Raw genomic sequence first — 62876 nt, forward strand, 5'->3', positions numbered from 1 at the left:
CTGAGGAAGTCTGAAAAAGGCTCTGACAGAAGCACATTCTGATCCAAACCATCATCCTGATAAAATCTTAGTTGCCCCAAATTATGAGATGTTAGAGCTCCTTAATGAAACAGCTGAGGTATTTTTAACACGGTCAAAAAACCTATTTTGTCTCCTGACCTTCAGCTCAGAAATAGCTGCACTATTTTTTTTTTTTCCAGTCTTCCAAAAAATGACTGCATAAAATGAACCCCCCCCTACAATTTCAGCCTCAGTGTTTAAAGTTTGGCATCATATAACTAGCTGAAAACATGGTCTCTCAACAAAAGATGTTAAACAACTGCTGCTACTCCCAACTTTGAAATCTATCCATGATAATAACAGGCTGAAGTGACCAAGGCCTCAGCTGTTCATCTCATTCCACCTGCCAGAAATACGCAGCAGGGAGACTTGCACTTTAATGATTTCTGCTAAAGTAGGTGGCAAACTCCCCTTTTCCTCCCAGAACAGAACACAAATTGCAGAAGGGGACTCCCATGTACCCAAACAGACCCAGATTAACTTCTGCGAGCTCAGCAAGCTTTGCCATCAGGGTGCTGAGGGGTTAAACCCAGAGCTGTGGGATGTAGCACTGCTTCCCCCGAAGCTCCTTGCTAAATGTACTGTGTAGTAACATCACAGGGAGCAGGAAAGGGAGATCTCCTGCTGGATTGTTTGTCCAGCTGGCCCTTTCAGATGAGTTATTTACCCCCTCAGCAAGTCTAATTTGCTACATTCCGCCGTTTGTGATGTGCCCTGTGCTGGGTTTTGGGACTGGAGCCGTTCAGAATCACAGGCACTGAGCCTCACCCAGCCCAGAGCTGCATTAGCAACATGGCTGGAATCACAAAGCACTGTGCAATGCGAGGCAGGGCACACTGCAGTCTCCCTCCTCCCAAATTTGGATCCACATCCTTGCAGACAAACCTGGGTGCTGACACCGTGTCACTGTGGCACCTTTGCAACACCTTACAGGGTCTCTGTGAGAGCAGGCTGGTGGAATAACCTCCAGAGCAGGGCATGGAATAAAGGAATGATACAGTAAATATGATTCAAAGTTGGATCATAGAACCATAGAATGGCTTGGGTTGGAAGGGACCTTAAAGACCATCTTGCTCCACCCCCCTGCCCTGGGCACACACAACTTCCACCAGACTAGATTGCTCAATATACATCTATCTATCTATCTATCTATCTATATGTATCTATATATACATCTATCACAAATATATGCAAGGCTTGCCTTATGTATGATTTCATTTCTAGGTTACCAGCCTGAGCAGCAAGGTACCCCAATTCTGTGCTCAGTTCTGCCAGTGTGACTCCCTTTCCCCACCTGTAAAGTGGTGGTGGTAAAGTGTCTCTGCTTGTGTAAAATAATTTGAGACCTTTGAGTGACAAAGACAACAGGAATGGTGTGTAGTCTTGCCATATAATGTAATGCCATGTATTATGGGATGCAGTTATAGCTGTTTAGCAGTCTAAGTCTGCTTCACAACTCCCTGCTGCTGCCATACACATTTGCAAAGACACTTTTTTCCCTTCTTCTGCCTCTCATCACTCCACCTGCCTCCCCAAAACTTGATGTGTCTAAAAGCAGCATCAGGCTGAGCTGAATCGCACACCAGGAGGGTCACAAGGTACTTTTTATTGTTTAGAAAACACAGGACTGGAGTTGTGGGGGCACATGTGTGGTGAGGAGGGGGTGTGCTGGGGTCACAGTCATTTCAGGACACAAAGCAGTGCAAGGTCTGTAGACAAATACACCTACCTGTGTGTGTGTATATATATATGTATATATATAAAATTAGACATATATATAGCAGTGCAAGGTCTGAGGACACATATACCTACCTGTGTGTATATATATGTATATATAAAATTAGACAACCAATGCAACTGGGGAAAAGAGATACTTTTTCTTTTAGAATGAATCACAGAATTAAGGATGGTTTGGGCTGGAAGGGACCTTAAAGTTCATCCCTGCCATGGGCAGGGACACCTTCCACTAGACCAGGTTGCTCAATTCCCCATCCAACCTGCCCTTGAAGGTTACCAAAACTCCTACCAAACCTCCCGCCTTTGGTCAAGGCTTTGGTCTGATGGTGCAGCGAGAGCATCTCCATCCAGAAAGGGAACTACAAGCTAATGCACACCCCCTCCCCCCCCATAGGGACACGCCTGACGCAGCGCCCAGGCGCGGAAAGGGTGCGATGCCCAGTGCCCAGTGCCCAGCAGGGGCTGGCCGAGGGTGTTCGTGTCCCACCCGAGCGGGGGCTGCGCCCCCAGAGCCCCCTCCTTAACGCTGAGATTTTCCCCCCTCTCGCGCGGCGCCGCGCGGCGAGACCCGACGCCAACCACAAGACTGTGCGGCGGGTGGGCGGAGCGCGCGGCGGGCGGGGCGCTGTGTGTCGGGCCCGCCGGCGCGGCGCGGGCGGGCGGGAGGTGAGCGGGGCCGGGCCGGGGGTCGGGGGGCGCCGGGGGCGGGACGGGGGTGGGACCCCCGGCACGGACGGGCTGATCCCGGCTCTCTGCGCTGCCCTGTGCCGCCGGGCAGCGGCATCGCCCCGCTCCGGCACCGCGTGGGCGGCCGGAGAGCCGCGCATGGCTGCGGGAGGGAGGGAGAGATGCGGGGATGGAGGGATGCAGGGATAGGGGGATGCAGGGATAGGCGGATGCAGGGATGCTCCCGGTCCCCGCCGACCCCCGTCCCGTCCCCGGGGTTCCCCGGCGGGCAGAGGGGTTTGCGGGACCCCCGGTCCGTCCCCGCCCCGCGTGGGCACCGCACGTTCTCCTGCCCCGCACCCGCGGGACCCGCGTCCCCGCCGCGCTCAGCCCTGCCCGGCTCCCGCTGGCCCTGCCGGTCCCTGCGTGTCCCGGGGAAGCTCCGGCGGGCGGTGCGGGGGGATGTGACACGCACCTGTCACAGGTGAGCTCGTCCCTCGGGTCCCAGCGCGTTTTGTCACCGTAACCCTGTCCTGCTTTTCCAGGGCTCCGGACGCTGAGCTGCCGTCCCGGTGCTGGGACCAGGGCACCTGGAGTGGGGCTGTGCCAGAACCAGAAGGGCCAAACACTAATTCCTGCATCGCCCGGCTTGCTTTTAATGTGAGTCTCCACGTTAAGCCTCTGACCTTTCCAGGAGCTGATGGTGAGGCCATTCCTGCTCTAACGTTGGAATATACAGAAGGCCAATATGGTTTTCCTGATTCTCAAAGTATCCCCATAACTCTTTCCTGCATGGCCTTTTAGGAGCCCAGCCACACTGCTTGTATCATAGAACCACCTTCCCTGAGTCGGAAGGGACCCAAAAGGATCATCAAAGTCCAGCTCTTTTGGCTCTGCATCTGTTAATTATTTTTCAGTGGGGATGCAACAGTAACAAAGCATCTTTTTCTTTTTTTTTCCCCGTACAAGATCTGAACTGAGCTCCTGTCAAACTGGAGGAAATGCACAGTCAAACTGCTGGGTTAAGCTCCCACATGTTTTATATGGATAAGGCCCAGGAGTCTTTTCCTGAAGCCTGACTGAGCAACTTTGTTCTGGCCGGCGGGGGGGATTTTTTGAGTATTATTTTTTAATGTGAGCAGTGGTGATTAGCTGATATGAAAGCAGTAAACAAACATTGCTGGGTTTGCTGTGCTTTTTCTGGGCAGCGTAGCTCAATATTTTGCAACTGGGAGTGTTGTGAAACTGGCTTTCAGTTGGCTTGGAAGGACATGTGACTGAATCTGCCAGGAAGTTACTTGGCTAATTCACTCCTGCACTTTGGAAAAGCCTGACCCACCCAAACCCTTCCCACTCCACCGTGGGACCTCCTGAGGTCTCGTGCAGCATCTCAGGGACTGCAGCCTGCCAGGGTGCAATGGGCACTGTGTCACATGCCCCTGCTTCCTGGAACACAGGTTGCTCAAACAAGTGTAAATACTGCCCCACTGCCCTGAGAAACGTTGCCACCTGAATTGTAACCCCACAGCAGGGGAAGGAAAACCAAATAGTTATTTATGCTGCAGGCAAAACCTTAGGAGCCACATTTCTGCCCCTCTGCAACTGCCAGTACTGTTTGCTGGATTCCTCAAGTGAGTTCATGGGGCTTAAAGAGCACGTGGAGAAGGGAGGGAAGTAGGGGAGGCAGCAGAAGGCTGGGGAGAGCTGATATGAGTTAAATTTACAGCCCCCAGTGTACCTTGTTGAAGCTCTCTGGAGGAGAGCAGTGGCTACTGGGCTGTCTCCTGAGGGACTGATGTGCCTGTGGGCATCACTGAGGCTGTTTCCTTGCACAGTGGGCTGCAGTTGTCAGCTAAAGTGATGCTCAGCTGCCCTGTTTCCGTGCAGGAAACAGGGAAGGAAAAGCCAAAGGAATTTTTATGCAAACAGAGAGAAGCCGGGGTGCCCAGAAGGCTCAGCACTGCACAAGAGCTGTCCTGCTGTCCTAGGAGGGCTCACTAAGATGCCCTTTCCTGCTGCCACGGGGTTGTGTTGGGACTGTTCCTTCTGAGAGTTGGACCGGGGGATTGTTCCCAGAAAGGCTCACTGGGATCAGCTGGAGACCTGCAGCACCCAGCTGAGCTCAGGTGCAAAGGTGAGGAGTCAGGAAGAGACTCTGGGAGCAGGAATTGCCACGTGTGCCCGTGTTTTGCCAGCTCACAAACAGCATCCAGGAGGTTTGGCCCAGCCAGCGTGGATGGGCTGAGAGCTGGGGTGTGCTGGGACATTGCTGGCTCAGGCACAATTCGTTTTTTCTCTGCTGTAATCAGGTCTTTCCTCCCATTTACCAGAAAGGGAGCAACCTGCCTTATCTCTCTTGCTCACCCACCCACTGGTCAGAGACTCTGCCACACACCAGTCCCTGCAGGAGAGAGATCTGCACTGGGGAGAAGACACATTTCCAGCTCCTCTTGCCACTGTGGTCTCTGAAGCTCCTGTGTTACAGGTGAGTCTGCTGGGGAGAGAAGCACAAGATTTATACAGACCAGTTCAAGCTGCAGACAGGGAGAGATGTTCAGATGTTCCTTGTTATTATTTAGTTATCCTTTAGCTAATCCTTTAGCTAATTTAGGTCCTTTAGCTGCTTTGGATCCTGTGTTGCTTCAGTGATGAAACAGTGGATTTTCTGGGAGCTTTCCATGGGGAAAACCAGTGAAGAGCTCAGACATCTGTGCTTCATCCCTCTGCCATTCAGGGGGAGCAAGGACCAGGCCTTTTGATCCAGGCTAGGAAAGACAATCCTGAGTGAGCCTGGGCAGATAAAAGCAAAGAGCTTTTGGTTCTGGGGCATCTGTGCAGCTGTAACTGGAGCAATGGAGCCAGGGATGTTTTTCTTGCTGACTGTGAATGTGTGAATCTGATGAGACACTTTTCAGAGTCATATCTGCCTGCAGAAGGTTCATTCTCATACCCAAGATCCATTTCTCAGTGGTGTGGTCAAGAAACTACCATTTTAAAATGGTGTAATCCTTCCCCAGTGCAAAGCCTAGTAGTGAGACTGCAACTGCACCAGCACATAAAAGCCTCTTACTTTCAAAATAGGGCTGGTTTTCCTACACAGGTAAAATTAAAAGATATATATTTATTGACCAGAACCAAAAGTTTTTAAAGAAGTTAATTATCTTGTGTGCTCTGAAGGCTTTGCTCCAACTAAACAGAAAGTGAAACTAAGGGAGTGAGAAATCCATAAGAGCTTCTGAAATAACATCTGATGGAATAAAAACTGCACAGTGGTTTAGTCACTCATTCCAGATTATCTCTCATGAGATGTAAATTCATTGCCATGTTTCTAGGTATAAGAACTAAATGTTTCTTTTCTCTTAAAAGCAGCTTTATTTTGAATAAGTAAGAGTGAGCAAAGGGGCTTTTTGGTCAGGGATTCCAGCTGTCCCTGTCTGCAGGGGTTTGAATGGGGGCTGAGTGGAGAAGGTGCTGACCTACTCTTCAGTGATGGGAGGTTGAGGGAGGCAGAACACAAACCCCACATTCTCCCCTGGCCACATACACGGCCATCATGCACCATCTAGACTGGCTCATGTCTAGACTCAGTTTAAGGACTAAACTTCTTCCCCTGTGTTGCTTTATCACACCAGTCTCCCAGCTGCTCCTCAGAACCCAGTTCAGCTCTGTTCCCAAGGGTGCTTGTGCACATGAGTCATTAAAGGGTGTCCTAAAGAGGAGCCTGTGCACTGGGACTGCCAGTGGTCGTGTTTGCCTCTGAGCTGCTCTCACAATATTGACTTGAAGCCATGCCAAGGCAGAATAACACTATTTGAGCAAAGTCAGGAGGCTGTTGAAAGCAGGGCTTAATGTGCAGGCACGTGTGTTCAGTGTGCAGGCACATGTGTTCCTTTGTAGCCAGCTCTGAAATTTGTGTTAAAATGGGCTCCAGTTTCACAGTCTAAAGACACTGACACCCCTGCATTAACTCAGCTGTGGGAACAATGCACATGCTACCCAAAGACCTTGGGCACACACTGCCTTCCACTTCTTGGTGTGCATGAGGAGGCTCTTCAAGAACCCAAATCACGGAGGGGAGGAGGGGCTGTTGGGTGGAGGGTGCAGGCAGAAGTCCCTGACTCTTCAGCCATGTGAAAGCAGGTACCTTGCTTTGTGTTTTGCAGAGTTATAACATGGATTGACACGTTTTCTTTTCTATTCTTGTCTCCTAGTGTTCCTGGGTCTGCCCCTTCTCTCCCAAGATGCTGGGAAGGGTCCTGTGTGCAGCGTTGTTCGTGGGAGCCTTGCAGTCCCTGGCTAAGGCGTCCCAGGGCCACATCTCCGTGGTCCTGCTGGGAGCCACGGGTGATTTGGCCAAGAAGTATTTGTGGCAGGGTCTGTTCCAGCTCTACATGGACCAAGTGAGCAATGGCCACAGCTTCACGTTCCACGGGGCCGCGCTGACGGCTCAGGAGCCGGGGGAGAGGCTGATGTTTGAGGTGCTGAAGAAGCTGTCCTGCCCCCCGGACGAGGCCCCCAACAGGTGTGCTGTGCTCAAGGACCAGTTCCTGAAGCTGAGCCAGTACCACCAGCTGAGCAGTGCCGAGAACTACACTGCCCTGAGCAGGGAGATCGAGGCCCTGCTGCGCCAGGAGGGGCTGAAGGAGGCTGGCAGGATCTTCTACTTCTCGGTGCCACCGTTCGCCTACACGGAGATCGCCCGCCACATCAACAGCAGCTGCAGACCTCCCCCGGGGGCCTGGCTGAGGGTGGTGCTGGAGAAGCCCTTTGGCCATGACCTGGAGTCGGCCCAGCAGTTGGCTGCAGAGCTGACGGGCTTCTTCAGGGAGGAGGAGATGTACCGGGTGGACCACTACCTTGGCAAACAGGTGAGCAGCTGGCAGGGCACAGCCCCCTGCCAGGCTGGGGGGGCTGGTGGCTGGGAGAGTGCTGGGTGTCAGTTCTGCATCTAATGGGAGTGTTGTTCCCCTCTCAAATTCAGGCAGAGCCTCCCAGTGTGATCCCAAGCCTCATGGAATCCTGTGCTGTTCCTCTTCTGTCCTGTGCTGCTGTCCATCCTCTTAGAGAGCAGAGGAGATGTGCAGACCAAAGCAGGGCTTTCTCCTGTTGGAGTGATGAGGGTCCCTTCTCCAGAGGGAGGCCAGGGTGTAGGGTTGAACTCTGTATGGGTCTGAAGTAGAGATGCAGAGTTTATCTGGTCTTCTCACCAAGGTCGGGGGTTTGATTTCGCTGAGTAACCAGCACCCTTTCCCTCTCACAGTTCTCCCATCTCATTACTCACAGGCCTCTCTGCTTAGCTGTGCCTTCTGGAAGCAGTTTTTGATTTGATATGATAAGGAGCTGATGGGATGTCAGTTTTATGGGATGCTTAGGAGAAGGTTTCTTCCTGCCCTGTGTTCCACTCCGGCCTGCTGCAGGGACAGCTCAGGGTGTGGAGCTGCGTTGTCCCCGAGGGAATGTGTCCAAGGACATGCCATCCTTGTTTCACAGGAATGTGATGTCACATTTTGAAAGGAACCTGTTCCAGCCATGGCACTGTGGCCAGATTTTACTGCATGTCCAGCTGCAGGGGGAGCATCTCCACTGAGAGGGGGGATTTCTTCTGTTTCATTTTTTGGTTGTTTTTTTTTTTTTTTTTGTGTCCCAAAAAGAGCAGATGGCTTTAGTGGTGTAGCATTTCAGCACTTTGGAAGTGTACATTAGTCCCAGGATGGTCTGACTCAGCCCTTTGTCCTTTGACAGATATAAACTGAGTGCCTTGCAGTTTGTAGTTCAGCCTTTTTTCACATGAAGCCTCAAAATGCCTCAGAAAGACCTTTAATGTCTCCTCAGGACAGTCACTGGCAGCCCCACTGTGCATCCCTGCAGGCTCTCTTGCTGGTTTTCTCTTCTCTGACCCACTCTGCTCTCTGCTGTGCTGCCTGTCTGCTGGCACGTCCCAGTGCTGGATGGGGCAGAGATGTTGTGCCAGAGATATTGTGGGAGTCTGGTGAGTTTTTATGGGATCCTTGACTTTTTCCCTTCACAGGCTGTAGCCCATATCCTGCCTTTTCGAGATCAGAACCGACAGTTTCTGGATCCGATTTGGAACCGACATCATGTGGAAAGAGTGGAGGTTGTCCTGAAGGAGACTGTGGATGCTAAAGGTTGGTGAGGAGAGTGTGCAGAGTGTGCAAGGTGAATGAATGAGAAGGAGAACTGGCAGGTTCATTAATTATGTGAAAGTGGCCCTTGAGGTAGTGCTGGTACAGAAATAAAACCCGTGAGGTATGCTGCTCTCTGGAGATAGAGGGGGACTGTCCTGCACTTCCTGTGCTAGAGACTGACTCACTTCCAGGTAGTGTTGCTGCTTCCAAGAAAAGATTCCAATTGCAGTTTGTCTGGGAGCAGGGGCAGAATCCCCCACTTTTTGTGCTGCAGAGCCCTGGGGACATTGCACCCAGCTTTCCATCCTGATTCTTGGTAAAAGGCACTAGATTTGGAACTGATGCAATCTAAGGCCACTTCAGTTTAGTGCAGCCATCCTCTGGTTGTTGAAACAACAACAACCCTTTTGTATTCCTGTCCTGTTAGCTACCAAGCTCACCCTGAGCATACCTTTGTGCTGTTCCTTGGAAGGTGCTCTTGCATCTCTTGCCTGAATGTTGCTCATCTCAGCTAATCGGTGTCAGTCCAAGTGCCCGGGTCACTCTGTGTTTGCCTGCCTGTTTCTTTCCCTTCCTCTCTTGTAGTAAGAAAGAGCATTGCAGAGAGAAAAAAATCCAAGCCCAGAGCTGCCAGCATGGGTCTCCTGCTGAAGGACACGGCTGCATTCCCTCCCTGCAGTGCTGCAGCAGCCGCTCTGCAGTGCTCAGCACAAAGCTCCCTGGGCTGGACTGCCACCCGCAGCACTTTGGGCACGGCAGGTGCCCTCAGTTCTGCAACATCAGGGCTGCTTCCCCACTCAGTTTACCTGCTCCCTCCTTCCCTCCCTGCCTCCCTCCCTCCTTGCTCTCTGAGCCACCACAAACCAGTAACACAGTTCTATCAAACTTGGAGCGATCTCCGGTCTGGCAGCCCAGACCTCACCCGGGCCTGTTTCTGGGAGAGGGACACACTGCAGAGTAACAAAGGGGGGAAGTGTTGTCTCTGCACAGCCCCAGCTACACCCTGTGCCCTCCCTGCTCTGAACAACTTTGTAATTTTTCATTTGGCGTCTTTTTTCCCCTGTTCAGCTTCAGCTGGCAGCCTGGCTCCCAGCGAGTCCGCAGCATTGATTCCACTAATGAATGTGCCTTTGGATTAGAGCAGAGGAGATAAATGTATCAATCAATAGGGGAAACCTATGGGTGATGCAGTCTGCAGCCTGCTGCTGCTGGATTACACAAAGGCATCTGCTTGAGTCTCTTCATAAGTGCATTGTCCTTCTCCCCCTGCTCCCACCTGCATGAGAAGCCAGGCAGGGAAAGGGGAAGCAGGGTTTTGTGCATGAAATTTTGTCTCTCAAGGGCATGGCTCAGCCAGAGCCTTCTGAGGACGAGAAAACCAGGGGAAAGGGGCAGTGGAGAGCAGTGCTCATTGCCAGGGCACAGCTGCTGCTGTTCTGGGGAGCTGGTGTGTAGCTGTAGAGCTGTTGGGGTCCCTGCTCTGACCCCACTTTCCAGCCACTCTGCAAAGCTTTTGTGTGGAGCTGCCTGTTGTGTGGAGTGCCAGACCCAGGGCTGTGGCTGCAGAGCTGCCTTCTGCTCTGTGCACTCGGGACTGTCAGGCACAGCATGACTTCTCCTGGGTTTAGGCTCTTTAAGCACCCAAAAAGAGGATTGTGTTTGGCTCTGGGGAGGACAAGCAGTCCCATGGGGACCTTTTATATTTATTTTAGTGTAGAATCGTAGAATGATTTGGGTTGGAAGGAACCTTTGAAGACCATCTAGTCCAACCCCCTTGCCATAAGCAGGGACATCTTTCACTAGAACAGGTTGCTCAAAGCTTGAACACGTCCAGTGATGGGACATCCACAACTTCTCTGAGCTTGGTGGCTTCAAGTTAATTGTTGGGCTGGGAGAAGAGGTGCAAACCAGTCAGGGCTTGTTCTCTTTGTTCTTGGCACACACATTACACATGCAGAGGACAAAGCTGCAGGAGAACCACATCAGTTTAAATGCACCTTCCCTCCTCCTTGTCCTCAGGCCGCACCAGCTTCTACGAGCAGTACGGGGTCATCCGGGACGTGCTGCAGAACCACCTCACAGAGGCCCTGATGTTCCTCATCATGGAGCTCCCGGCCAACGTGAGCAGGGCAGAAGAGGTTTTGCAGCACAAGCTGCAGAGCTTCCAGTCCTTGTGGGGCCTGGAGAAGAACAGTGCCGTGCTGGGCCAGTACCGGGCGTACGCCAGCCAGGCCCAGGAGGAGCTGCAGCAGGCACAGGACTACGTCAGCACGACACCAACCTTTGCAGGTGAGAGTTTGGGCTGGGCCCTGGAGGGGGGAGTAGTCTGGAGCTGAGGAGAGCAGGAGATGTGAGTCCTTGTGTGATGATACCAGCTCCATGACTCTGGACCTCACTGCCGGCACTGAGATGTCTCCAGGCATCCACCAGCATGACTGGGAGCTGGAACAAGACAACACTGTTGTCCTGTCAGCTAGTGATCCAGTGAATGGATTTTCATGAAGTCGAGTTGCTCTCTGCAGCTGAGGGGTAAAGCTCTGCAGTTCTCTGTGATGAACGAACCGTGAGGCCACCTCTAACCATTCTGGGTCTTCTCAACATTAAAGATACTGTCTGAATTATGGTCATGTTCAGAAAACTGGTTTCCTACAAGATTAAAGGAGGCTAAACAAGTGGGATACCTGGGAGGAAGCACAGCAGGGTAACTGGAGAGCAGTTAGGTAATGAAGTCAGGAAAGGGTTGAATGTGGAGCAAGAGACACGGCGGCTGCCAAAATTTCTGGGACCTGAGGAAGGAGAATAATGGGTAGATGATAGAGATCCCCCCCAAAACTGTTTGCTGTTCAGGTTTGATTTGGTAGCTGAGCTCCCTGTCATTTCAGGTGTGCTGATCCGCAGTGACAGCCTGCGGTGGGAAGGGGTCCCTTTCCTCCTCACCTCTGGGAAGGCTCTGGATGAACGGGTAGGTTATGCCCGTGTTCTCTTCAAGAACAGGGCCTACTGCACTCAGAGTGAGACTCTGAGGGATGCAGGGCACAGCCAGTGTAAAGCCAAGCAGATCATCTTCTACTTCGGGCACGGGGCTCTCAACACCCCTGCGGTGCTTGTGAGCAGGAACCTTTTCCGGCCTGTCATGCCCAAAGACAGTTGGAAAGAAGCCGCGGCTCGGTCGGACCTGCACATTTTTGGACAACCACTGTCTGATTACTACGTGTACAGCCCTGTGAAAGAGAGAGATGCGTATTCTGTCCTCATCTCCAACATCTACCACGGCAGGAAGGATTTCTTCATCACCACGGAGAACCTGCTGGCCTCCTGGGGCTTCTGGACGCAGCTGCTGGACAGCATCTCCCACCAGCCCCTGCGCCTCTACCCCGGGGGCGTGGAGAACCAGCACCTCCTCGACTTTGAGATGGTGAGTGGGGGACTGGCATTCACCCTGGCAGAGCCAGCGGAGCTGCTGAACCCCACCAGGCACATGCCAAGTGATTACAAGGCAATCCAGTCCAAATACCGGCAGAGTCCCCTGGTCTCGGCGTGGTCCGAGGACCTGATTTCCCAGCTGGCTTCCGACATGGAGGAGGCAGCAGTCAGGAGTGTGGCACGCTCCGGGCACTTCCACCTGGCCCTCTCAGGGGGCTCAAGCCCAGTGATCCTGTTCCAGCGGCTGGCAAGGCACCACTACGGCTTCCCCTGGAAGCACACCCACATCTGGCTGGTGGACGAGCGCTGTGTCCCCCTCACCGACAGCGAGTCCAACTTCTTCAGCCTGCACAGCCACCTCCTGCAGAGCGTCAGGGTGCCCTACTTCAACATCCACCCCATGCCCGTGCACCTGAACCGGCGGCTCTGCGTGGAGGAGGACAGAGGCACAGAGCTGTATGCCAAGGACATCGTGGCCCTGGTGGCCAATGCCAGCTTCGACCTGGTGCTGCTGGGGGTGGGCACCGATGGCCACACGGCCTCGCTCTTCCCCCGCTCGGAGAACGGGCTGGAAGGGGCTCCCACCGTGGTGCTGACTGAGAGCCCTGTCAAACCTCACCAGAGGATGAGCCTTAGCCTACCCCTCATCAACAGGGCCAGGCAGGTGTTTGTCCTGGTTTTGGGGAAGGGGAAGCACGACATCACCACCCTGCTGAGCAGGGTGGGCCACGAGCCGACAAAGTGGCCGATCTCGGGCGTCAGCCCCAGCTCTGGCCAGCTGGTCTGGTACGTGGATTATGAAGCTCTGCTTGGGTGATGCCTTCACAGTGTCCCTCCTCCCTTGTCTGCGTGGCCTTTACAGCCTGGATTTTCCTACACAATGTCCATGTTTTTCTGTTGCCAGCGGCAGCTTCATCTCTGACGGGCTCCTCAGAGCTTCTGGGATATCCGTGGCCTGCAGCGCCTCTGACATTTGAGCCTGAAGGGAGCTGGGCTCAGTGTTCAGAGCTCAGGAGGAGCCAGTGCGGCATTTTTGGCTCTGCCAGGGATTCTGACTGTGACTTTGGACAAATTACCTCACCCTGAAGTGCCTCAGTTTTCCTGTCAGGCGTTTTTGCTTATTGGCATTTAACTACCTCGCAGGCACTACGGGAGACTTGTTAAATTACCTGCCAAATTTTTAAAAAATTTCATGTAATTCTCAGGCTAAGAGACAATAATAACATGTTCATCCTGTGCCCTGCTCAGTCTGGCTGGGCCAGAGTCCTTGTCTCAGTGAAAGGAGGGTTGTGTGCACAGGGATCTGGTGTCAGCCAGGCTCTGACTGTGCCCTCCTGGGAGCACGTTTGGCTTTTGTGCCATGTGGCCCCTAAATTCTGACACTGATTTGTGAGCTCACTGCAGTCCTGAGCCTTTGCAACCTGCCCAGCAGCAGAGGCTGAGTCTAGAAGCACTAATTTGCTGCTTTCATTAAGTGGATGGCTGATACAGGGGGGATGGGGAAGGAAGACAAACTGCTTTTTAGGCTGTTAAAATAATGGGGACAGGGTGAGGAATATGGCAGCTCACAGAGCTGTTGTTTGCCAGCAGTGCAATAATTATTGAGGGGAAAGCTTGGTGTTCAGAGGAGTTGGTGGGCTTAGCTAGCAAAAAAATGTTTTCTTTAGCTGTCTTTGCCTCATTCTCTGAAATGAACTTTTGTCTGTCCTCAGAATTGAAGCTTGAAGCGTCACACGGTGGCTTGTAGAATTTCTGTGGGAGGCAGCTTTATAAACTCCCAACATATCCATGAGTACAGCACACACTGAGGTAGATCCACTGTTTGCAGATGGTGGTGGTGGTGGTGTTTGAACTCGTGGGCACTGACTTACAAGGGAGGGGATTTTCTCTGTACACATCCCTTAAGGCACACGGAACCAGCAGAGTGCACCTCTGACAGCACAGCATGAGCTGGCTGTAGGAATGTGTAGTTCTGCTGCTCACAGGGAGGGTTGGAGACATCCAGTCCTACCCAGAGACCCCACTGTCCCCTTCCTAATCTTCTAATGTTCACCTTCCCAGGATGCTGCCACGCATGAGGCGTGCCCTGTGCTTTCAAGGTATCCCCAAATGCTCCGTGATCTCCTCCAGTGGGTTATTTACCTTTGGATTAGTGCCTTAACTGCTCTGGTTTGACAGCTGGGATGGCTGGTTATCCCTCTTTTGTGGGTGCCTGTGACTAAGTTTGCTCCTGCCTGTGTCCTGGTTGCAGGCAGGATTAACCAGAGGGTGAAAATAAACCCCAGGGGAGGAGAGGAGAACAGGGAGCAGGAGGAAGGTGAGCTCTGCAGGCTTTGCTGCGGGACTTGCTTGTCCAGTGGAGTCTGGAATAAGAGCACAAGTCCAGGAGTTCATTGGAATAACCCTCTCTGTAGAGTGGTTCCAGAATATACCACAGTGGCAGGAACAGCTGTGCTGAAGAACAGGGTTTGGGTCTGGTACATCCACGAGTCTCAACATCATTTTTTTATTTTTAAACGAAAAGATCCATTAACTTCTATCCAGGTCTTTTGTGTTTGGTATAAGGGAACAAGTTCTAATGAAAAATTGACCTATATGAGAGTAACTGTTTTGTTATGAATGACAGGATTTATGACTGTGTTACAGGTGACTGTGGCATTGGTGTTTTCCTGGTTTTGCACACTGTCTTTTTAATATCTTGCTGGCACCTTTTGAAATAAATGCTAAGGGGTTTATTTGCACTTTTAAGTAAGCACATATTTTTTTTCCCAGGGAGCCTCTCTTCTTTCCAGCTGAAAATAGTGTTTATTTGTGAAGTCTCTATCTAGTGGGTCATCCCAAAATTAATCCCAGATTTTATTAAAATCCATTGAAAGCTTCCACATGTTTTCCTCAGTGAACACAGCTGTCTGGGTTGGTTGGTTGGGGAGTTGGAACTGCATTTTATTTTTACACAGATAATTCCTTTAAAACTCTTTAATAATTAGCATTTGCCAAATGAAAAACAAGTATTTTTGAATATACAAAATTTATGACTGGAAAGAGAGATACTGTGGATAGGAAGAAGGGTTAAATGAGCAACAAATCTGATGAGGAGGAATGGTAGAAATCCACTGGGCTCTAGGCCAAGGAAGCAGTGCTATTTTTATTTTGTGAAAGCTATAAATAGGAGGTGTGCACCTTCTTGAGAGCTTGTATTAACCTTTCTTTGCAAAAGCAACTCCATGGAGTAATTTCTTACAGTCTGTTTCTCCTTTAAGTGATTATTGATACCAATTTTATTAATTTTTTAAATGTCAAGTGCATTCCTAGAATTCGATGGTATGATTATTTATATGTTTTACAGAAAACTAACACTGGAAATAATTCATTTTTCACTTCAACTTTTATAAATCAAGTCGTAAAATCTTTTTTTTTCCGATGAGCAAAGTTTTGTGATTCCTTTCATGTTGTTTAAGGAATAAAAGAGAATTATATTTATAGAAAATAAATAATTTTTAACAAGAAGTGCCTTTTAATTTCTTCCAAAGATGGGTGGTCATTCTGGTTTTTTCCCTCTCGGTGAGTGAAGTTTTAGGGGTTTAGTTGTACAAGGTGAACAGTGTAGCTGGTGTTGAATGTTCACTCTGACTCCTGGGTTTTTTGGTGTCTCATCCAAACAAGGCCAGGACTTTGCAAAACAGAGGAACAGCCAAAGCCCTTTTAAGGTGAGAAGGTGGGATCACAAGATGGGATCCCCCAGTGCTGTGCAGGGTCCTGAAATGGCCAGGCCTCGGGAAAGTCTCCCCTGGTGCACATTTACTCCCTGAGCTGCATTTCCATGGATACTGTCAGCACAGGACAGAGCTACTGGAGAGCACAGAGTTCACAGAGCTGCGTTTGAGCTCTGCTCTGGTCAGAGCAGCTGAAGTTCAAGCACAAGCTGTGCTGTGGCTCTGGCTGGGAGGGCACTGTGGGCAGTCCCAGAGCAGAGTCCTGCCCTCCAGTTTAGCTGATGCCCAAATGCCCCTGTCCAGAACCAGCCACCTCCTCACCGAAAGGAAAATCTCACCTGGCACCTCCATTCTGCAGGAATGGGGCACAGCGTGCCTGGGAAAGGGGAGGAGCAGCACAGCAGTTTCATCCCAGTGCCCCAGGGGAAGGCTTCGTTTTCCAGGCAAAAGGAGGATGGGAGGATTTAAATCAGATGGTTTGTTGCTGCAGTCTTGCTGATTCACAACTGCTCCTTCCCCTGCATGCCACTGTCACTCACACTGTCACTCACACTGTCACTCACACACTTGGGGGTTTTTGGTGGATTCCAGCAGAGTGTTGCTGCAGTACCACGGGTGTGGATCTTCTCAGTGTCCCAGTCCTCTCCAGTGCTCCCTTGGGTGTCCAGGGACATTGCTGTGACATGTTTATGGTACTTTCTGGTGCCGTTGGTAATGCTGAATTATCTAAGATACCTATTCATTTGAAGATGGCTCTGCAAGTGAGGAGATTTAACAGTTAAATGCAACATTTAACATAGGGCTGGGGCAGTATTTTCCTCTATAGATTTTTCCTATTAACATCAGAAGTGTTTTAATTCTAGTTTAGAGATAGTTTTGTTCCAGTTTACATTGCACATCACTGAAGAGAGATACTCCAGCTAGAACAGGATCAATGAATCCTCCCCAAACTCAGGGAGCAGAGGCAGTGGTGAGAAAAGCAGCAAAATTTTCAGTGTCTTAATGCTTTTTTCAAGCAAATCTTTTGGTGCTGTGCTTGACTTCTCCTTTGGCTGCAGCTCAGGGCGATCCTTAGCAGGATCTGTGCTCCGGATTCATGGCCTGCCTTAGCAGGGATGTGGTTTCTTGCCTTCCTCTCCCCGAAAAAAGGATGATGAAAATGTGGCCGAGTCCCCTAAACGGGCAAGAAAGGAGACGGAGGGGAGAGAGCGAAGAAGAGGAGCACATTTCAGGAGCCTGGGCGGTCCCGAGCCGAGCTGCCTTGTGAGATGTCTGTGGGTTATGTGGATGGATCCGGCTCATTCCAGCTGCTCCCCCTGCAGAGAGCTGGCATGAGGTCCTGTAGCAATGCAGCACCGGGTTCCCCTGCAGGCACCGCTGCAGTCCGTGCCAGGCCGGTGCCCTCCAGCTGCTCCCTGCGGCGGGACGTGCTGGCTGCCCTCCCCTCCCCTCCGGCAGATCGCTCTGTGGAGAGGAATTTCCCGCAGAAACTATGTCCTGGTGGCGCTCCGACCAGACATCGCCTCATTTTTTCCTTAAACAGGGCTCCCTTTTTGTAGGCATCTCCTTCTCCCCAGAACAATCCGGGTTCTGTGTGACTGTGGCTGTCGCTGGAATGAGACCTGTGCGTGGACACAGACTGGTAGGCAGGATCCTTTCTAGGCAGGATCCCAGGCTATTTTTAACAGAATTCCAGCATTTTTTTTTCGTGCTTTGCTTTTCTTTAGGTGGGTAAGAAGAGGAGTTGGCACAGTGTTCTGTGTGCTTGGAGAGAGGAAGGCAGAGAGGCCGTGAGATGGGAGGGGGGAATGGAATGGGAGCTCAAATCTCTGCCTCATCCAAGTCTGGAGCTGCAGCCAGGACCAAGTTTAGGCTATTTCCCCACATGAAGAGGGGAAACCTGGGGTCAGATGTTGTGGAAAAGATCAGCTTGCATTCAGGGAGAGGGAGGAAATGGGAGGAAGAGACCAAATACTCTGTGTCTGTCTAAGGTGTGCATATCCCATTTGGGAATGTGCTTGTGGGGTGGACCTGATCGATGTTAAACAGCTTAATTTGGGAAAAACAAAAGGTCTGCAGCAAAAGGGAGGGGGAAAAGCCAAGGATGACTAGGATTCAGCTGACTGTCTGGATCCTGCATCATCCCACTGCTTTTCAGGGAGGCAGCTTGGTGGTGGTGCAGCACCACGCTGTGTGCCCCGTGGTAGGATTGCTTAGGGGTGGGAGGAGTCAGGACACCTTCCTCGTGTTCCCAGAGCCATGGGAATTGCTGGATCGTGCTTGGAGCAGAGCCGAAGGGGCAGGACTCCATCGCTGACTCACTGGGGGTGAGTCACCTTCTTGCCTGGGTTCCCTTCTCCTCTCACACGCAGGGACAGTAAATCAGCTACCTCGTGGGGATGTGAAAGGTTTAGAAGAGGCTGGAGGAGAGGCTGCTGGAGAGCTTCATCCTACATCATCCCTGTGGTGTGTATCAAGTCATGTTCATCAAACAATATCAGCCAAAGCACTTGCTGGGAACAGCAGCAGCCGAAATCTTTCCAGCACAAAGGCAGGGCCTGCTCTTATTGCTGTTATCTGCTGGAAGCAGAGGCTGCCTGGCACCTCCTCTCCCAGCAGCTGTGTTTTGACACCACCAAAGTGTCTGACAGAGCACCCACCCCCACGCTGCAGTGTGTGACTCGCAGGGGGACATCGCTGCGGGTGTTTTTCCTCAGCTCCTCTCTGGAAGCTCTTTAGGTGTCTGTCAGTGAAGAGGTGCTCTGGAGACAGGTCTGCCAGCAGCAGAGGGTGCTGCTTCCTCGTGCTGCAGGAGCTGCTGGGAACTGCTTTTCCCAGCCCTGTCCTGCAAAAGGAGCGTTTTCCAGAGGCACAAACCAACTCAGCTGGGCCTCTGACAGCGGCTCCTCCGCTGGCCCTTGAGCCACACACGGAGCAGGGCTGAGCACTGATCTCCCGTGGCACAGCGAGCTCTCTGGCCAGCCTGCTCTCCCAGGAGCTCCTCCACGGATGCTGTTCCTGTGTTATCCTGGTTGCTACCATTTTCAGTTCATGGCTATCCATCAAAAAGGCAAGGAACTAATTTTTCTGCTTCCCCACTTCTCATGCACAGGCTGTGACCATGTCCTTAGCTCCCCACGTACAGTGCAGTTGACACAAGGAGTGTTGGGATGTGGCCTTTTTCCTGCACCTGCAGGACTTGTGTCAGCCAGAAAGGTCACTGTGATTTTAAGGGGGTGTTAGTTCTCATTAAGAGGTAGCCACATCTGTAGGACTTGCACCCTGGAGATAACTGGTGTTGTAAGGGTTGCTCCAAAAAGAACTGGAAGTGGAGTATCTTCTACATCCAAGTGCTCCAGCCATGTATTTCCCATTCTTTAAGGCATCTTCCCATCCAGCACCCTCTGCTGAAGTGGAAAGGCAAAGGAGAAGTGACAGGAGATGTCACAGCAAGCCTCTGCTTTCCAGGTGAATGGAAACCAAAATATCCGGGTTCCACTTTTGTTTTGTTTTGTGTTTGTTTGGGGGTTTGTTTGTTTGTTTTTGGAAAGGCAGTTTAATTTCATTCCACAGCCTCATTTGCTTGTGTTGCAGTGTGCAAAGTGTTTTGTGTTGACACCTCAGTTCACAAGAAGAGACCAAAAGGAAGATGACTACTTTTTCTTTTTCCTGCAAAGTGTCTCTGGGGTTTGCCTCTTTTCCCTCCCCTGTCCCACCCTCTTTTACTCCCTTTCCCACCACATTTAGCCATCTTCCAGCGGAGGAGGGTTTGTTGATTGTCCTCTAAGCAGGCTTGGCAGGATTTCTACCTCGTGAGGCTGCTGTTTTCACAGCCTGTCTCTGTGTTCTGCAGCACACTGGGTTACTTTGGCTTTGTAGCTGCACATTACAGACGCTCATTGTTCACTATCTGTTGCATTGTCTCCCTTAATTCCCACAGGCAGAGCCTGCATGCAGCACGTACATGTTTCCGGGCAGAGTGTTTGCTCTCTCGCTCTCTCTCTCTCTCCCCTCCTCTCCCCAGGGCACAGAAAGCTGTGTGCTTTCTGCCTGCCTGTCTTTGTACACCCCCTCCAAATGCAAAGCAATAGGATCCCCTTTATTGCTTCAGTCTACCAGGCTCCTGCTGCAAGGTCAGTATCAGTCAGGCATAAAACACATCTACAAAGTCTGTACCAGCCTGAGAGTCTGTGCTGGGAGCCCGAAGGATTTAGATGCTTAAGTTCAGACAGTCAAAAGGGACCCATTTTCCAGAATGTGGATGCTCATCCACTTCCAGAGCTAATCTACAGTACTGAATGCTGACCACAAGAAAGCAGGCATGCCAAGTCATTCCTCCTCCCACCTTCCTTTTAATAATCTTAGCATAAATTCACAAGGATGGGAGCTGGAAAAGTCTCTGCTAATCCAGGCTCCATCCCCAGTTAGCTCTCCATAAAGACTTAGAAGGATTCCATTGCAGGCCATAAACACTGGCCTGTGTCAGTCACCCCCCTCTGCCACTGTTTGTGCTGTTGTTTGAGATACAGAGAGTATTCAAAGCAAGTGATTGAAGATTAGCAAATCCTGCTTCTTAAGGAAGCAAGAAAGTCAAATATTAGGGAAATAAAAGGAGACAAGATTCCGTAGGAGCTGTGATCTCATCTGGCGAGAAGCCACCACAAAGCTGAAAAGTTCCTCTTCAGCACTTGTCACGTCTGGTTTCCTCCAGGCTCCCTGCTGCTCTTACACCTCCTCCACCCCACTTCTCCCTCTTGCTGTAAGGAACAGGAATCTCTGAGCAGGAAACCCTTGCTCACCTGGAACTAGCACACAGGAAAATGCAAGACTGTGAGTGGCCCTCTAAGAAACTCCCATCTGTTGATGGCAATGTGCCCCAAGGTGCCCAGGGAGAGGGAAAAGATCCCAGTGCTGAGCAGGGCAGGGAGGCAGGTAACAGGAGTCAGCACAGCAGCTGAATTCACTGGCAGACTCCCACCTGCTGAGCCTCCTGTAGAGTTCTCAGACATCATTCACAACTTTCTTGGACTCAGTAGTGACACGTCTCTGCTGCTACAGAAGGTGCTGGTGCTGTGCTGAGCCTGTGGAGCTGTGGCTTCTCAGGCCAATGAGAAGCTGCTTTTGAGTCTCCACGAGTGAGATCTTGGGCTTCCCTCAGCATCCTGGCTCTGGCCATTGTCCTGTCACTCCACTGAGTCAGAGCAGATGGGCAGGCAAAGGTCTCAGGGCAAGAGAAAATTTCCCCATCCGTATATCTGGACATCAAGAGCTACTGTCACTCACCTAATTAACCACTGCCTCCCCTCTGCCTTTCCACCTTATGAATCCACTCCCACCAGTCAGGTCTCACATTACAGTAGTCACCCACCTTGACAGTGCACTTAGAGTAGGTGCACTTCAGTGAGTGTGGTAGGTTGATTTACTGTAAAGGAGAATCTGGTCCACAGAGCAGCAGGTCTGAGCAGTCCTGAAGTTTCCCTGGACAACACTCCAGTTTGTCTGGCTCTCCAGTAACGGATGCCTGGAACATTCCTCTAACAGCTTCAGTATTGGCAGAAAAGACTGGAGTGACTGGAGTGGGTCTTTTGAACAGTGGAGATCAACTGAGAGAACTCCCCACTCTCCACAAAGAAAGTGGGTTCACACAACAAGCTGCAAGTGTGCTGCCAGAAAACACTGGGGCTGGTCTGCAGAGTCAGGATCCTTCCTCAGCTGCCTCAGAGCAGTGTTTACAGGGTCTCTGGGTGAGCATGGGCCCCCAAGGTTTGGCTAAGAGCTGTCCAAGAACTGAACAGCATTCTGCAGGAAAAACTCAAAGGGGGAGATTTTCGGAACACTTTATTAGTGAAGAACTTCTGCTGAAATTAGTGAGGACTTAAATAGGGGCGGGTCCAGGTCAGAGCAATGAAGCTTTGAAAAAGCTACCCAGATATGTACCTGTTTAACATAAACCCACCTATTTCTATCTTGCAGGGCGTGAAAGAACATATTTGTGCTGTATCTACAATCTCCCTGGTGTTTCTGGTCAGCTAGAGCAATAAATTTAATCTGATGTGAATGTGTTTTTTTAATGAACCACAATGGCTGGCATAGAGCAACTAATCCCCAGGGACACCAAAATATGCTCCACAAATTTGTGCCTCAGTCCTGCAAAGATACAAACGCCCATGTGAACAACTTCCTATGCATGCACTGTCCCATGGAGTTCAGCAGAATTTTTTTCCCTGCATTGGCTGAAGTCCTCTCTAGGGATTTTTTTGGCCTAGAAGGGGTGAGGAGGAGGGGAGTATTCAGCAGGTCAGCCACCCCACCTTGGCCCTCACATTTCTTCTGACTTTTTCTGGCAGCTCAGTGGGTTCAGCACTGCACCCTGCCCCGCTGTGTGTCACTGAATGCCCTGCTGTGACCACCTCACTGCAGACACAACCCAGCAAGGGTTACCACGGTCCCCTGGGGACCACACAACTTCATTTCATCCCCCGTGCAGCTGCAGGGTGTTTTTTATCTTGTAAGAACTGGTGTAACTAAGTTGTAAATCAGTGCATGGCCCATGAAATGTGTCAGACAGTCAGACAGCAGAGAACACCTTCTGCCAGTGTCCCCAGAGAGCCTGCACACGTCTGCACCCAGGAACTGCCTTCCTCACTACTCACCTCCCCACTCCCTAAGAGCAGCACAGCCAGGAGAAAAGGGGCTGAGTATCCTTCCTAACTAAAATGTAGGTAAGGGGAATGCACTTGTGTATTTATGGCAGAACCTTGTTGGAATTAAGCCCCCCTGCTGGAAATGGAGTTCAGCCGAGACAAAAGCAAAGTCCTCTGGAAGTAGAGGCACAAAAATGCCGACAATTAATTAACCCTGCCCTTTTTAAACATGTGCCCAAGACCATCGGTGATGAGAAATGTCAAGGCCCAATGTTAATGTCCAACCCCAAAATACAATAACTCCAGCAGCATGCAGCGGCATTCATTCCACACTGACTCAGATGGCAAGCTGCCACCTCCTGAATCATTCATACCACTTCCTGCAGCTCTTAGGTGGTCCTTGGAGGTATCCCCATGCAATATGGATTGCTGGATTTATGACAACCCACTGGTTTACAGCTCCAAGCAGTAATGCTACAAACAACCCTTTTGTCTGGAAACACTGAAAAATTAATCACCTCAAAGACACACACTACTGGGTCTAATTAGTCCAAAGAGTAGCTTTTGGGGGGGGGAAAAGAAAAAAAAAAGACTGAAATGACCAGAACTGTACTTCCCTGGTTTATTTTGGTAAGCAAATGAGTCTCAAATAAAAAGCAATGCAAATAAATAAATGAATACTAAATAACTGGTAATAATAAAAATCACATAAATACTAAATAATAAAATTAAAAATCACAGAAATAAATACTAAAAAATAAAATAAAAATAAAACATCACACAAATAAACGCAAAATAATAAAAGTAATAATAAAACGTCACATAAATACTAAACATTAAAATAATAATAATAAAATGTCGCATGAATACTAAACATTAAAATAATAATAATAATAAAATGTCGTGTAAATACTAAACATTAAAATAATAATAATAATAATAATGAAATGTCACATAAATACTAAACATTAAAATAATAAAAAAATAATTAATAAATAATAACATTTAACATAAATAATGTTATTTTTAGCTAAGTAAATACTAATAAAATAATAATTACATAAAATAATAAATAAATAATAAAAATTTAAAGCCTATAAAAATAAATAATAAAAATTTAAAGCCTACTAAAATAAATAAATAAACAAAAAGCACGAAGATCCCCGGAGCGATCGCAACAAACGCGGCAACACCGTGCCGACGAACGCGACACCGAGGATGCGACTCGTCACCGGGTGGCCCCGCCGCGCACGGAGACCCGCAGCGCCCGACTCCCGCCGCTATTTTTAGCCGTTCCCGGAGCGAGCGCGGCAGCACCGACCCAAAGGAGCCCAGATTCACCCCAGAACCGGCGCCGGGCACCGCCGGGCACCTCGATGCTCGTCCCCCCTCCCGCGGCCGCGCCCCGGCCCCGCCCCGTGCGGCGCTGCCCGGGCGGAGCGGCCGCGCCCCGGGCCGGGCCGGGGGCGGAGCGGGGCCGCGCCGGGCGCTATTTGGGCCATGTGACGGCCCGGCCCCGCTTGCCGCGCCTGGCGCCGGGAGGAGCGGGCGCTGCGGCTCGGCCTCCCCGCCGCGCCGGGGGCAGCGAGCGGCGGGGCCGCTGCCATGGTCCGCAGGGCAGCCCGGGCACGGTAGGAGCCGGCGGGGCCGGGCGGGCGCTGCCGCGGGGGCTCCGCGGCCTCTCCGCGCGTCCCCGCGCTCCGCTGCCGGCGGGGTCTCTCTGCCCGCGGTCGGTGCCGGCCGAACGCCGCCCGGCGCCGGGCTGGGGCTGGGCCGGGCTCTGGAGGCAGCGGGGCCGCGCGGGAGCGGGGCTGCTCCATCCCGGGGAGCGCGGGGGGATAACGGGGCTCCCGCCGCTCCGCTCCGGCAGCGCCCGGGCCCGCGGGAGCCCCGGCGGTTTGGGGTGCTGGGGATGCCGCGGGGTGGGTGGCTGCCGGAGCCCGGCTGGCGTAGCCCGTGTGCGGGTTCGGAAAGCAAACGCTGATAATGTCGGCTCAGATGTCTCCGAGCCGTTAAGGAAGCGGGGTTGTTTGTTCAGTGTCTGTGGTTACGGCGGTGGTCTCTGGAGCGCACCTTACAAGGGCTGATTAATATGTGTCTTTTCTCGCTGCATAAACCTGTGCTGGTACAGCGGGGACTTATATAACCCTGTGTCTGAAGGACCGAGACTGTTGTTACGAGAAGAGGTCAGTCTTGCTGTGGCCTCCTGCTGAAGTGTGCCATGTGTTCTCCTTATCCCTTGACTGAAGTGGGCAGCCAGGGTGGCTGATGGCTGGTGGTGGCCGTGCCTGATTTAAAACCTATAAATTGTCTGAGCCACGGCACAAGATAAGGAAGTTTACAAAATGATTGTAAAATGGGAGTTGCTACCTTGGAGGAAGATCAGCTCTTTTTTCCCCTGAGAGAAGTGTAGGATAAATCTGTGAGCCTTTTTTCGTGGGAGTAATCTCTGCTTTTCCCACCTCTCTAACATCTCATTTCTGTGCCAGTGGCTTGCAGTAAAAGAGATCTGGCTGTAAGATGGTTGGGTCCAGCCTACGAGGATGGATATTTCTGTTCTGAGTTGATAAGGGAACTAACTGCTGTGAACGTGATGGAGCTGTGCTACTGTTTACAAAGTGAATGGTGATGCTGAGAAGCACTGAAGTGGAGGAGCTCTTTCCCTGACCAACCAGAGGGAACTGCCCTGTCTCCTCCCTGCTCTGTCACTGTGCCTGGCCACTGGATCTCTCGTGGCTCTCAGTAGTTGTGATGATGGATGCATAAAGCAGCAATTTACTCTGCTCCCCCCTTAAAGGCAAGGGATGAACTCCAGCAGTGTATTCCTCAGGGGGGCATCAGGTTGTTGCTGTACATCAGCAGAAGGCTTTTGCAGCCTCTCTCCTCTGCTTTAGAGGTTACTGAAGTGCACTATAATGTGGTTTGGAGCTTGTTTGTAAACTTGTGTTGGATACTTTGGAGACTTGGGCTTGTGTTCCAGGAACTGGCTAGCTGATACGTGCTGCATTTGTGTGGAGTCACTTCACTGCTGCTGGATGTGGAGACTCTGCTCTGCTTGTTGCTCTCCTATGTCTGGGTTGATTTTTTCCCCCCCCCCTCTGGCCCCTATTTCCAGTGAAAACAGTCTGCAAGGGTTGCTTGTCTTGTCAAGTCTGTCTTGTGAGGGCTAATTAAGAATTCATTAAGTTACTGGAATTAAAAATCTGTAGCTGGTGAGCCAGTCATGACACTATGCCAGGGTTTGTGACTGAGTGTAGACCGTGCTGACATTGTTCCAAGTCACAATGTATTTTTTTGAAGAATATAAGATGCAGAAGGGAGTATGTGCTGTGCCTGTCTGAGGTTTGTCTCTCAGTCACATTTTGTGGTGTCACTGAGTACACTGGAATTGGCACCTGATGGATTCAAAGAGGCCAATGCAAGTGGTGCTTATAATTTTGGGCTTCAGTATACATGTACTGACTGAGTCTGGAGTCACTGAGGGCTTGTGTTGACAAGGAGTAAGGATTAACTGGTGTTGGCAGGGAGTATCAATGAGATGATCTCAGCTGGGCTGTGCTTATCTTCATGTCCTGTGGAAGGAGACTTCTACATGTATTAACTGGTAGTGTTGCATTATAGCAGTGAGGAACAGCTGGCTAGACCTGCATGAATTAGCCTAACAAGCTGTGTTTTGGTGTGAATTCCCCAAACCTGGTGTGTGTGGCTGGCTGTGGAGGTGCTGCCCTGCTCCTCTGTATTTACAGGTGTGTGATGTATCTTGTCCCCACAGCCTAACTTGCCAAGTCACAAGTCAGACACTGGTTGCTTTCAGACAAAGCCATGTGATGCCTGCAGAACAAAAGTGAGTAAGTGTCTGTTACCAAACTGCAGTCACTGGGTTTCTTTGCTGGTGGCCACTGCAGAATGGGCTCATGTCGAGGTGTTGACTCACTTCCAGTTACTGCACTGCTCTGGGCAACAAAAAAAGTTTCCTTGAGTTGCTCCATGTGAGTAACTGCTGCAGCTGCCACTGTTTCTGTCAATAATTGCTGGGGGGAAGAGCACTGTTGTCCTTAACAAAGAGGGGGTGGATATGTGCTACAGGTGATGGCCAAACACTCTCTGCTGAGTGTGAGAAAATATAGCTTAAAAATACTACTAACCAAGCACGTGGTGGGGAGAATGTGCCACTGTTAAATGTGTTTTCCCAGAGACTACCAAAGCATCGATTCCCTGTTAACTCTGTAGTGCTCTGCCCTCAAAGGTAATGCTTTGGAAACTCCTGGGATAAAGTAAATTGGCCTGTTGCATTGGTCAGAAAATTCTCTTCCAGACTGAGGAGTGTTTTTATACAGCGAATATAAAAAAATCCTCATTCTGGGTGTTAATTGGGTATGGGAACTGCTTTCTTCTGAAGCTGTGGGGTGGTACAAGCTGCCTCAACTCTGTAGCTTTTCAGGGAAGGAAATCCAGCAGACTTTCCCTGGTAGAATAGGTTTGGTGTGAGCTGGATGCTGCGTTGAGGTCCACCCCCAGTGTGTAAAGGCAATGAGTAAGGAAGTGCCAGAGCAGTCAGCTGAACCATGAATAATGTCCTGCTCTGGAGCTAAAATTGAGTAAAACCTAAACTGTCCCAGTCCAAGGGACTGCCTGTGCAGGAGTCCCTTCTCTAGAAACAGCACAGAGGGAAGGACAGTTTCTTTGCACGTCAGCTGTACGCTTGAGTTCTGGACCTGCACCAGTGGGATGAGCAGATGGAAGAGCTGGATGATGAGGTGGGTGCTTGGTGCTGTCTCCTGAGTGCTGGGGACAGTTCTTTGTCACGTGGGATTGGCTTTAGGGTCCAGAGCTCTCCAGGCCTGCTGGTCCTTGTGCCAGTGTTGTGTGTGCCCCAGGCAGTGTGGTTTGGAGGGATGGGTGTAGGGCCACAGGCCAGGGACAGCTGTGGGCTGATCCTTTCTAGACATCTGCCTCGATGTGTGGCCTTCCTTCTATCACTCAACTCTGCACTAGGGCTTTCAAAAAGGGAGAAAATAAAGCTAATGCTGCTTTTGTCTGATTGGGATGGATACTAATACCAGTTTTATTTAGTGGCCTCTACCATGTGGCTCGTTCTGGCAGTGGGGTGGAAAAGGTGAGAAGTGTCTAACCTGTCCACAATGTGGAGGTGCCATGGGAGGAGTGGGGGGGCTTGGCATGGCATCAACTTCCTAGTGTTTCACTCATGTGGTAAATGTCTTGTCATCCTTCTGGTTTTGTGTTGTACTTAAGCAGCATCGAAGATCAGTTTCAAAGGTTTTTGGATTAGCATCTCTTTCTGATCTTAATAAACAGCCACCTGCCTTTGCCTTAGCTTCTTTTCCTTAACCCTGAAGTGTCTTGTCCACTGACATTTCCTTGTCTTATGGCTCTGCTGGTTTTTTCTCTTCCAGAACATGGAAAGACAGACTCAAAGCAGCAGTGCTGCTGCTGTATAATAGTAAGGCTTTTAACCTGCAAAGCCTTCCCTGGAAGGAGAAAGCTTTTTAAGAGGAGGAGCGTAGGCCTTTCTCTTTAGGAAGAAAGCTTTTTGCTTTAAAAAAACCCACAACAAAATAACAACAACCACCACCATCTGCCTGATTTCAAAGTGAGAGCAACAACTTTTGACCTGGGAGCTTTGGGGCAGAAGGTGGTAATGTCTGAATGGTGTTACCAAACATGGGCTTTTTCTTTTAGCCTGGGAGGGGAATTTGATGAAGCTTGTAAGTCGGAGCAGCTGTGTAGATGTTAGTTTGAAACTGCTTTCTTTGGAGAGCTGGTATGTTATCAAGTCAGGAATCTGTCCTGAGGAGATCCCAGATGGGGCCTTGACACCATAAATGTACAAAGGCACTCGGTTGCACAAAAACTGCAGAAACAACTTAGTTCTAAAGAACGTGAGCCACAGATGGTAAACAGCCAAAAAAAGCAAGTAAGGGGTAAGGCCAAGCCGTTCTTGACATGAGAAGGCTACATTGGTCTCAGATGTTTAGGAATTCTTAGTTTAAACTTCTGCAGACTTCCCTGTGGATAAATTCTGGTTTGAATGGCCTCTTGTAAATTAAGCTCTGCTTAATGTAGAGATGTGAAAAATGCCTGGATTCTAACTACAGTGTTTGGAGGTTTGAGGTAAGCCCTGGAGTTTGCCAAAGTGCAGTTCTTGCCTAGATACCCTAATTCATTGTCATGTGGTGCTTTGGGATCCCTGGGTCTGTAATGCAGCCTAGTGAGCTGTGCTGCAGGGAAAGCAGCATTGCTTCTCACTGAGAAGACAATAATGACTCTTGAAATGCTTCCAAACAGTAGCCTTTGGTCCTTGCTGTGGAGGAATTGGGACGTTGGGTATGAGGAATGGATGGGGTTGTGCTGTGTTATCAGCAGTTCTACATGGAGATGATTTATTTCCATGTACAGTCTCCCCATGCCATTTTAAGGCTAAACCAGTCATGTTATTGAATGTAGAGAATGAGGGAGGGATTGCTTTGTCCCATACTAATCCCAGGGCATTGGGGACTTGAAGTTTCAAGAGGTGCCCATGGAAAGAAATACTTAAAACTTTGTGGACCAGCTGGTAAAGGGTAAGCTGAACTGAGAATCAGTGTCTGTGTCCTAGTTCCTGTAAACTGTTGAACAGCTGCAGAAGAAACCTGTTGACCCCTGTGCTGAGAAGAGGTTTTGAGCCTCTGTGAATCCCGAAAGTACCTGGCTTGATGCCTGTGGGCAGGAAATGTAGTTGCTTGGACTTTTTGTGCTGGGGTTATATGATAGGCACGGGCTGTGCTGTCACCCTGCAGCCTCGCTGTCCAGGTTCTGCACTGCTGCCTTCAACACTTGGCTGCCTTGCCTGATGTCCCCCACAGCTTCACTGTCAGTGCTCTGGGGTTGTCCATGTGGCACGTTGTGCACTTCCAGCTGGAACACAACGGAGCTGGGGGTGGGTGTGACTCAAACTGATGAACGTGTTTCATCTTCTGTGAGCCAGGGCACTGCTTCCCTCCCCCCCGGTACCTCACAAAGTTTTTGGAGTGCTGCGTGTCCCTCTTGCAGCAGGGATCAGACAGGCAGTTGTAAGTGGTTTCAGCCTCAGACTTGACTCTGGTATTGATTCAGGCCTGTGCATCTCTTAGATCCTGCTAGCAGAGCTTAGTTTGCAGCCTGAGAGGGGAAGGGCAGAAGGGCTGCACACATGGCACTGATTCCAGCAGGATATTGCTGGAAGGTTAGGTATGTGGCACGAGGCCTTGCCAATGTACAGCTGCTGTGCAGAAGTTAAAAAAGGGGCAGCTAATCTGCTCTGAAGTGGCTCTGAGCTTGGGTAATGGTGAAAATTCAGGGAGTGAAGGCAGACCAGCACTGTAATGTGCTACTGGTTTTCCAGGTTGTGGGTTTGACCTGCTGTATGGTGTGGTGGGGAGAGCAAAAAAGGTCTGTGTGTGTGTCTCGGGTTTATTAATGTGTCTGTTTCAGTGGCTGAGATTCATCCTGGAACTTGGATATTGTAGTTCCTTCTTAATAATTCCCGTAGTGAATTGACCTTGAGATGATCTACTCAAGGACCAACAAGCTGCTAAATGGTTTAACTTTTTTAACTCTGTGTTTGCAAGAAGCAGCTTTTGAAGGCATTGAGAGCTTTCCTGGAGGGTTCACTCTACATGTTCCCCAGCTGCATCTTTCCTGTTCCACTGAGGTGTTTCTGATCCTCTGGGTATGTCAAGTGGCAGCAAGATGTTGCCTTCTGGTGAGATTGTGGAAGGGGCAGGTCATATGTGCCCACAGTGCCCACGCAGGTCCAAATCTGCCCTTTTGGCATGAATAACAATAACGTTAAATCCGGGGCTTTATTTGGGTAATCCGATGAAGCCTGGTGTGTGTGGACACCGAACTGGATTTGCAAGAGGCACAGCTTTGTGTGTCAACACTCTGAGTGGGAGGGGACACCTGATGAGATTGCCTGGAAGGAGCAGTCGCCCACATCTGCAGCCAGGCTGTGATTGTGCAAGTGCCCTCCCGCTTGCTCCGGAGCCAGAGCAGTGCTGTGTGCCTGGGGAACCCTGCCAAGGGTGCTGTGTCACCCCAGGATGGCAGATACGTCCAGATGTTTGCCTGCAAGGAACTCCAGTAAATCTGCTGCTTTACTGAGGTTCATTTCAGAACCCAGTCCTTGCTGCCAGGTGTACTTGAACACTAACTTGGTGTATGAATTCTTTTCTATGAGGACTTTCTGCTGTCCATATTTTCTCCAGAAGGGAATTTGCCCGTGACTCATGAGGTGCCTTCAGTCTTTGTCCCTCGATGTAGGGAAGTGGTTGCAAGTGCATGTGGCAGCACATTATCAGTGGGGGCAAACAGAATTTCCATGGACTGCACATTGCCACTGGGACATGTGCAGCATCCCCTGACTGAGCTCAGTAGGCAGGAGCAGGTTTGGGCTTTGGGCCAGAGGTGTGGCAAGGCTTCTGATATGCATCTAGGAACATCCAAGAGCAAAGTGAGACATGTGGCTTATCTTCAGCTGGACTGTGTTTTGTGGGATAAGTGTAGCAACACTTTTGTGTTAAAATGGAGAAGAATGGCTGCTAATGGTTTTGCAGTTTTTGGTAAGAAGCAAGACAAGAATGGCTCTTAGAGCTGGATGTGGAAGAGATTTCTTGATGGAGGTAAGACCTTGGTTGGTGCTGGGGAGCAGTGTGCTGTATAGTAGGACTGCTGGCAAATCCCCCTGTGTATTTAAGATAGGAGAATGGTTTTTGAGCTTATGGTCATTAAGGTGGAGGGGAAGGATATAGTATTGTAACCAGTACTTGTTCAGTGGCATGTGCTCTTATGTTGTTTGGATTAGGCTGTCTTCAAACTTTCCAAAAATGCCAAACAATCCTCAGTCTAGACTGTTTTTGAAAGAATCCTTGGCCTCATGGGAATCTCCATTTCAAGGTGCAAAACAGCACAGCAGAAGGCATATCAGTGGTTTTACTGTTGAGGAGGCTTTTATGCCAACACGACGCTCAGTGTACTCTTAGATCTTGTTTTGGCATACCTGAGATACCCACGAAACAGGTTTGTCACAGAAATGGTGTCTGACCCGGGCTGTGGTGCCAAAGAGGTGTCAGTTGAAGTCCTGTCCTTGGCACAGAGCAGGCAGAGCAGATGGCCCAGCAGGTGGCAGGGTGGCAGCAATGACAAAGTGACTTTGCAGGTCGTTCAGTGAACCCTCTTTCGCTTGCGAGTCTGATAGAAGAGCTGGACAGTCCAATTAATACTTGCCTAGGTGCATTTATCCAGGGTGAACAGCTCCATAACCAGCTTTTTCAAGCCAAGGATGGTATCACCAAAGAGTTGGAATTATCTGTAGGATGGTTTCAGTTTATGCTTTCATTGAATATCAGTAGTGTAATGGATTGACTGTAGAAATAGAACTGCAAGGTAAGTTTATTCTGGTGTGAGGGTTTTTCGGGGAGGAAAGCACTGTTGGATGTGGTGGCTTTGTTTGATGTTCCAGGCATTAGATATTCTAGACAGTTTACATCTCTCCCATGTTTGGGAGGTTGTGGTGCACTGAATGGTGGGTGGCAATGGCTTTCTCATTACTTGTAAATTGATGTTTGCACACAGCAAATCTTGGCAAAGCCATCCAGCTTTCTCAAAGGGAGTGAGGACTTAAGCAGCAGCCAAAGAACAGTTGAACATACTTGAACTAAGACTGACCAGCCCTAGAAAAGACAGAAGCCCAGATACTGAGGACAGCAGCTATAACGTAACTGGCTTATATCTCTGCAGTTCTTGATCACTAAACTCTGAAAATGCAAGGCAGCTGCTCTTTTCTGCTCGTTCCTAAGTACACTGAGTGCATTTTGCCTAAGTGCAGATCTTTAGACTGTTTCTACAGGGCTTCTTCATCTCTATTTTTTAAGTTCTACTAATGTGTTTCAAACTTGGTTTCCTAATTGGAAACTTTCCATTGATGTCATGGGAGCTTTCTGTGGCCCACCTCAAATATCTTGGTTCACCAGGAATTAAGTGACTGTACAAATGTTTATGTTAAACACTTATTTAGAAGGTATGTTGACTTATGAGGACCTCTGATGACTGTGGTATGTTGGGAGGATGGCTTGACTGTACAGTTTTTGTCTTGCCTTTGAACTCTAAAAGTCCTGGCAGCTGTTTAATGCCTAGATAAGGACTCAGGCTTGCTTACAGCTCACGAATGTGTTTCATCACTGACTGTTGCACTGATTTCTTGTCTGTAACATTGGAGAGGTTTCTGAATGGGTAACCTTCAGGGAAAAGGACCCAGATGGCAGAGTCTGGAATAGTCACATCAGAAAGCTGTTGGCTTAATTACAGGTATGGAATTTTGTTGTTTTAGAGAGGAAACCCACAGTTTAGTCTGCTGAGGAGCCCTAGGGAGGGAAGGAAGAACATGGAAGTTCTTCAGACTCTGCTTACTCAGGCTTCTGTGGCAGTGTCAGGGCATTTGGAAGGTGGAAACAGGAGGAATAAAAACCATCATAGCATTCCCTGTCACCACCAGACAGACCTCAGACACTGAGCAGTGGCCGTTTCTCCCCTTCCCTGCAGGAGATTGTGCTTTGAGGTGCAGCTTCATATTGGCACACAGGAGGTGAGGAAGCCACTTTAAATATTGCTTGATTTACAGAGTTAAAGCTAGTGAAACTGTTGCTTAGGAGTGAATTTCTGTGTGTCCCACCACGACTAAGGGGCCAATTTCACCCCTTGCCACTTGAACCAGTAGTGAAGCTACTGTGAACTGTGCTGTAGTACATGTCTTGGTCATGTTTCTTTGGCAAAAACATTTGTTCTGTATTACCACAACTGCTATTTCCAGGAAAAAGTTGCTCTGGGATATCTGGCTACCTTACAGTGCAGATGTCCTCTGAAGACAGCATGTGCATTCTTGCAGCCACAGTTTGTATAATGTGTTTTTTATCCACTTCATTTTGGCGCTTTCAAGTCTGATTTGTCTAGCTATGCTTTTATAGGGATAAAACTTCGGGCAGGCTAGAAAGGCTTTCTAAAATTGCTGTTGTGTGAAGCCTTTTGTTGGATGATGTCAGGAGCCAGCCAAAGCTTTTGGTCACCCTGCCTGTCCCAAAGCACCAGCACAATTTCCAGGGACCCTTTCAGGTAATGGTGAAAGCAAAACATTGCATCATGCTGGGACTGTACCCAGCTGCTGGATTCATGGAGATGTGCAGTGCCTCTTCCTAATTATGGTGTGTCCCGGGTCAATTATATTTAAACACAGAGTCCAACCATGTCATTAAACTTTTTTGGCTAATGACAAGTCAGAAATCCAGCGAAGCATCATCCCAGAATGCTCTCTGCTCTGGGGAGTTGCTGAGTGTGTTCCAGTAAAGCTGGCAGTGTGAGATGTCTCTTGTGCAATCTGTCTGCCAGGAATATCCCCTTAGTTCAGCACTTTGGGAGCTGCTGTGTGATGCCTCGTTGCTGGTGTGTGTTCCTGGCCGTGGAGGGCTCGCCTTACTAAGCACACCGGTGGAGTGGTTTGCTGAATGTTGACAAATGTCTCGGCACTAGTCTGTTCCATGTTTATCCAGCTCTTTCTTTGGGTTTTTGCTTAGTATAACCAATGTTTGAGTTACATGGCTTCTGGCAGCTGCCTCAGGAATGAGAGGTGAACACATCTTTCTAGAGACTGGCGATGGGCTGGGTCAGGCAGAGTGCACTTTGTTGGCTTCTTGTTCCTTGATAGTTTCAAGCAGTTTAAAGGTTACATGAAGTGGCTTTCTCCACCTGCTATTCAGTGGAAGGATGGGAATCCTTCCCCATCCCCATCAGGAATTACAATTCTGACTTGATTCTCTGCAAGGAACAGACTGTACCAGGCAGGCAAGAAATGTCAGTGCTGTTTTCCATTCTCTACTGGCTGGATTGCAAGCCATTTATGCCCAGACATTCTGGAGGTGTTCTGCCATGACTCTGCTTCCCTTTTTGCTAAGGGAGATCCATAGGAAACTGCTTTTCCTATGGACACTTGAGGGGGGGAAGAAGGAATTGGAAGCTAAAGAGGGGATATTGTGGAATTGAGCAAGCCAAGGTGCTCGATGACCCTGGTATAGCAAGCTTGGATTTGTCTGGACCCATCGCCTCAACTGGCTGCTGCAGCAATTGGAGAACAGAAATTGCATCTTCTGTCTGTGTTGTTGGATTTGGAAAGGGTTTTTCCACAGCTTTTGTTATGTTTAAGGGTGGTTGTTGTTCCCGGATTAGACTTGAATAGAAAACATAAGGCTGCTGCCAGCTTTCTGTCACAGGCACCTTTTATCTTGCATTCATCTCTTCCAAGCAGATGCTGCTTTCATTTCTCCTACTTTTTTTGCTACAAGACTGATTAACAGCCCTTTGATGCAGGGGAAGAAACTGTATTTCAAAGCAAAGTACCTCCTTAACTTTGATAATAAAACTGTTGTTTTTATCTAGAAGGCAATTCTCTGTTCCTTTGAAACAAACCTGAGGGTTGGGAGCTCCTGAACCTGTAAGTGAATGTGCAGATCATTAGCTGGCAGCTCAGTGACTGTGCTGTTTGGGTGGGAGGTGTAGGTGAAGCTGAGCTGCTCGTGGTGAGGATGTAGCTGGGGAAGAGGGTGACAGACACTGGTGCACAGCATTTCTGCAGATGTTTCCCTCCCGGCTGGTTACGAGCTGCAGTGTGTGGCTGATGGTGTCCAAAGAGCCAAGCACACAGCTCAAGGTGGGGCACAGCAGGAGGAAGGAGCTGAGGGGAACAGGAGTCTGCAGACACTGCTTTGTGGTGGTGAAGCAATCTGTATCCTCTAGCCAGGCAGAACTGTTTTTCCCAATCCACCCTGCCCTCCCAAGCCTTCCTGCCTTCAAAGACTTGTGCTGAGCATGAGGTTCGTGTCAGCATCCAGCTTTTGGCTTTCATCTTTTCCACTTTAAAAGATAAGCCCTGTTCCTGTAAGGTGTAATAATTCCAAAAGGGTGGTGTGAGGATTGTTTCCAAGGGGGATGTTGAAGCCTGCCTGTCCTCATGGGGAGGACAACTGGTGGATAAGACTGAGCCACAGCATTGCTCATGTGGCAGGTGACTTTGAGGAATGAAGCATTCCTAAACTTGGGCTTGGCTGGTGGTCAGGGCATGGAAGAGATGTTGTTGTCATCATTTGGCACATTACAAGAACTATCTTAATGCAGCAGAGGAATGTTGGATGTGCAGATCATGGGTCCAAGATCTCATTTGAGAGTAGGGGCTAAGGGAAATACCTACTGAAGCTACCAGACTTCCTGTGGGAGACCATGGAAGGCTACTTTGCACACAGGCAGGTGCTGGAGGCACTGAAGAGTCTGACAGGTTAGAAAACCTCAACTTGATTTCAAGAACCTGTCACAATTGTTTGATGAGCTCCTGCTTTGGATGCATGTACAGGGGTGTTGACTTTTGAAAACATCCTTTTAAGTGAACAGAATGGTTTCCTAAACAGTGTAAAAAAAAAAAAAATCACTTCCTCAGTGACTCAGCTGTCTCCTCTTGTGAGGTTTTTGTCCTCTGTGGTGACACCCTCAGTCTCCACAGACCTCAGGACAGGAAAGACCTGAATCTGTAGCTTAAGCTGTGAAAGATCTACTGGGTCTTCATACACAGGGATGTAACTTCAGTCCTGTTTTTTCAACACTTAAGAAGTCCAGGATGAAGAGATCTGGGTCAATACTGTGGAGGAGTGTTGAGTTTTTCCATGTGGCAAGGTAAGACAAAAGGGCACGTGAACTGGATCTGTTTGTGTTGCTTAGAGTAAATCACCGTGCAGGATGAAGGCACCAACAGCTGATACAAAGGCACTGAACTGCATTCCCTTGTCTAGGATTTATTTGACCTGAGCATTAACACAAAACTCAACCCGAAACCGGCAGATTAAGAAACTGGAATGACTTGAACAGGGAAGAAGATGTGTAAACCGTAAGTACAAGGAGGAGTCTTGTCACCATGGAGCTTGCCAAGCTTTGGAACAGGTTGCCCGGAGGTTGCACAGTCTGTTTTTGAAGGTTTGCAAGAGTAAACTGGTGAGCTAGAAAACAAAATTTGCCTCTGTTCTTCTTCCCAAGCCATCCTGCCCAAGGCCTTAGCAGCCATGTCCACCTTCCCAACTCACTGCTTGATGTTCAGTAAGACAAGGTATAAAACTACAGTTACTGCACTGCAGTGCTTCTGGGCTTGGCACTTAGTTTGTCTGTTGGATGTCAGCCCCTCTTTAAAGAGGGACATGACTGTTGTGATAGGTGTCAGGAGCACAATGAGCTTTATCTCTTGACCTGGTGGTGAAAGGGTGGAGGGAAATGTACTGTACAGGCTGAGGCAGCTGCTGGTGACCAGGGGCTGCACACCCAGTGTTTGAGCTGGTACAAGGATAGAGCTTGAGGGGAAAGTTGTGCTTGTTACACTGCATCCTTCCCTGCCTTTTTTTCTGCTTTAAACTCTGCGTGGATTGGGTTGTGCTATAGCACTGGTTATGTGTAGGAAAACAGCAGCTATGCAGAGCTCTTTAGCTGCATTCAGCCCCAGGGTTATGGAATGAATTTTCTTAAGTCTCGTGATTGGATTGTTGTAGTGTCTGATCAGGTGGAAAAGACTCAGTCAGGAAGCTCATTAGCTCCTGCCTGAGGGACTTGCTTGTTTCCTCCCTGAAAAATAGCAGCAGGCATGCCTGGCTGGATGGGAAACTCTCTGCATCCATCCTCCTGTCTGTGGTGGGATTGCTGGGACAGGAGAGGTCAACACAGTGACTAAACACAGACTGTAAGAGGGAGGATGAAAGGGATGAACTTGGCTGGAGTGGATTGTTGAATGCGAGGAGGAGGATGCCAGCTGAGTTGCTGGGGATGCAAGTGTAAATAAACTGTAAAACTGGAGGAGAAAGAAAATGTAACTTTTGCTTCCTTAAATGTCAGGGACAAGGCAGGTTTCTGTGAGGAGGAACTGAACAGTGTTCTGCTGGGGGTTGGAGTTTCCTCCTCGGGAGCAGGCAGTTTGTGGGCATCCTCCGTGGGCCTGTTGTTCACCTTGTCCTTTTGCTCTCCCTGTGATGCAAGGATGAGAAGTGTGCAGCACTCTGATCTTCTGCTCTACAAAGTGTCTTCTCCTGCCCTCTGTGGTAGGCTGGTGGTGGTGTTGCTGCCCATCTCCACGGGGGAAATGCAGACCCGGGGCAGTGATGTGCTGAAGCTTGCCAAGCTGAGTGGCAGTGAAGCAGGGAGGGAGCACAACTTCACTTCTGCACCACGAGGCCTGGATTTTGGTGAATGTGCTGCCCTGTCCTCTGAATCAGAACAGCATCCAGTCTGTGGTCCTGTAATGCTCTGCTTGGAGGGAGCAGAGACAGTGTTGCAATCGGGCCAGGAATTATCTGTTTCTAGTACATGGCCCAGATTTCAATTACCCTTTTTCCGTAGTGATGAGCAGCACCAGACACTTGCACAACTTCCCCTCTGGCAGAGATGTATTTGATGTAGATACATGTGCTGAAGCTTCAGACACAATAAACGTACTTGAGGGTAACAGGCTGAGTAATCTGGTGCTTGGCAGCTGCTCTGTTGTGGGGATTTTTGCTTTACTGTTAGTAGTGCTTGTGACATCTTTAAATGAAAAGAGGAAGGAGACAGGAGCTGAGCAACCTTAATATTAAAATAGCTCGAACTACAAGTGGTTTTCCTGACAGAAGGAATCCCGCTGAATTCAGTCTGTCTCCTGACAGAGTATTCTGTATTGCTCTGAGGAACAGGGATTGAAATCCTCACAATCTGCTGCGTGCTTTATATTTTCAAGGCATCTATTTGCAGGTCTATAATACCCACATCAGTGATTTGAATACAGTAAGGGCTCAGTTTATGTTCTCATGCAGGTATTAGTACTTGGTGTGTACTAGGTGACTTCGTTCAGCTCTTGCTGGGCTCTCTGTGTTCATGGAGGTGTTGTGTTTGCCTCATTCTGCCCACTGAAAGGAGCAGAACAGCTATCCTAGAAAAAAAAACTAGGACTACTAAACTAGCACTTCCAGCAGTTGGGATGCCGTGGTTTTACTCTTCAGCCTCTGACAAACCCAACCATGTTGCTTCCCCCATTTCTTCAAACACAAAGCCTATGAGAAAGGCCTTCTGCAGATTTGCTTCTAGGCACAGGACAGCTGAAATGGAGGCTGACCTGCCACGAGGTGGGAGAAAACAGCACAGGAGGCAGCTGGAAAGTCTCTTTGTTCTGCCCTGCTGTCACCTAGGAAGGAGACAGAAGGGGAGTTTTGGTAGGTGACTGCTGAGAACATGGATTTCTTTTAATGCAGCTGCTGCCAGTGTGAAACCACAGTGATTCATGAACTGTTTTTAGGGGAAAGCAGTGCTTTGTTACCAAAACCTTTGTCCTGATGGCTTGTGGTGTTGGCTGATCTCACAGTTGTAGCCAAAAAAGTGCTTTTGATACCGGAGTGGAAACTCTGGGCAGAGATAGAAACATCAAGCTTCATTCCTTCCACCCACTGCTCCCCCTCCCATCTCCTGATTATTAGACAAAACTAATGAATCCAGAGATGAGGGGTGGACAGTGGGCAGTGTAGGCTGCAAATTAATAAGTAGGGAAATAATGAAAAGCAGGGAGTTCTTGTGCAAGAGGCTGGCTTGTTATGGATTATGTGGAGTTCTTTAATGCAAATAGTTCTGAACATAAACACTTACTATTTAAAATTTATGGTGGCTTAATTGCAGAGGAAATGCCTTTCTAAATGCAGCCTATCAAATGGCTCCAGTGCTGGAGGGAAGGAGGGAAAAACCTTAGGCAAGCATGGCAACTTGGCCAGGTTTTTTGAGTGCTGCTTGGTTATAAAACTGGGGGGTTCTTATTTGTAATGTGCCAAGCAGAGATTTCAGCCTTATGGGGTTGTGAGGCTTCCTCTGGAAGCAGTGCTTGCTTACATGCAAAGTCTTGATAAAATATGGAAAAATCAGGTGAAGGTGGTTGGACAGGTACAAAGGTGTAAGAAAGGTGAGCCTCTGGACACGTGGAAAAAAGGTTGCACGTGACCTTCCTCTTTGCTACTTAAGTGACTTATTTCCTGTGGCACTCAGTCTGCAGGCAGATCATAGAGGCATCTCTTGAGTGCATGTAGCAAAATTGGAACTGTGAAAAAGCCATGCCTTTTGCAGGTGACCTTTGCAGTTGGTGTATCTGTGCTGGCCTAGCTTTTTTTCCTCCTTGGAATAAGCTCCCCCAAGACACCAGGGCTCTTTCTTCTGATGGCAAAGACTGCACTGAAGCAACCTGGGAGCAGCCTTTCATAGTTGTATCAAATAGTCTTCATTTCAGTACAAAACAAACTGCATTCCCAAAAAATGGGTTCTTGACATAAGCAATGAAGAAAAGCATCACCTGTCTGATGGATCTAGCATGGAAATGGTACCAGGAGCTAAAAAAATGCCTCTGCCAAATGTGACCAGTGAGAGGAGAACCTGGTCTGAGGGAAGTACATCTTACCTGGTCTGGAAGATGTTTGATCTGGTGCTGCTGTGTTCCCTGAATGGGTGTGTGCTGCAGCCTGCAGAGAACCTGCCATGCTGGTGGAACGTGTAGCTGGAGTGTTAGAGCCTCAAAGCTGCCCAAACCAGTGCCTCAGCTGTAAACAGCTTGTCCTCCAGAATGGCTGTGCTGTGATGGTGTGCTTTGAGTGGGGATAGGGCTCTACATAAGGGCACAGGAATGGCAACAACTTACTAGTTTTTCTGCAGGCTCTGCAGTGGCTGCATTGCTGTGTGCCCCTGCTGTCACATCTCCCTGCACCTTCCCCCTGGAAGGGAACAGTGTGGATCTTTGTCTTCCTGTAACACCATGTACAGGTGTTGTCTCAGCTCAGACCTAACTGCCAAACCACAGCTGTTCTGCTCTTTCCTCCAAAAGAATCTATCTGGGGTTCAGATCTGTGGCACAAAGCTGAACCTGACACATCTGATCAGCAGCAGCGTGTCCCCACTGTAACCTGTCCACAGCTTTGGCACTGGAAACAGGGGATGTCTGCAATTCATTGTATGGCTGGATAACTTGGGAGCCCAAGTCAGTGGTTACCCTGTGAGGTGACTTGACTGACACCAGAGTATGTGACAATCAGCCTTGTGGCACCAAGTGTGATTTGGATGCTGAATTCTACCTGGAACCCAAGTTCATCAAGTCAACCTTCTAGGTAACAGCTGCCTGTAAACACTTGCTGGAATACAGAGTTTAAAGTTGCTTCTGGAAAACAGCACTTCACCAGTTGGCTACAAGCAGATATTCTAGACCAGCAGGAAGTTGGAGAGGAGCAAAGGGGAGAGGTGTAGGGAAGGTCAGTGCTGCAGCTGCAGATGTGGGACATGGGAAGGGACTCTGGCTAAGCTTCTCAGTGCTTCGCTGAGATGCAGAGCTGTCAGTTCAATGTGGGATGATGAACTCAGGGTCCTATCCTGCCTGATGGAGGAAAAGCTTTAGTTGCTGGATTTGTGGCCGGTTCATCAGCTCCTACTTGCTGTGAGTACTTTACCATGGCTTCTCTCAGGCCATGGCCAATTTAGCAGCCACTCTTGTGCTGTGTAATGCTGCTGCTCACTCTGCAGTGCAGGTGTTTGTGTGCCTGCATGGAAGGGTTCTGCAGTGTTAAGGATGTGTGTTCAGGGTAAATTTCTGTTGTACAACTGCAGCAAATTGCTTAATTCCTTTTAACATCTGTGTGTGTTCCACTACCAGTAAATGAACCATTTCTAGCCAGTCTTATTGTCTTGACTTGCTTTGTAAAGGCCACAGACCATGAGTAAGTGTGGAAAGGAAGTGGACACACCAGACAGGATAAGAAGCAACTGTGCTGTTGGTAATGCAGAGGTCTGGACTCAGCAGTAGTAATTGTTTAACCTGCATAGCTTCCTAGTGCTGCTGTCCTCAGAATACCCAGGACAAAGCGTCCCCAAGGTAGTTTTGGAAAAGGTACAAAAGAACTGCTTTAGAGTACTGGTCTAAGTGGGTTGACCATGGGGAGCTGAACTAACAGTGCTTCGTGCCAAGAACGTAATGGCTGCAGGCAAAAGGCTGCAATCTGCCTCTGAGAAGCTATTTTAAAGAGTCTTGATTTGTGCCTGGTCTCTAGCATGCAGCTGACATTCATAAGCTGCCTTACACAGAGCTGTAAAGAGCCTAATGACCTTTACACATCCCCTGAGCTTCCTCTGTGAGGAAAACCAGCCTGAGTTGGCTTTTTTCATTGGAAGGAGTACCTTAGTTTCTCTGAACCAAAATTGCCATTTATAATTATCCTTCAATAGGAGAGAAGATCAGAGGCAGGAACTCGTGGAACTCCTTTTGTCTGAGTTGCTTCCATCATTACAAGTACTTTGAAAAGTAACCTCTCCTGTTGTTTAGTGGTATTTTCTGCTAGATTATGCAGCACTGCAGTTAGCAGGAACTGCCTGGGTAGGTGGACAGGTGGAAATTTGCTTAAGTTGGTTTTCAGTAAGTGGCTTAGTTGAGGATGGGTCATGGTTGTTACTTCAGGTTTTAGTTTACTCAGATGTGCTCCTCTGAGTAACTTCAGTGCTTTGTTTTGGAGAACCAGACACCAGAGAAATGGTGTAAAAGGGCACATTGCTTTCATCACACTGCCTTCAGCACAGCAAAAATAGCTAGAGAACTTCAGCAGAAACTGTCTGAATCATCCCAAGGAGAGGAAGGATGGAGAGCTGGGTTCACACAGACAAGCTGATTCTTAGTGGTTACAAGTCCTAGCAGTGCTCTGTGATGACGTGCTCTTGGCTTCCTTGGGCAGAAGCCTTTTCTAGTGTGTCTGGGGGTGGGCATGCTTGTACTGGCTGCCTCATGTATGGGAGAGCAGAGCCCTTGGTGCCTGCTCAGTGGGTGAGTGAGGCTGTTTGCTCAGCAAGGTGGTTGTTAACTTTGTAGTCCAGGCAAGTCAAGCGTTGCCAAATCAAAGCGACTTGTTCTCCCCATCCGTGGCGTATCTTGAGCACAATAACTTGTCGGGCCTCTTACTCTGCTGCACCTCTGTGCTGTTTGCTGGGACATGGGCCACCTTTCTTCACTCTTGCTTGCCCAACCTGCTGTGAGCTCAGTGACTGCAGTTTCACTTTTCTGTGGAGGCCGCCCAGCCCTGCCAACACCTCAACCTGCTGAGCCCAACTGCTCCTGCTCCTCAGGAGGTGTGGCTGAGGAGGTTGCCCCTGTGGCAACCTTCTCCATGTGGGGCAGGGCAGCAGTGAGGCTGCCAAAGCCAGTGCTATGCAATGAGGGCTGCCTGCCCAGTCCTGATCTCAGCAAACTTGCAACACTCAGACGCGCTCTAATCATGTTGTTGGTGCAGTTGTTCCTGTCATCTGTCCTGCAGCTGCTTGGGCTCTGCTAACACAGCACTGGAAAACTTCTTCAACAGCATAGGTGAGCTTTTTTCCCCCCAAGGTTTAATCAGTGTTTAATGGGGTGAGAAGGGTGTTAGAGGCTGGTGAAGTGATTGCATCAGTGCTGGACGGGGTGTCGCAGCCTTCCTGGGACCAGGTTCTGCCCTGGGCAGAAATACACAGTGCAAGTAGGCTGCTGTGTTTCTGATGCCAAAAATTAACAGCAAGCAGGGAAAATCAAGTGTCCTGGTTGTTTGGGGGTAAAGTTTGAATGCTGTTAGAGGCATGTGAGTCTTCATCCCTCTTCACCACGCTGATTAAGATGTGTTGTAGCATTGCTGATCCATCTTGGCTTTTAACTTGGGGATGCAGAAGGTCTGCACAGTCAAGGGGTCTGTTCTCAGCCCCACCAAGGGAGGAAGGGGATATCACTTTCTTTCTAAGGAAGGGTCTTTGTGGGCAGTTGCTGACATACTAGCTGTGCACATATCTACCTTCCAGCAGGTTAGTCAGCAAACCAGGAGCAGTGTGGCTCCTTTCTCTGTTGGCTTGCAGGATGAACATTCAGCCCAAGAAAACGAACCAGGTTTACTTCATGCTTTTCTAGTAAAATCATGGGAACATGAGCAAAACTGCAGTGGTATTTTTGGTCTCATTTGTTAGTACTGTCTGGGATCCTTTAGTTCAACTTCTAAATATGTAAGCAAGTAAATCACTGTGGCTAGAATATCTCTTCTTTCCTTCTTCTGAGGTGTGTTCCAGGCTGGAAATCTTTAGGGTAGGGCTCTGATTCATTGTCTGTAGAGCACCCAGAGCCTGTTGGGTGTTAAAAGGTTTGGCCTTTTATCTATAGAAGTACACTTGATATCATGTGGAGGAAATGAAGCCACAGTAAACTGACTTGAATAAATAGACTTAAAGTAAGACTGGATCAGGAATCAAGGAGTTTAAGATCCTTCAAGTGTTCTTGTTATTGATGCTCCAGACAGGTGTCCTGTAGGTGTTGAGTTGCAGAGCAAAGAAGGACCCACGAGGAGCCTTGGGTTTTCTGAGCTGAAAACACCAACTCTGCTCTGTCATAGACAAGATTTTCCTCGAAGACTTGTGTTCTCCCTGTCTAACAGCAGGGACTTACATTGAGATGTCTGTCTCCTGCCTTGATCTGTTTTCAGCAAGCAGTTGTTTTGAAATCTGGCATATCTTTCTTGTATGGCAAACTGCCTGCTTGCTCTGAACAGTGAAATCGAGGGGAGGTCTAATTCTCACTGGAATAGCAGTGAATGCTTTTCTCTGAGACACTCTTATAATTTCATTCCAAAGCTTTTAAGCCCAGAAGGTTAACAATAGAACTGAAAAAAGCATGGGGAGAAGAACTGAGCATCATGGGGATGAGCTTGTGTTTGTGAAGCAGAGCAGAGTTGCAGCAAGCCTGAGCTGTTGATAAGAGAGATAAAAGCACTTTCAGTGTTTAGATTTGTACTTAAACCTGTAGCAGTTCAAAGGTTTTGAAGCAGCCCATTCCCTAGCATATCTTCTCATTTATGGCTGACTGTGTCTCACATCAAGCTGCCCAGGGCATTAATCCATTAATTTAAGAGGATAAGTTCTTCTGTATCTCTCCTGCTGCAGGAAAGTGCCTGTATTGTCTTGTGCGTGAAGAGGCTTTTCCTTTTAAAAAATGGGGGTGTAACTGTGCTTCCTGACTGCAGGGCAAGGTGCCACTCTGCAGTTCTAGACCAGGCTAGTGCCAGGAACAGCAGCAGAGCCAGCTGTGAGCCAGAGTTATTGCCTTGCCCTAATAAGGAGCCATGTTGTGCTTAAATCTTGGCATCTGGTGCTCAGTGTCTGACCTGCTCTCACTCTAATCAACCCCTTTGTTCCAAACCTTTTCCTTTCTTCCTCCTTTCCCTTTATTCTGGCCATTGTCTTTCATCTGGTGTTAACAGTCTGCCTGGGAAAGAGTCGTAACTAATGGAAGTGATGAGTGGTGCTTGTGTGCAGAAAAGCTGCTTCCTCTGCAGAGCCAAGCAGGCAGTGAAGGGTGTCCTGTCCCCTGTGCTTCACAAGTCCCTGTTGTCTTTCACTGGGGTGATTCCCTTTCTGGTGCAGCAGCCTTGAGAGAAATATGATGAAGCTTATGTTGGCAAAAGGCAAAAAGTCATAATGAACGAGGCATTGTCTTGCTAATGAAGAGCACAATTGTGTTATCTTCTCTTGAGTATTTTGTGCTTCAAAGAGGTCTGCACCAGTGCTCCTGCAGTCTGGCAGTCTGCTTTGTTTTGGTTCTTGCTTCCTATGCTGTGTTCTCACATGTACTGCACAGGAAGTCTCTGCCTCTCCTCCTTCTGCCAATGTTTTGTTCCTTTATCCTAATCAAAACTCCAGCAGCTGAATTTGCCTATGGACTTCCATGTGTACTTTAGCCAGTCCCTTGTTGACAGCCTTTGCCCTTATGCCACAGGCCTGGGGAATGCCAGGTGGTTCACCTGGTGCTTTCTGTAGAACACCACGTGTTCTGTGTGGAACACCACACGTGCAGCCTGATGGGTTTGATCCCAGCCTGAGCAAATCACTTACACTGGAACGACTGCTTTGGGTCCGCACTGATGTGCCTTTCCCAGGGAAGCTCAGCTAATGTCTGGTTTGGCTTGTTCTTGGCATCCCTTGCTTTGAGCTTTTGCTGTTCCTTAGGCTTCCAGAGAGCAAGGCAGCCTGTGCCCTCTGGGGCTGGAAGTGCCTGTGAGTCATGGAAACACATGGGCTGTGGGGCACAGCAACTAAATCATGTGGCATCCAGGGACTGCCATCCCTCCGCTGATTTTGCTGTTTCTTGCTTATCTTCAGCTGCTGACCAGCTGGCTCACACAGTTCAGGATTTGTTTTGATGTTGGGGATGGTATTTATTTAAGTTGCAGGATGTCTTGGTTATCTTAGCAGCTGATAACATGATTGGACCCTGTTTAAATGGCATCTTCTCTCTGTCAGTGCCAAACATCTGAGGTTCCTGAACAGTTTGAAATAGCTGTGCTTCAGCCTGTGCATTGGAGTGTGACTTTTAAAGAACCTGAGGCCTTTTCCTCTCCCATCCTTGACAAAAAGGAGGGAAGGGAAAGTCTTGTGTCTTTTTACTTAGGAATTATGAGATTTAGCTCACTGTTCCAATGGCATACCTTGGACTAGTGGTAAAAACCTGTAGGGAAGTTGCTGAATTGAACATACATGAGCCTTCCCTGTCACCTTCTAGCTGAAGCCTTGCTGCTGGTGTCCAGTAATCTTATTTTTAAACCAGATCTGATTCATGCTCTGTTTTCTATGCCAGATGAGGTTCTTGGTTGTGAGTAAGTGTTGTGACTGTAGCTGGCAGGAGTGCTGCATGATTGCCTCACTTCAGGAAATGTTAAAATAACACTTTTTTTTCTTAGAAAGCTCATTTGCTCCCCTCCCACTTCTAATTCTCCTAATAGCTGCCCCCAGTTTGGCAGCTGTCTTACAGAGGGTTGTTTGTGTTGCTGAGTGAGAGCAGAGACAGTTCAGTGGATGCAGTGCTGGAGGAGAGGTACACAAAGTGAGCTAGTACCTCTAGCCAAGCTGGCTTAAACGTTTTAGAGGTTTCTCTGAAATCTGGAAGGAAAACTGCTAAACTGTGAGAAGAATCTTGCTCCTCCCCCTGGACTCTGTGACTGAAGCGGGGGATTTTTTTCCTCTTGGAGAAGAGAAGCTGCCCCAACCCAAGCTGCTCATTTGAGACAAACCATCCAGCAGGTTTATCTGCTCCCTGGCTACAGGAACTCGGTGGGGCCAAGAGTGCCAGTAGCTGCTGGAATGAGTGTCCCCCAGGGACGGACCCTGCAGGTTTTGTCTGCTGTGTTGGATTTGCAGTCAGGCCTCCAAGGTACTGAGCAAAGCTTCAGTGGGGTTGAAGAGAGTTATCTCCTCAAACCTGTATCGATGGCTGCTGTGTGCTCTGCCAGGCTATCCATGGGACCCTTCCTTGCTGGTGGAAAGGCAGGACAGGTTGTTGGGATAAACAGATGAATGCTGTGCTCTGTAAATGTGGCATACAAGGCTGTGTGTGCTAATGTTTAACTTGTCTCTTGTTTTTCTTTCCATCCGTTAGGCAATACTGAGTGGTGCACATCTCGACAAAGTCTCCTAGCAACCTTTCCTGCGGGGCTGAATGACAGCAGAAGCTGCCAGGTGAACCCATGAGCCTGTAAGGAGGCGAAACCGGGACACACCATGGGTCAGAAGGTCACAGGTGGGATAAAGACTGTGGATATGAGGGACCCTGTGTACAGGCCATTGAAGCAGGAGCTCCAAGGACTCGACTACAGCAAACCCACCCGGCTGGACTTGCTGCTGGACATGCCTCCCGTGTCCTACGAAGTGCAGTTGTTGCACTCGTGGAACAACGACGATCGCTCGCTGAACGTGTTCGTGAAGGAGGACGACAAACTCATATTTCACCGGCATCCGGTGGCCCAGAGCACAGACGCCATCAGGGGCAAGGTGGGGTACACCCGGGGGCTGCACGTGTGGCAGATCACGTGGGCCATGCGGCAGCGGGGCACCCACGCCGTGGTCGGGGTGGCCACGGCAGATGCCCCCCTGCACTCGGTGGGGTACACGACCCTGGTGGGGAACAACCACGAGTCGTGGGGCTGGGACCTCGGCCGCAACAGGCTCTACCACGACGGCAAGAACCAGCCCAGCAAAACCTACCCCGCCTTCCTGGAACCAGATGAGACTTTCATTGTGCCCGACTCCTTCCTGGTGGTCCTGGACATGGATGATGGGACGCTGAGCTTCATTGTCGACGGGCAGTACATGGGGGTTGCGTTCCGAGGACTCAAAGGGAAGAAGCTCTACCCGGTGGTGAGCGCGGTGTGGGGACACTGTGAGATACGGATGTGCTACTTGAATGGACTCGACCGTGAGTATAACTCCTGTGTTTGTTCTGGCTGCACAGATCTGATGCTTACAGGGACAGCCTGGGGAGGGGCTTCATCCTTCAGCTCCTGTCAGCAGGAGTGTTGCTGCATACAGCTCTGAATCTGTAATGGCTCACACAAAAAGTTTGGCTGTACACACCTACCCAGGCACCACAGGGTTTGGGTGGGAGAGTGTGGTGGGGGAAGGTGATGCCACTTGTCTGACTAGGGATGGCAAACCTTTCTATATCTCTACCAAGGTATCAGCAAACGTTCTTCTGACAGTTGCTTTATTTGCAATGTAATCCTGGTGTCTCGTTACAGAAAGTGGTCTGAGACAGTCCCCTTCCTGAAATGGGTAATGGAGGGACTTTTAAAATCCCTTGCAGGCAAGAATGGGAAAATCTGTCCCTAGCTAAGAAAATGGGAATGTCTCATCTTTCAAAAAAGTAGCTCAGTTCTCTGCTGCTTTCAGAGCAGGGTGTGCTCATTTGTAGCAAGGGGCTGGATATTGTAATCAGCCCAACTTGCATGCCAGGCCTTTTACTAACAGGCACATCAATCTCTAGCTAAGCTTAGTAATAAATTTGGCTGTCCAAATGTGCTAAAGTCTGTTATCTCTCATAGTCAGAAGTTCCCATGGGGCCAGACTGTGACTCAGTCCTCTGGGTAGGGTGGAGGAGAGAGGTGAAGGAAGTGGATTAAAATCTGGATTTATGTTTTTTAGTGAAATAAATTTGGCAGAATTGATATGAAGAATAGTTTTTCCCCTGCATTCCAGAACAGTGTCTGCACAAGGGCTGTAGCATATTGGGCTTCTTTATTTGTGCTTAAGAGGTGTCCTAATGCTGGGCCAGCAGTGGCAAACCCTGGCACTCCTGGCATGAGGTACAACAGAGCTGCCACCAGGCACCAGAAGAACAGAGCTGTCAGAATAACCAGGAAAGCCCTGCAAAGGGATAGCAGCAAAATCCACAAGTGCTTTGAGAAATACATTTCATCTCAGCAAGACCAAATAGAGAGCTCTTGGCAGAGCATTTTCTTACCCAAAGAAAGAAGCCCAGACCCTTCTGCCCTGACAGTTTACAGAATGGCAGCAGCCCCAGGAACCAGGTTTTGCTGAAGGGTCAAAGGCAAAACCTGCAGCTCCTCTCAAAGCCAGCAAGTCTGTGGAATTGTTGGAGCAGAGCTGCACTTAGCAAGGAAATGGCCACCTCCAGGATTGGATTTGGTTGTAATGTGCTCTCGGCATAGGAGTGAATTGTGGGCACAGGGCCAGGAATGACGGGATGCTATTTTGGCACAGATAGAAAGAAGGTGTCTGGCTCTAACCACTTCTGAGCATTCAATAGCAACACTGTCCAGTGATTGTAGTGCCTGTGAATGGAAGGAGGTCGGATATGTGTGTGCTTTCTCTTTTGGTCTCCTGTCAGACTGGGTTATCAGCACAAACTAGACGGGGATAAAGTTCTTGTTCTTAATCTCTGTGGAAGATCCTCTCCTTTTAAGGCCGTTAAACTGCAATGTATTTGTTATGTTAATGTCTATAGGCTTTGAAGGTCAGGCCCCTTGTCCCTTGGGATGCTGGCTAGACAATGCCTCTGTCCCAGCTATCTCCACACAGAGTGGGCAGAATTGGGACAGGCTTTGAATGCAGGGTGTTTGTACCCCAGTGGTTTAAGAATAAGCTACATTGGGAAGTGCCAAAGGAGTGCTGCCAGGAATAGGCCTCCCTGGCAGTGTCACAGCCAGAGCAGAGAGGTGCAGTCTGGCTGCAGGGACCTGTCCCTGTGGAAGAGGCAGCATGGATCCTGAACTGGGTCACGAGCAGGCAGGAGCAGGGCTTGCAGCCAGGCCTTCCCTGTGACACAGAACACGTGTGGTGAATGTGGGGCTTGGGAAGCAACAGCACTGCCCTGACACATCTGTGTGCTCCCCACCCAGCTGCCAGTGCAGGAGAGGTGTGCATATAGAGGCATGATTCCTCAGGAATAACTAACATGGAACTGCTAGGAAAAAAAAAAAACACATTTCACTGCAGCTTCCCCTGGAAGGAGGTAATAGCTTGTGATCCACAGCAGGGAAGGAAAAGAGGGGAAATAGAACATTGGTTCAGCTCTGACTGAACATGAGGAGGAGACAGACCAATTCAAGCCCGTGTTTCCTGACTTTGTTACCAAGTCTCTCCACAGCTAACAAACTCTCCTTCTCACAGACTTTTTTGCCAAAAGTTGGATAAAAGTTACTTTTCCCCCTTCTCATTGGAAGTGTTTTCTGCTTGGAGCAGTGTGACTGTTAATTTTTTCCAAAGTAGAATCAGGAGTGACCTGATCAGAGGCTACTGGCAACACGTTTCTGTTTGAGATTTTCAGTGTTACCTTTGAACCTGGAAGGAAGGTACTTGTAACCACCTTATTGATGGAATGAATTCTGGTTAAAAAAATGCAGTAACATGATCGTGCTCAGGGAAAGTAAGCTTTGTCTGTCTCTCATCTGTTTCAAAAGCTGTATGAACAGTGAGATTAATTTTGCATGTAGTAGTAGAAGCTGGAGCTGTTGGTATCTCTCAAAGCTCCTGAAAACTGCAGCTTCTTAGCCAAGCTCCTTCCATGTCTGTGGGTGCTTTTAAGTCTGTGTTCAGCCCAAGAGATCTGTAAAGGAAGCTTTCTAAGGGTGCAGGCAGAGCCCCCAGGCTGTTAGAAGGACATGCAGTTCTCTGCTTTGGGATGTCTTTTGTGTTTTCTCTTGGGAGGAGGAGAAACCCCTTAGGCTTGAGCAGCATTGTGTAAAGGTGAGCTTTGACACTCAGCAGCAGGAGCTGTGAGTAACTAATGTGTATTTTCCCCTCTGTGCAGCCCTGATGTGTTTGTTAACTCTGGCTTTGACCTTAGTCCCCTCTAAGTTGTGAATGAGTCCTCAACAGCAAAGGGCCCCATATGCCATTCCTGAAAAACTAGTATTATCTTGTTCTGGTGTTTTAAGTACAGGATGCAAAAAAAGATAGCCAAAGGCTTTTATCCTTCCCAGGTTTGTGACAGAGGAGGGAATCCTCCAGTGGAAAATGTCACCACAATACAAGTGGTGACATGAGGCTTTGACAGATGGTTTTGTTTTTCATGGGAACTATGTAATATAAATGCAGGGGGTTGACAGCTGTTATCCTATATATGAGACAAATCGTGGCACTTTCTGGGTGCCCAGACCACGTGATGCTCTCAGACTGCTCAGTCTTTTCCTTCAGCGACTCTTACAAAAGTTTTTGGATACTGCAGTAAGAGGCACAAGCTGGAAGATGTGTTCTGTCTTGAATGGCATTGCAGAGGGGTAACTTCCATTTGAGGATTCTGGTATTTTTTTGTTCACACGTGTATGGCTTAAATAACGTACACAGACATGGTGCTCTGCTGTTGTATTTGAGTTGAAGATGCTGATATGTGAATGCTGAAGGGTTTAGGTCCTGCAGACATGCCAGGCGTTCACCCTTCTTGCTCAGTCTCTTCTGAGGGATTTTTAGAACTAGCAAGGTATGCTGAGGTGTTAATGTCTCGGCTTCTCTTTCGCCAGCTGAACCACTGCCTTTGATGGACTTGTGTCGGCGAGCTGTGAGGCTGGCTCTGGGCAAGGAGAGACTGACTGAGATCCCCACACTGCCCCTGCCAGCCTCCCTCAAGAGTTACCTGCTCTACCAATGACCTTCGTGTCCGAGGACAGAGAGCTGGAACCAAGGCAACACTCGGAGCTGACCCACTGAGCAACGGGCTCTCCACCCTCGTGTCATCGCTACTGTTGGGACTCCTTGGCCAAAGTATTCCTGCCACTGCTTAAGCCTCCATGTGCCCTTATTGGCAAGCTCCCAAGTAATCCTTGTTTCACAACTGTTTTGTTCTCTGAAAGTCACTTCCCCAGCACAGTTACAAGAAGGGACACTCACAGAAGCTTTGTGCTTCCCTGCTTCTCCTGAGAAAAGCTGTGCTTTGTCCTTTGGGCACAAGGGCTTGGGAGTGAATGGTTTGTCTGTACCAGCTAAAGGGAAGAACATAATTTGGGGAAAGGGAAGGCATTAGGAAAGGTTAAGACTGGGTCCTAAGAATGGAAAGGCACAAGGTGTCCAGCAGAGTTGGAAAGAGTCCGGAATACCAAGAGGAATTAATTGCTGAGTTTTTAAAAACCAAAAAAAAAAAAATTAAAAAAAAGTACAACCCCAAGCCCTGAAACACCAAAATTAAAACAGGACACTTGTTAATTTGGAGAAGGAGGTTGTGGTGCTGATGTCTGTATCTCTGCTGGAACTTCTCACCATGTTCTAGTGCTGTTTCACAGATCACAAATCCCATGTTCTTGTTTACCACTGTTGCTTTCTCCTGCTCCATTCTCTGCTCTGCCTCTTCTTAGAGGGTTTGACTCAGTTGATTGAGCAGTCAGGTGTCTTCCCCTGTCTTCTTCCTGACTTAAAACTGCAGGTTTTAGTCTGGGATCAGGGGGTCCTTGCTGATGTGGGGACAGGGAAGGGACAAACTTCTGCAACAGGGTGCAGAAGATGGAGACCAGCTTTATGAGCTGAGAGCTGTTACTCAGCTACAGGCCCCGTCACCTTGGGTCTGTATTCTAACCTATTCCATGGTGAGGCTTTAGAGGAATGTACTGATGTGTTTTTCTAATGGCTCTGCCAGGGAATTTCCTTCTTGGACAAGCTGCTTATATTCATCCAGACCAGGCTTCTTTCTGTCATAGACCATTGGCATAATCTCCACTTAACTATGCAGCAGGAATAGTTCTCCCTGTTTCTTGCTTGAGGGGGGGGGGGAAGTTGTCCCAGAGAAGGTGGTACCAGTGTGGGCTGCAGAAGTACCATCAGCAGATGAGAAATCCAGGAGGTGATTGCTGCAGAATGTCACTTGTGGGACCTTGACAGAGGCCGGGGGGGGTGATTTTCAGGCACAGCAAGAAGGAACTAAACCTCTCCAGAGCTGGGGGGCAGGAGAGAACTGCAATAAACAGGACAAACAATTCAGGCAAAATCAGCACATCCCAAATAGATTCTCACCTCAGTAGCCGAGTAAAGAGGATGACACTCCTTTACTAGCAGGAGCTGCTCTCTTGACCTCTCCACAGGTTACTATGCTGCCTTTCTGGGGTTATTTTGCACATTTCTTTGTCTTGAAAAAATGTTTGTGTGGTTGGTTTTTTTGCTCTTGAGTTATTCCTTCAGTTCTGTGTAGGTACAAATGAGTTTAGTTGTTGAAAATGTTAATATATATATTTGTGGTGTATGTATAAGAACATGTTTTAAACAGCTGCTGTAGGGTACCTTTTTTAAAATAAACTACTTGCATAGTATATTTTTTAAAGCACAGAATTGGTGCCAAGACTGGGTGGGGTGTGATGTGCCCCTTTTTTATTCTAATATTATATGATTTTGTTTTTTCAGCGTAGGGGTTTGTACTAGTTTCTGTTGCAGGGTGGGACACAAGAAAATTCAGTGTGTGTGGAGCCCTACTTGGTTGCCTTCAACTTGAACCAGTGTCTTCCAGAACTCCAGGGAAGTAGCTGTGTTCTCCCTACTTCTAATGCTCTTTGTGCTCCCACGTTTCCCTCTCTTCTCACTTCACCAGGACATTACTTTGTACAGTTTTAAATCCTGACTATTTTATGACTGTAGATAATACTCAGTAACCTAATAAACTTTATTAAATATTGCTTGGTGATGGTTTTTATTTACATGAAACGATCAGATTTCTTTATGCTTGGTTTCTACCTGAACAGTGAGCTTATTCCCAGGAATCCTGCCCAGGCAGGCAAAGCAAGGGCTGTTGTGGCCTTATCTCTGCTTGGAAGAATAACAATTCAAAGCTGGCATCTGAAAGGTGTGTACAGATGGAGGGCAAGGTGCATTGGTACAGGATGGTAAGGTATGGTAACCTGAGATTTTTGGGCAGTTGCCACTATTGCCTAAAAGATGGAGTTTATTAAAGTCTGTGATGAGACAGCAGCCTTGGTTTCCTGATTTAACTTGGTTTACAGCTGATTTATTGCACCATACTCCTTTTTGTATTCAATATAAAATAGATTCAGTAGAGTTTCCCTCCTACATTACAGCAAATGACTTTTCTTCTTTCAGAAAAGAAGTTTATAAGTAAATCCCTGACTTCTTATTTTATGTTGATACCTGACATTTTTCTTAGGGAGGTGGTGGATAGAAGACAACAAAACAAAATGGTGAGGGCTAGAGGGATCCCTGGCCAGAAGAACAGCACAGTTAATTACAGAAGGTGCTGTGGAAGGTTAAGCTGAGTGTTGGGAGTCATTCCTGTGTGCTTGAAAAATGGCTGATTGATTTCAGTGTGTTCTGGGAAACTTCCTCAGGTCATGAACTGGATTTAGCTCATGTTACTTGGTATTGGTTTTCAGTCACTCCCTACCCACTGCTATAAGTTGCTCTGTTTTCATGTATTTTTGGGATCTGTTTGCATAAGAGACTTCACTCCTGGGCCGTGAGGAGAGGTGGATTATTTTGTTTGTGGAATACAACCTGTTTGCTTCCTGGTTGTGCCTTCAGTCTGTTCCACCTCCAGCCTGTGCAATGCAGAGATGCTCTCAAATTGTGTCAGCAGGGAGGTTAAGCTGTCCCAAAGTGACTGAAAGTGTGATGACATGGTAGTTTTCTCAATGATGATGAAAAGTCTCTCCTGTTCACACACTTTTTTGTCTTCCCTGCAGCTACCAACTTCTGTGTGGAAACCAAACCATTTAATCAATTCACACACGCACTGCAACTTGTGAGGTTCAACTGAAGCTTATGAACTGCTGAATAATGGTGCTGTAGGGGGAGAGCTTAAAAAAAGGCAGGTAGTTTCTTTCCTCTTGTCTCCAGCCAGGGCAAGATTTTTTTTTATTTTGGATGTCTTGCACATGGGACAACCACGTGATTAAGGCAACTGTTTGTAGATCCAAAGCCTAAATATCCATTATATTCAATAATCACCACTTCTGGTTGCTGCAGGTAGTGGAGGACTTCAGTGAAACACTTATTTTCTGCCTGTTTCTGACCAAGGCTGGCTTCCCCTTTACCTTGCAGTGGAAGGCTGCCTGTGTGTCACCGGGAATGTGGCTGGAGGGGTTCTGGGACAGCAACAGGCTGGGAGGGTGCAGAAGGTGGGGCGGGTGCAGAAAACTGAGAAATTAGTTCATGCTCAGCTCCAGACACCCAAACAGGCTTGTGTTCCAGCTGCATGGAATATTTGAAACAAATGACCTGCTCAGGGCTGGGAGTCTGCAGTGTTTATGTACAGTGCCATGGCAACAGTGGAGGAAGTCATGGGATGGGGATTGGACCTGATGGAATCAACAAATGATATCACAGATTAGCAAGTCCTAATAAATCAGTGGCTCTCTGCTCCCCTGCTATTAGTGCCTGTATCCAAGCACTGGCACCGTGGCAGGAAGATCTCTGCCTTTTTGAGTAGCAGTAAAAACTGCAAGCCCTGCTTGTATCAGGACTGCCTTGAAAACCAGCCCTGTTCCACTGGCCAGCATCTCGTCCTCCTGCTGCTGCTGAGTCATCACGTTTACGCACATGGAACCATTCCTACATTTTATAGGAGGCTTCTGGCCTTGCCTGTGCTACAGCAGTGCTGTGATGATTCTGCAGAGAACCCTGGTGTTCTAGACAAGCAGGGGAGTAGCTTTTGTTTCTTCCTGAAAGTCGAGGCGTTGGTGACAGTAATTTGAGTGTGGAAAAGTGTGCAAGAGGGGAAGTGCTCAGTGGAGGAGTCGATAAGGAAGCAGGTCGTGCTGCTTCAGCAGTGTTGTCGTCGTTCCTTTCACAAAGGGAAGCCTGTACTGGGTGCAGGTTACACTCCTGCACACGTTTGTGCCAGCCAATATTCCTATTGTGGATCTTCACCAAAGCTATGACAATGTCAGGACAGAAAAACTCAGGGAGGGGGGGAAGACAGTTGCCAATTCTCTCCTTTATCTGCAGAACCGAGAAATTATTTCTGAGCTCAGCCAAGTTCCCTGTTGGAGCCCAGCTGCCAGTCTGTACCTGTCAAGTCCTTTGCCAGAACCAAGGCAGTTTTCCCTGTGCCTGAGATGTGTCAACTCAAAAGGATGTGCGTCACGCTTTTAAGAACTTATCTTGGCAGTCACACCTTTTCTCCTGCATAAGGTAAGACAATTATGAAAAACATTTCCTAGCACACTGCCCCTCTTCTCTCCACGTGCTTCCTATGCAGAGCTAATGCTGTTGATCTTATGCCAAAGACTAAGTTGTGTTTGACTGGAGAAGGAAATACACGGTGATTTATTTAGTATAAGTTTATTAAAATTAAAAACCTAACCCAAAGCACAGCCTTTCTTGGCTTACAAAACAGTGCTGAGGGGGAACAAAACTCATTCAGTGCTTGCACAAAACACACTGGAGCACTGATCCTGCCTTTGCACATGTTTTGATTCGAAACTATTGCAGGCTTGTCTGCCCTTCAGACAGAAAACTATTCGAAGCAGCTGCCAGATGTTTTGTCTGCCCTGTGTGTTACAGTTTGCTTACTGCTGAGCAATGCTCTTCCCATCGGGTGCTCGAGTTGCCCTTGGGAATCTTGTTCCTGTGGCACCTCGGTGCTGGTTTCCCACCCCTTTGCCCTGGTCACGTTCTCACAGGGCAGATACAAGTCTGAGTGTTTTACTGCAGGGCTCGGTGTCTGCTGTGCAATCTGCTGGCCTCGGCTGGGACCTTTGCTGGGACTAGCACAGACCAGCCACATTCCTCTGCTCACATGTTGCCACAGTGTGTAAAAGTTAAGGTGATTTACAGTCTCTTATAAAAGCACTCGGGGCCTGAATTTAGGCCTTGCTGAACAGCCTTACCCTGAGCACCCACAGTTCAGGGCCTGGGCAGCCTCGTTGACTGGCTGTGACTTAGAGCTGAGTTATAAATCTTTTTCCCCCCTGTAAGATGGGTGATAAATTCTGAAATACAGTGAAGTGGAGCAAAGACCTTTGTGTTTTTCCAGAACTGTGACAAATTTAACTCAATCAGAAGATGTACCTGCCCAACAGAGATAGCTTGAGAATTCCTGTGTTTGGCCAACCGTTTCACGTTTGTGTAAAATACACATTATTTGTTTAAAATACAAATTTTTTGTGTAAAATTTCTCAGCTGGGAGCAGTCCTTTGTGCCATCATGTTTAGAAGCACATGTCCATGGCTTTCTGTACTTCTGCACCACTTGTAGTCCTGCAAAACCACATCTATACATCTTAGGGCAGAGTCCTCATTAAAAGGGGTTTAACCTGCAATTTTTCACTTTGCTCAGACTTCTGTCTTTTAGTAATCAGAGGGCTTGTGCCCATGCTTTTTGGGCACACATTGCACTTGCCTCTAACTGTTCTGCAGTCAACAGCTTATGGCCCAGGGTCTGCAATGGTGTTGGGTGGGATGTAGGCCAAGAAATAGGTGCTACTTCTGGATACCCTTTTCCATAGCACCTTGTTTGTCCTGAGGAACCCCATAAATGACTCTTCTTACCAGAGTCTGTCATTGTTCCCTCTCACGACCTCTTGTTAAGCCATTAACTATTATTTAGGAGCACCTAACAAAACTTTACTGTCTAAAACCTGCATAAGCAAACAGGCTCTCCAGCTGATTATTATAAAGGGTACATGGGCAGGCAAGAAACACCTGCCTAAGCTGGAGTCTCATAGGACACAGGTGTTGATGCTTTTTTTTCCTTTTATTAAAACATACTGAGGGTTCCCCAGAATGGAAATGGGTCTGAACTCTTTGTTCTCTCACTTTTCCCAAAACAGGCCCTTTGGGAGTGCAGAACGTTCTCGTAGGCTGCAGGTAAAATGCCATCCACTGAACCAGTAACCTAATTTCCTGCAACAGGCTGGATGTTTTCTTTGGAAGAGGACCACCTAATATTGATAAGGTCTGTTCCCACTTAATCTGAGGTCCAACAGAGAGACTTGAGAAGTAACAGCTGTTACTCCTAAATATGATCTGTATTTTTCAAACTGTCTAGACACCTGGGTGGGTTGCACACATTACCAGCAAAGCTAGTTAATCATGTCAAACGTTTTCTTTCTCTAAAGGTTTGTTTTGTTTAATGAGCTATATGGAAACCCAGGGGAAGACAGTGAATCAAGCAGACAAGTGAGGAAATTTGATCACTGGCACTTGGACATTTTTCATTCTGACCTGGTATAGACAATGCACGGATTTAAGGATTTCAGAAGTTATTGGCTGTGGTGTTTGATAACACCACTGACACAGTAAACCCTTAAAACAGTGAGCTGGGTGGATGTTTCCCATGTGCTCTCTGTGAAATGCTGTTAAATGAAAACTGACTGAAACTCTGCTGCACAATAGGAAGCTACAGCAATGAAAATTACATTTACAGGATGCCAGAAATTTAAGTTTACAATTGATTTGTAAAGGAAAGCCTAGAAGAAGGAGCACTCAGAGTCCTTATGATGCATCCTACTTGGATAAATACAAATGTTTTCGATAAATACAAATGTTCTCACAGATGCCAGCTGCCTATTCCAAAGTACGGTGCTGTGTGATAAGATCCTTTTTATTAGGAAGGAAAGAAGGTGATTCTTCATATGCAGTCTGACATTTTTATTTGCATTTTAAAAAATAGTCAGAAAAATGCAAATAAACCTGAAGTTTAAAGGGGTGAGAGACATTTCTGGACAGGAACCCACCTGAGAAGCTGCATCCTGGAGTGCAGACACCCTTGAGGTGGACATGCAGATCCACAGGCACGTGGATCCTGGAGGATACCTAACATTTACAGCAGAGACTTGTGGCACACGTGCTTTAGAGCTGTGTTTTCTTGTGTTTGTGTTTGCTAACTACATTTTGAACTTCATAATCAAGATGAACCGTGGCCTTCAATAGAATAAACCTGTTTTCCTCTTTCAGGTTGCCTGGCACTGGCACTACTCACAAGAACTTTTCAGTAAGCACAAGGCGTGTGTCTTTCTCTACAAACAGCAAATGCAAATAAAATAATATTATGGTCAAACAGGTGGAATGTTTGCAACCTAAACAAGCATAAGAATCCCGAGACAAGCTATGATGCATTTCCCAGTAAGTTTAACCTGGAGTTTAGAAGAATTGAGCACCAGCATTAAATACTCTCTCCCCAGATGGGTGTTAAATAGTGTTTTCAGGAAGGTATGAACACTGAAAGAGCAGACCCAGCTTTGGAAGAAGCCAGGGTGCAAAAAGATTGTTGGTCAGGAAAAGCCTTTGACATGTGAATCTTTTACCAGATGCATTTGGCAAAGGTTCAGAATCATAATTGGGAAGACAAAGAGGGGGAAGAGATTCAGCCTGGGGGCTGGTTGAGGGTTCTGATCGTGGACTGAGCTCTTTGGCTGTTTGATAAAGCTCTGCAGGTACAGGTTGGCAACTGAGGCTGAACCTGCAATCTGGCTGCCTCTCCAAAATGACAGGCTGGGTCCCTGAGCAACACTTAGGGTGATTTTCTTTGGTTGTTTTCCCAGTGGTCAGCAGCTCCAAATGGTGCTGGAAACAGTGTGAGAGAAGCAGCTTGCTGCAGACTGCGCTCAGTTCCGAAATTCTCTCAGATGCCTTTCTTGCCAAATTCTCTTGGAAAGAGATTGTGTAATCAAACGGGGTTGCATGTAAAAACACACTTGTGTACGTCCAGGCGTGCAGGGTATTGCCAAAGTGGACAGACTGTCCTGCCTGTGCCTGCCAGAAAAGTTGTGTTTTGTCCAGCGGAAAGGAAAACATCCTTTTCTCTCTGCGCTTTGGAATTTGTCTTTTCAGACTCTGATCTCATCAGCAGAGGCTTCATACTATGACAAGTTTGGCCATCTTGGGGCAGGACCACAGTCCAGTAAATTGAGGCTTGCACCAGTAGCCAAAACTCAGCTGTTCTCCACAGAAAGTGGCCTTCTTGGTAACATGGCAGATGCTTCCAAGATTGCAGAGAACATCCAGGAAATAAAGGAAGCTGATCACTGATTTGTAATATACAGTCTTTTGTGCTAGTTGGTCTTTGAACTACAGCAGACAGCATCTGCCTCTAAACTGAGGACACAAGGAGGAGTATTTCATACCTAACATGTTTAATAGGTTGGAACACGGGCAGGTTGCACCATGCTGTGTGTGAACTCTGTATCACAGAAATTAGGCACATGCTCTAGGTGTGCTACCAACAGGCATCTTTCTTTCCAGGCTGTCCTATATAGCTGGAAAGGCTGATTTTTAAAGAACCCAGCAGCTGAATAGAGTGACATTTTTCCTATGTGTTGCTTTAAACCCTGGTCCTAATTCAGCATTCACCTTTTATTTCCCTCTTTGCTGGCTGCACTGGATTAAAATGGCAGATTTCCTTGGATTGTATGTTAAAATGAGACTGCCAACTGTAATTGGTAATTTCACTGAATATGGCCCATGCTCTGCATTCATGTTTGGGAGCTGTAGATTGTCAGTGTCAACATGACATTTTGCTGCATCTATGACATTCAGAGTCTCTCTGCATGAAAATATAGCAGCTCCAGTTCCAAGGACATCCTTGGAAGGAGAAGAGCTGCCCCTCTCCAGTCCCACTTTTCAGTCAGGTGACCAGTTTGTTTGGAAACTTCTTTGCTGTGGGTGGTGGATGGGGATATGTTTAAAGCAACGAGACAAAGGTGGGAGGAGAGGAAGCAAAAGGAAACACTCTCCTGAAGCCAAATTGTTTTGGGGGGCTGCTGGGAGGGGGAAGTTGTTTAGTTTTGTTTTCTGAAAAAACATCCTTACAGCCAAGACAAACAAAGGTGCTGCTCTAGGTCTTGTTACCTTTGTTCTCCTTGGGCCCCGTGTCAATTCCCAGATTATTTTTACGAACTGTTTAATCCAGGGTTTTTATTTCCCCTGTAAATAAATGGTATTTCAGATTCCAGGGCAGCTTCAGATGCTAATACCAGCTGTCTAGACAAAGAGTGGCCCATGAACATGATCGTAAATAAAAATAGTCTTGGGGCTTTGGTTTGGGTGTTTGTTTTTTTTCCTTCCTTCTCTTGTCCAACTTGCAGAGGGAGACTGGCAGGAGAGGCTGGCTGTGTGAAGGCAGGCACTGCACAGTTCTCACCTCCTTTGCCATCTCTTGCAGGGGATTGAGCTGGCTGAGGCCGTGCCAGGGGACGCTTGGTGTCTCAGAAATGTAAATATTTCTAGATAAGGAGCTAGGGGATGGAGCTCACAATTACGTAGTGCATCTCCTAGGTTGCACAAGAGCAACACTGCAAATGTTTTTATGCCTCCCATGGCTTTCACTGTATGGATCTTCAGCTGGATTTTCCTGCAGGGAGAAGAACTTTCTTGCAGCTTCTGTTCTTTCTCAAAGCTGTACAGAACCGTTGTGCAGCACTGCCCTGGACTGTTCTCCCTTTGTAGAGATGCTCTCTCTGACATCAAGACTTGTCCTGTTAAATTTCATTTTCTGATTTTATTAAAGAAAGCATTAATACTCAACTAAAGCATGTACTGATCTTTTCCTAATGGCAGAGCTGATGCCAAAGTGCACCGTGGGCTGAAGAAACAGTTCATTTATTCCTGCAGCACTGCTGTTAATCCCATTCTTTCACATGCTCCTAGGATGCCATGTCACAGATGGATGGGGATATACATCTTCCTGGCCCACTTTTAGGTGCTTGACCTACCTTTTTATTGCCAAAATCCATAGGCAAGGGAAAGAGGAGTGAAAGGAGAGGTCTTTAAAACTGGTGATGCACCAGCAGAATGGCCTGATGGCCTGTCCTGCACTTGCTGCCTGTCAGGGCCCCAGGCAGGGACCTGATTAGATCTCCCCAAAAGGCCTCTTAAAGAAGGAATAGTCGAGCAGAAACCATTTTAAAGGAACATTTATCATTGTCCTTACACCCAGCGATGACTCATATGGCCTTTGCTAAACTGTGTAGAAGGAATGGAATTTATTGCTTGACTCTGGAAGACAGGGCTGGGATCCAGAGGGGCATCCGCTCGGAAACTGCTGTGCTCTGAGGCAGACAAGATACTTGTGCGTGGAACACATTCCCTTCCGATTCCAAGGAGTACTTTTATACAAAGCAGATGAGCAAGGCTGCAGGGAAGGGCCAGCACACCCACACTGACAGGGGATGAATGGCATACAACAGTGCTTGGAGATCAGAACAACAAGGGCTTGCCTTACAATTTTAATACAGTTGTAATTAGGAACGGATTTGTGCTAAATCCTGGTTGATGCCAGTGGCAAAGCTTGATTTCATGCTTGCCTTCCTTTAGCCTCAACTCAGGAACTTTCTAAATTCAGGTTTTAGCACCTGCTCCAATTTAAACACTCACAGAACTGACCTCTGTAAAGAACACTTGACTTGACTTTGCCTGTTGTTACCCCCAGTTCAAAGCTGGTGTCCCTGAAGGGACACTATTGCAGGGAAAAAAGCAGGAAAATCACAGAGCTTAAAAAGTTCTCAGTGGGTTGCTTTTCTCCTGACAAATAAAGGGGCAGATACGCACTACGGAGAAATAAAGGTTAACATTTTCATGATCCCTTTCGAACACTGGAAGATTCACTCTCATGATCATATTGAACATGGATGTTATTTTAAAAGAAGAGAAATTATACAGTTCAGTGGATCTTGACCGAAAAAAGAAATTCAAGACTTTCATTTGGTGGGAAATGTCAACATTTCAACATTTTTCCAATACTGTCATTCTTAAGAAATCCCCGAATTCCTGCTCCCAACCAGCCTTTCTGGCCAGCAGCATTAGACACAACGCCAAAACCCAGCAGAAAGGGTGTCTTTTAATACTGTACACACACCATGTTTATAAAACCTGCACTTTGTTTTTAATTGGCTCTTCCAGAGGATGTACAACTTCCTCAGCATTTCATTTCCATAGGTTCTCCAAAGGCTTGGGATATTCCAGGCTGGATATGAGCCAAAGCAACCATAAATCAGCTGTGGCAAGAGGTTCCCTTCTCCTCAATGTTGCTTCCCCAAGACAGCATTTTGGGAAGCATAATGTTTTCATTTTCTATGCACCACTGGCCTCTGCAGAGTCCTTTCTTTGGTGCTAGAGTCTCAAGGAATTTTTAAAATAACTGTTCTGTGCAAAAGGTTTATGTACTCCATGTGT

The 62876-nt window shown here is 48.3% G+C and overlaps 2 protein-coding genes across 7 annotated transcripts; both read left to right on the forward strand.

Annotated features, from left to right (window-relative positions):
* Nucleotides 1–2435: 2435 nt before the first annotated feature.
* On the forward strand, nt 2436–15539 carry H6PD (hexose-6-phosphate dehydrogenase/glucose 1-dehydrogenase). Of its 4 annotated transcripts, none has more exons than XM_064678487.1 (7): nt 2436–2463; nt 3009–3123; nt 4794–4948; nt 6675–7331; nt 8492–8609; nt 10629–10898; nt 11492–15539. In XM_064678487.1, the coding sequence occupies exons 4-7, from the start codon at nt 6705–6707 to the stop codon at nt 12847–12849; spliced, it is 2373 nt and encodes a 790-aa protein (XP_064534557.1). In that variant the 5' UTR covers nt 2436–2463; nt 3009–3123; nt 4794–4948; nt 6675–6704; the 3' UTR covers nt 12850–15539. The 4 variants fall into 4 exon arrangements, with proteins under 4 accessions (XP_064534557.1, XP_064534558.1, XP_064534559.1 ...); XM_064678488.1 differs by lacking the exon at nt 2436–2463 and adding an exon at nt 4351–4597 and having other exon boundaries at nt 2680–3123; XM_064678489.1 differs by lacking the exon at nt 2436–2463 and having other exon boundaries at nt 2680–3123; nt 4773–4948.
* An 8348-nt stretch (nt 15540–23887) lies between these two features.
* Nucleotides 23888–53426, forward strand: SPSB1 (splA/ryanodine receptor domain and SOCS box containing 1). Of its 3 annotated transcripts, none has more exons than XM_064678507.1 (3): nt 23888–24020; nt 46916–47731; nt 51294–53426. In XM_064678507.1, the coding sequence occupies exons 2-3, from the start codon at nt 47038–47040 to the stop codon at nt 51419–51421; spliced, it is 822 nt and encodes a 273-aa protein (XP_064534577.1). In that variant the 5' UTR covers nt 23888–24020; nt 46916–47037; the 3' UTR covers nt 51422–53426. The 3 variants fall into 3 exon arrangements, with proteins under 3 accessions (XP_064534577.1, XP_064534578.1, XP_064534576.1); XM_064678508.1 differs by lacking the exon at nt 23888–24020 and adding an exon at nt 26162–26233; XM_064678506.1 differs by lacking the exon at nt 23888–24020 and having other exon boundaries at nt 33542–47731.
* The last annotated feature ends 9450 nt before the right edge of the window (nt 53427–62876 follow it).

The sequence above is a fragment of the Pseudopipra pipra genome, chromosome 22 (assembly GCF_036250125.1).
Source record: "Pseudopipra pipra isolate bDixPip1 chromosome 22, bDixPip1.hap1, whole genome shotgun sequence".
Lineage (NCBI taxonomy): Eukaryota > Metazoa > Chordata > Aves > Passeriformes > Pipridae > Pseudopipra > Pseudopipra pipra.

Coding starts and splice junctions, on each gene's coding strand:
- SPSB1 (XM_064678507.1), top strand. CDS start 47,038: ATGGGTCAGAAGGTCACAGGTGGGATAAAGACTGTGGATATGAGGGAC. Junction 47,732..51,293: donor CTACTTGAATGGACTCGACC/GTGAGTATAACT, acceptor CTCTTTCGCCAG/CTGAACCACTGCCTTTGATG.
- H6PD (XM_064678487.1), top strand. CDS start 6,705: ATGCTGGGAAGGGTCCTGTGTGCAGCGTTGTTCGTGGGAGCCTTGCAG. Junction 7,332..8,491: donor ACCACTACCTTGGCAAACAG/GTGAGCAGCTGG, acceptor TTCCCTTCACAG/GCTGTAGCCCATATCCTGCC. Junction 10,899..11,491: donor CACGACACCAACCTTTGCAG/GTGAGAGTTTGG, acceptor CTGTCATTTCAG/GTGTGCTGATCCGCAGTGAC.